The 72,089-nt window shown below is 39.2% G+C and overlaps 1 protein-coding gene across 2 annotated transcripts; it reads left to right on the top strand.

Moving 5' to 3' along the window:
* Positions 1 to 31,572: 31,572 nt before the first annotated feature.
* On the top strand, positions 31,573 to 41,705 carry LOC130454055 (sialic acid-binding Ig-like lectin 10). 2 transcript variants are annotated; one of them, XM_056796957.1, is made up of 10 exons: positions 31,573 to 31,950; positions 32,919 to 33,203; positions 33,933 to 33,980; positions 34,150 to 34,413; positions 34,877 to 34,924; positions 36,356 to 36,616; positions 36,707 to 36,991; positions 37,514 to 37,607; positions 37,725 to 37,821; positions 41,493 to 41,705. In XM_056796957.1, exons 1-10 carry the CDS (start codon positions 31,746 to 31,748, stop codon positions 41,631 to 41,633), a joined length of 1,728 nt encoding a protein of 575 aa, XP_056652935.1. In that variant the 5' UTR covers positions 31,573 to 31,745; the 3' UTR covers positions 41,634 to 41,705. The 2 variants fall into 2 exon arrangements, with proteins under 2 accessions (XP_056652935.1, XP_056652936.1); XM_056796958.1 differs by lacking the exon at positions 36,707 to 36,991.
* Positions 41,706 to 72,089: the final 30,384 nt, after the last annotated feature.

The raw sequence follows: 72,089 nt of genomic DNA, 5'->3' as shown, positions 1-72,089 counted from the left end.
TCTATGTCACATACTCTACTAGACATACACATAGTATTCAGAAGAAAATTGACTGAAACTTAGAAAGCACACGTAGCAAGGGGATAACTCAAAGTTCTAAGGAGTCCTTTCACTGGAGTTTTAAAATGTTCCTCTTAGGTATGGTATAACTTTATCACAGGGCTCTTTGTAGGGTCTTGAATCTTCATCTTCTCTGTTCTTGGCTTCCAATACAAACAATGAATCAGATATGCCATGGACACTGATGAGATGCTGAGGGAAAAAGAAGAAATCCCAAATTCTCCAGACCCTTCAAAGTTCACAGGGCCCTCCACTAGCCAAGGAAGTGGTCAAAAAGGGCCCTCCTACACATCCAAATGATTCATTCTAAGGGGTTTAGCTGGAAAATTCCTTCTCTGATTTTAGGCATTTACATTTCTCAAGTTCTCTAACTTTCATCTGAACTGGGTAAAGGAAGATAGAAAATAATCACACCCCTCTGTGGAGGGGAGAAAAAGAAGTCTGCAGAAAAGGCTGAAAAAGCAAAGACTCCAGAGCTGTCACTCAAGGAGAACATTCTGTTTGGAATGAGGGCTGGAAAGGACAGTTAAGAAGGAGTCAAACTGAAATTCTTGGTCTCTTTGCCTTTGAGACAGAAAGGAAGAAGGGTCTCTTGGCTTGGGGACAGAAAGAAAGAAGGACAAAGTCCAGCTCTCTCCGATTTCTCTGCTGTGTTACAGTGACTGAATTTCCAGACCTGTTAACCCATTTTACCAATCTGAACTTTATACCACCATCCTTCAACCTAGGAATTATTCTTGTGTTTAGGGAAACCTCAAACCCTCTTTCCCTCCATTTCTCATCTTTACCTTTCTCCCCAATAAATCCCTTACTTATCTTAGAGAAGAGAAAAGAGTGATTTATTTGATACACCACTCTGAGTTGATTGAGAGAGACCAACTGAAGAATCAGCGGGAAATAGGAGGGAGGAAGGGAGGAGGGACAAGAAAGAAGGAGGGAAGTAACCAGGGGTTAAAGGGTGGAAGGGACAATATTGGCAGATTTGATCTTTAGTTATCATTTATCATTCAGATAATCCCTTATTACACCTCTCACCATCAGATTTCCATTTGGAATACATTAAACTTGAAAGGGAAACAGGACAGGATAGGGACAAGGTATGGGTAGATGTCTAAGGTAGAGGTCTAAGGGAGAGAGCAGGACTGCTAAGGAAATAGTTATGTGCATAACAATCTTAAGTACCAGCCAGTCAGTCAGTCAGTAAACCATTTTTTTCTGTGTTTACTTTCTGCCAGGCACTGCACTAATCATTGAAGATATAAAGAAAGATAAAAGACTGCCCCTCCTCTCAAGGAGTTCACAGTCTAATGGGAGAAGACAATTTGCAAAGAAACTTGTAGTAACAAGAATAAGATGAAAGGATATTAAAAGAAAAAGAAAAGAGTAAAAACATTAGGTCTCTGGTGGGGTAAAGGGAAAAGAAAAGCTACAATAGAAGAAAATGTTTTACTTATGAGATCACAAATGCCAGCCAAATCTCCTCTTTCCCACACTTTTTTGGCCATGTTCTTATTTGTACAGTAGAATGGGAGCAAAGTGGAAAAAAAGTGATAGAAGAGAGAAGAAATATACAATTCTTAATTTTAATTGAGTATGAATGGGAGGAACTTACACATAAAATGGAAGAGAGTAGGAAGGATTAGAAAAATGGAATATGACAATATATTGCACACAAGTAAAATAATCAAAACACAAAAACCATCACATATAGTTAAAAGGGAACCTGGAATAAAATTCTTTATGCTTCAATTGATCTAAAAAAAACCAGAGGGTATGATCAAGGTTTTAGATAAGAATACAGTAAATATAGACAAAAGCAAATAAGCCAAGGCAATAAACATTAAGTGCTTATTATGTGCCTGGCACTGTGCTTACCACTTAAGATACAAACACAAGCATGAGATTTACATTCTAAAGAGGAAGACAATAAATACAAAAAAGGAAGTTGAAAATCAGGGAGTGGGGAGGAGGTATTGCTTGAAGGTTTGGTGTTGGAGTCCTCATAGAAGAATAGCCAGGAAAAGAATGAAGGTGAGAAGTCTGCAGGATTAACTGAATATTTCAGGGTTAGAAGACCTAGGCATTTAGGTGTATGCCAGGAAAAGACTAGAGCTGATGTATTGGAATTAGTAAATTGTATAAGACAGTTAATTAGCTCCAATTATATAAATATATGTTGTATAATATACAATAATATTTTCTTAGTTTTAACTATATTACTAATATAACTGGTAATTAATTATTACTATAAATTCATTAACATGAATAGCAAAGTAATAAGTAATATTTTATATTTTATACACACTAAGTAATATAGCATTTGAATGGTTAAAAGAAAGGTTAATTAAATTGCATGGAGAATTAATAAAACCATAATAGTAGGGAACCTTAATGTACCCCTTTCAAACCTAGAAATTTAATCAAATGGTAAAAAAAGAAAAAAGTAAATGATCTAAATAGAACCTTAGAAAAATTAGAATTGAAAGGTTTCTGTGCATTTCCTAATATGACTAAAAAGGATTTTTACATACTTTTCAGATAGACACAGCACCATAAAAATCTGATCATATATTCCTTGACATGGGCACTGTACCCCAGAAACGCAGGCGAACTATCAGGGAAACTCCCTTATTTTGCCTCCTCCTGACTCTGAGCCTAAAAACACCCAATGACCCCTCTAGGGTCCTGAGATGACTATCTTCCTTTGATCATCCTCTAGATGGACAGAAAGATGCACCTTCAAGCCACACCTCGATCCTATCAGACATCTGTTTGTCCCCTAAAACTAAGGAATCTTTATGTCCCCAGGCAGACCTCAGTATGATCACCCCACCTCATGCCTGAGTGACTAACTCTGTTATAAAAAGTATAAAATCCCTAGAATTGATGTCATCTGGGAGAACAGCTTTTCCTTTCATGCTGTCTTCCCAAGGAACTGCCCCCCATCTTGCTGTTCTACCTTGCTTTCCTCCTGGCCACTCTCAACATTACTTTCTAAATTAATAAATCTCTTTTTTGTTCTTAAGCTAAGTTTTGGAGTCTTGCATGCTTGCAAAAGGTATCCTTCCCAACCCCAAGGGTATCCTTCATACCCATAACATTCCTCATCCAGACTCACAAATTAAATGTGATCCTTGACCTTTCAGTTTCTCTCATTCCCCACATCCAAAACAGTTGCCAAGTCCTGACATTTCTAACTTTATTTTGTTGAACATTCAGTCATATCCACCTCGTTGTGATCCCATGGACCATGGTGTGCCAGGCCCTTCTATCTTCCACTAACTCTTAAAGTATGTTCAAATTCATGTTCATTGCTTCCAAGATGCTATCTCTCCATCTCATCCTCTGCTGTCCCTTTTTCTTTTTGATGTCAGTTTTTTCTAACATTAGGGTCCTTTCCATTGAGTTCTATCTTCTTATTATGTAGCCAAAGTATTCAGCTTCAGCTTCAGTATTTGACTTTCCTGTGAATTTTCTGAATTAATTTAAGCATTTAGCTTATTTGATCTCCTTGCTATCCAAGGGACTCCCAAACTCTTCTCTAGTACTACAGTTCAAAAATATTGATCTGGTGTTGCTCAGCTTTCCTTATAGTCCAATTTTCACAGCCATACATTGCTAATGAAAAACTACAGCTTTGACTATTTGGACTTTCGGCAAATATATTTACTTTTGTCTATATTTACTGTATTCTTATCTAAAACCTTGATCATACCCTCTGCTTTTTAATATGTTGTTCAGATTTGCCATAGTTTTCCTACCAAGGAACAAACATCTTTAAGTTTCATGGCTGTAGACACTGTCTGCAGAGATCTTTAAGCCCAAGAATATAAAATCTGACACTGTTTCCATGTCTTCTCCTTGTATCTGAGACAAAGTGATGGGAGCAGTTGCCTAGATCTTCATATTTTTGATGTTAAGCTTAAGGGTCGTTCTTACACTTTCCTCTTTCTCCCTCATGGAGAAGCTTCTTAATTCTTCTTCACTTTCATGCCCATTTCTCTTCTCTGACCATACCACTGCCCTGGGGCAGACCCTTATGATCTCACCTCATGAATATTGTAATTCAAAAGTTTGCTCGCTCATTTCCTAGTCTCATGTGAGCTCTCCCCATCCTAGTCCATCAACAACTCAGCTGTCAAATTGATCTTGCTGAAATGTGTGATCATCTCATTCCCCTATTCAAGAAACTCCAGTGCTACCTATAACCTACAGCATAAAACACACACTCCTTTGTTTGACTTCTAAAGTCCTTTATAGCCCATGCTCTTCCACTTCCATTTTTCTCAGATGCTCCTTCCCCCACCCCATTACAAATACTTTGTGATCCAGTGATACTGGACTTCTTGATGGCCTTGGAAAAGCGTACTCTATTTCCCAACTCCAGGCATTTTAACTAGCTGTTCTTCATGTCTAGAATTCTTTCTTTCCTCCTCTCTGCCTCCAAGCTTCTCTAGATCCCTTCAAGTTTCAGCTAAAATCCTACCTTTTACAGAAAGGCTTTTGAGTTCTCTTTAATATTAGAGCTTTTTTCTCTGATTTTATCTCCACATTACCTTTTATATATCTTGATTATACATAATTGATTGCATATATACTCCCATTAGAATATGATCTCTTTGAGATCAGGGACTATTTTCCCCTTTTATTTGCATTCTTAGGATGTAGAACTGTGCCTGGATCATAGGAGATTCTTAATAAATATTTGTTAATGACCAAAAATGTAGAAAATCAGAAACATTAAATAAATAATTTACTAATCAAAAAGGAATAAAATAATATTCATTAATTTATATTGAATATTCAGTTATTAGGATATTGAATAATCTGTTATATATTAATGTAATAATAATAAAAATTATATTATACTCAAGAAAAAACTTCTTATTTTATGGCTTTCAGGTAGTGTATGTCAAGGTAGGATTTGAACTTAGGTCCTCTGATTCTTGAACCTAGGCTTTCCTCTTTATATCAAGCTGTTCCCCTTCCCCATCAGGTCAGCTTGGGTTTTAGCAATTAAGTATGTTAGAAATGCAGGTTATCCAATGATGGGAAGCAGTTTACTCAGACAGCTTCAATTGCAAGGAACTTTTTTTATTTCATGTAATAAAAATCTGTCTCTCTGAAACTCTGCCCACCATGGCACCTAGTCTTAATTCTGTCCCCTTAGACCAAGCAGGATAAATTAATCTCATCCACTCATAATTTTACACATCTTTTTATGGGGGTTACACGAGTGCCCTGTCTCCTTTTTCACTTGCATTTTTAATGGAATATGCTACTGTCTTCTCTTATTGGGTTCTGGCCATTCCTTTTGGCTGTTTCCCATAACTCTTAACTACTGACTTCTCTGGCTTCCTTTAAGTCCTCTTACAGGAAGTCCTCTCTAACCTTCCCTAATTCCAATGCCTTCCCTCTGTTAATTGATCCTGTATAGCTTGCTTTGTATAGATTTCTTGTGACCTCTGCTGATTAGATGGAATCTTTTCTATTCTATCCCCAACAAGTGATGATACAGTCTCTCCTGGAAGACTCCCATTTCTTGGGAATGCATTATTTCTTTAGGTGCCCAATTCTACATTGGAATAACTCCAAATGCTAGATCTTTTTTTTCCCTCACACAGAGACAAAATAAGTGTTTCATTATACTTCTACTTTGTCCATAAAAATGTCATCAGAGGTTTTGTTCAAGGCCTTGCTGACATCTGGGTATACAGTGTTCAAACATTTGCATTTGTAACTGAGTACCAAACATTAGACCCAGTTCTTGTTGGCCTTCCTGGACTGCATCAATGCACTTGACAGCTGCATTTCTCCATGTAGAAAAGAACCTGTTTCTAGGACAGTTGTGATGATGTGCAATGGAAGTTCTTTGCAGAGACTTTGGGACATGTGTGGATGCTTATAATTGTTTCTAATCTGTTAACCATCTTGTGGGTTGCATCTTTTTTGGCTGATTATAGTTAAAAACAAGAACTGGAACTTCTTTGACAGGTCTTGACCTCTTCTACTTCCTCTTTGTTGGTTTGACAAAAACTCTCTTGGGTGGATCTCTATTTTTGGTTTGGCCACTTTACTGATGGCATCTAGTGAGGAAAATGCTATTAAGGCAAGAGATCTGTGTATTCTCCCCTCTGAGACTGACATGTGGAACCATGAATATGGACTTCAGTTCTTTTCTTGATATTTTTATTCCATTTTTGTTGAAATTAGGAGCTACAGCCTTGTGGGTTTTGAAAAGTTAAGAGAGCCATCTGGGAATACATGAATCTGTGATTCTAGGAATCCAAGAATCTAGAGCCCATGCTAATTCACTAATAAAATCCCCAAAAGGGAGGACCTACCTTCAGGGTCCAATTATAGCCAATCAAACATCAATATATTAAGGATAGAGAAGCTACCGTCTAGATATAGCCCAGTAGTAGCTGAAATGAGAACTCATGGATCAGTGATCCTGCATTTGGATAGAACTTGGTGGGGTGAACTTTATGTAAAAAACTAGTTTAAACATAAACCTATTATACACAGAGGCCAATGTAGTACAAGGGAGAGTATATGCTGGGTGTTTGTACTTTTGTTTTTGTTTAAACTTGGCAAAAGCTAATTAATACCCATTTATCAATTGGGGAATGATTCCTATTCTAATATATTTTGCTTAGTTCTCTATATATTTTAGAAATGTGGCCTTTGTCTACAATACTTTCTGCAAATATTTTTTGTTTCCTGTTTTTCTTCTATTAGTTGCATTGATTTTATTTGTGCAAAAACTCTTCAATTTTATATAATCGAGATTATTCATTTTATCTCCTTTTTAAAAAAAAATCTTATCTTGAGTCAGAATCAATACTGGATATTGGTTCTAAGGCAGAAGAGTGGTAAGGACTAGGCAATGGGGGTTAAGTGACTTGCCCAGGGTCATACACCTAAGAAGTGTATAAGGTCAAATTTGAACCCAGGACCTCCCATCTCTGGGCCTGACTCTCAATCCACTGAGCTACCTAGCTGACCCCCATTTTATCTCCTTTGCTCTTCTCTGTCTCTTATTTAGCCATGAGTTCTTCCACTATCCTCAGATCTGTCATAATCTCTTCCAAGCTTTCCTTACTTGCTTAAGATATCACTGTTTATATTTAAATTATGCATCCATTTTGAGCTCATCTCAGCATCTTGTGTGAGATGTTGGTCTATGCCTCCCTAGTTTCTGCCAGACTGATTTCTAGTTTTCCCAATTGTTTTTGTCAAATAGTGAGTCCTTGCCCCAGGAGCTGTGTTCTTGGGGTTTTTTTTTTCAAACTCTAGGTCTCTGTGCTCCTTTCCTTCCATAGATTGTGTGCTTAATCTATTCCATTGGCCATCTACTCTATTTATTATCCACTACTAAGTTGTTTTGATGATTAATTACAACTTTGTAGTATAGTTTGATGTGGAACTGTCGGGCATCCTTCCTTTGCATTTGGTTTTTATGGATTCTTTTGGCATTCTTGACCTTTTTACCCTGCAGATGAATTTTTAAATTATTTTCTTCTAGTTCTCTACAGAAGAAATTCTTTGGTAGCTTGAATGCAATGGTACTGAATAAATAAATTAATTAAGGTAGTATTGTCATTTTTCTTATATTAACTTTGCTTACTCATGATCCTTTAGTATTTTTGCAGTTATTTAGATCTGCCTTTATTTGTCTGAAGTGTTTTATAATTCTGTTCCTATAGTTCCAGTGTTTGTATTGGCAGGTAGACTCTCGAGTACTTTATACTAACTGTGATTATTTTAATTTTTCTTTCTGTATCTTCCTGCTGGGCTCTGTTGCTAACATACAGAAATGCTAATGATTTATGTTTGTTTATTTTATATCCTGCAACTTTGCTGAAGTTGTTAATTGTTTTGATTGGATTTTTAGTTCACTTTTTAGGGTTCTCTAAGAAAACCATCACCTCATCTGCAAAAAGTGATTGTTTTGTTCCCTCAGAACTAGGCTTATTCCTTCAATTTCTTATCTTAGTAGAGTTACCATTTCTAGTACTCTATTAATGCTAATGGTGGGAATGGACAAACTTCTACCTTATTACCATTACCGGTAATTCTTGCTCTTGATTTTAGATAGATATTACTTATCATTTCAAGGAGAGCTACTTTTATTCTAAATCTTATTAATGTTTTTTTAAAATCCTACCCTTTGGTCTTAGAATCAATACTTTGTATTGGTTCCAAGGCAGAAGAACAGTAAAGGCTGGGCAATGGGGGTTAAGTGACTTGCCCAGGGTCACACAGCTGGGAAGTGTCTGAGGCTAGGTTTGAACCCAGGACCTCCTATCTCTAGGCCTGGCTCTCAATCTACTGACCACCTAGCTGCTCTCCTTTTTAATGTTGTAACAGGAATGAGTCTTGTATTTTGTCAAGAGCTTTTCTGGATATATTGAAATAATCATATGATTTTTGTTTTCATTGTTATTGACATGGCCATTTATGCTTATAGTTTTCCCAAAATCACACCAGCTCTGTATTCCTGATATCCAGTCTGGTCATAGTATATACTCTTTGTGCTATAGTATTGTAATCTCTTTGCTGGTATCATATTTATAATTTTTTTTTGCATCTATATTCATTATTCTATTCTTTTCTTTTTCTGTGTTTTGCTCTCCCTGGTTTAGTTATCAAGCCCTGTAAGTATAATCCCTCTAAGATCTCTAGTGATAATTAGGCTCTAAGAGGTTACAGATATAATTTTCCCATATAAGAATGTAAATAGTATATTTTCCTTTTTATGCTTCTCTTGAGTCTTGTGTTTGAAAATCAAATTTTTTAATTTTGCTCTGGTCTTGTCATTAGGGATGCTAGCAGACTTAAAAAAAAGTCAGAGGGGTATCTAGGTGGCTCAGTGGATTGAGAGCCAGGTTCAGAGATGAGAGGTCCTGGGTTCAAATTTAGCCTCAGACACTTCCCAGCTGTGTGACCTTGGGCAAATCACTTAACCCCCATTGCCTAGCCCTTACCACTCTTCTGCCTTAGAACCAATACCCAGTATTGATGCTAAGACAAAAGATAAGGGTTTAAAAAAAATCAGAATTCAGCCTGGTGCATTTTCTCAGTTGTGAAGAAGCTAGAGCAAAAAATGCTACTTCTTTATTGAGCACATTGACCCTGACTTCCCAATAGAGGGAGTTTTGCCACAAACCAGACATGAAGTCATGGCATTGCAGGGTTCGGCCACTTCAATTAAATGTACGATAGTAAATTCCCTATTTTGTCCAAAAAAAAAAAAAGGAGAAGAATTCTTGGCCCAATTTCCTTCTTCAAGGGGAAGTTACTTAAATTTCACTCTTCAAGAGGAAATGGTGGTTGAAATAAAAATAATGAGGACTTTTGGGGGAAGTCATCCTTCTATGGTTAAATTTGTGATGCAAATCAAAGTAAGGGGCAAATTGCTCCCAATCTGCTAGGGACCCTGGATTTTAGGAGACTGGTTTTCAGAAACTTCAGCTAGGACATTGGCAGGATCTCAGACTAAAATTCCATAGTATAAGTAGTCTCAGCAAAGACCAGAAGGATGAAGTTGGGAGAAACCACACAATTTCCTGGAAGAACAAAAAATATACAAATGGTCTAAAGTAACTGATGTGGATGAACAGGGAACTAACTTATTACTCAGTTTCTACAGCATGTATTAGGCCTACTATGTGCCAGGTGCTGTGTCAAGTGCTTTACTCCATATAGTACTATTTGATTCTCACAATAACCTGGCATATAGGTACAATTTTGCAGTTGACAAAATTGAGGTAGATAGAGGTAAAATGACTCATCCAGGATCACACAGCTAGGAAATGTTTGAGGCTGTTTTTGAATTCAGATTATCCTGACTCCAGGCTTAATACTCTATTCGCTGTGCTACCTAGATGCCTCTCATGAGGATCAAATGATACAATATATGTAAGCTCAAAACATAATATAAATGGTAGCTCTTGAAGAGGCAAGCTTGTAACATATATCAGATCTGAGAGTTGAAATAAATTTCTACTCTGAGGGAGGGTGAGAGGATTGGGAAAGGGGGAAAAAGAGAGATGGAAAGCAAGAGAGAGAGACAGATAGACAGACAGAGGAAGAGAAAGAGACAGAGACAAAGATAGAGACTAAATAGAGTTGAGTGAAGTCATCTGACTTTTAACCTCAGTTTCTCTCATGGCAACTTATAGACATTGCTGCTATTCTGACCTCTGGAGCCAAACAGATCAAGACTTCCCATACACAATATCCTTTAAAATACCAGTAGAGGGGGCAACTGGGTAGCTCAGTGAATTGAGAGCCAGGCCTAGAGATGGGAGGTCCTGGGTTCAAATTTGACCTCAGATACTTCCCAGCAGTGTGATCCTGGACAAGTCACTTGACCCCCATTGCCTAGCCCTTACCACTCTTCTGCCTTAGAATCAATTGGTTCTAAAACAGAAGTTAAGAGTTTAAAAAAATACCAGTAGGTGACTACCATGCTCCTTCCAAGTCCCTTTTTCTTCACACTTAAAATTCCCCATTCCTTCAAACGTTTCTTATATGATAAGGATTCAAGTGATTCACATCTTTTTTTGCTCTCTGGACACCCTCCATATGTCAGTGGCCTTCTAAAAATGTGGTTCTCACAACTGGATGCAGTCTGGAGAACGGAATAGTCCAGAAAGACTGTGTCCTCTCCTCTATAGTCTTGGAAGTTATCCCTCCACTAATGAAGTTCAAGTTCTCAAGAGCATTTTTGGGCAACTCTTCTTCCTGCAATCTCTCCTTGACCTTGGGGTCCATCAAGGTCCATTAGCTCTTTTTAATTGAAGGGATATCTAAATTCCCCTCCATGTCATACTTACTGTAAGAATTACATTTTAATAGTTTGTCTAAAATATATGAAGATTATAAATAATAATGGTGGTTGCCTATTTGAGGTATTATTGCTCAAAGTCAAGACACTGACTTGAGCTGAAGGTGACTCTTGAGGTTGAATTTCTTCCTTAAGCTGACTTTCTTCTTGAAGTCAACTTCCTTCTTGGAGTCCACTTTTCTAGCCCCAGAAATTCAGGACCTTTTATAGTGGTTCCATGTCCCTTCTCTCTTTCACAAGGACCAATCACAGTTTCCAAATTGTTTAGCACTGCCCAGGGGGCAGTGTTTGTGGGATTCACACCTCTCATCCTTTGAAGGTGTCAACTCTTATCAAAGGCCTCTGAAGGTCATCCTCTGAAGGTCAATTTCTTCAGTAAGGTTCAGTTTCTTGATTGATTGAATTTCTAAGGGTGTGAATTCTCTAAGTGGTTTGTGAGCTCCTCCACCTAGTTCAAGCTTTTGTTGATTCAATCAAAAGGTGTGTTAATTCAAAACAGTCAAAGGGAATAAAGGATTCCCATTCACAAGTGTGAACTCAGAGTAGGCAAAGGGAACAAAGAATTCCCTTTTCACATTACACAGTTTATTTCTTGAGATATTTGTAAGACTTTACTTTTCTTTCTGCTTGAATAGCCAAGGAAACTTTAGTTCCACTCTCCTATGATTGTTTCCTGTTACACAACTCTGGCATGTGTTAGATTCAAACTACACCCAGGTCTAGCTAGAACTTGTTGCTAAAAGTCTCCAACAATCTTGCTGACAGCATATTTGTAATTCACTTTTCCACGTGTGGGATAGGCTTTCCTGGTTTATTTTTAGGAGCTTCTCTTTAAATTTTAGTCTGTGCTGCCTGCCACCATTGCCCCATTGGTGATAGGACAACTGCCAATATATTTTGTCTGAAAATGATGCAAAGGTTCTGGGCCTTTGAGAGAAGAAAGCATTCCATTTCTCCTCTGGGCTGTTGCCCACAGCATAGTGTCCCATGGGATATCTATCTATCTATCTATCTATCTATCTATCTATCTATCTATCTATCTATCTATCTATGTATCTATGTATCTATCTATCTATCTATCTATCTATCTATCTACCCACCCATCTATCTATCTATCTATCTATCTATCTATCTATCTATCTACCCATCTATCTATCTATCTATCTATCTATCTATCTATCTATCTATCTATTTCTCTCTATCTCTCTGTCTATCCATCTATCTATCCATCTATCTATCTATCTATCTATCTATCTATCTATCTATCCATCTATCTATCCATCCATCCACCTATCTATCTATCTATCTATCTATCTATCTATCTATCTATCTACCCACCCACCTATCTATCTATCTATCTATCTATCTATCTATCTATCTATCTATCTATCTACCCATCTATCTATCTATCTATCTATCTATCTATCTATCTATCTATGTATCTATCTATCTACCCACCCATCTATCTATCTATCTATCTATCTATCTATCTACCCATCTATCTATCTATCTATCTATCTATCTATCTCTCTCTCTCTGTCTGTCTATCCATCTATCTATTCATCCATCCACCCATCTATCTATCTATCTATCTATCTATCTATCTATCTATCTATCTATCTATCCATCCATCTATCTATCTATCTATCTATCTATCTATCTATCTATCTACCCATCTATCTATCTATCTATCTATTGATCTCTCTATCCATCCATCCATCTATCTATCTATCTATCTATCTATCTATCTATCTATCTATCTATCTATCATCTATCTATCTATCTATCTATCTGTCTGTCTGTCTGTCTGTCTATCTATCTATCTATCTATCTATCTATCTATCTATCTATCTATCTATCTATCTATCTACCTGTCTACCTGTCTGACTAAGTGTCTGTTTAAAACTAAAGCCATCCTTATCTTTCCTACAATCCCTCTTTTCTTCTTTTAAAAAAACTTACCTTCCATCTTAGAATCAATACTATGTATTGGTTCCAAGGCAGAAGAGCAGTAATGGCTAGGTGATAGGGCTTAAGTGACTTGCCCAGGGTCATACAGCTAGGAAGTATGTGAAGCCATATCGGAACCCAGGATCTCCCATCTCTAGACCTAGCTTTTAATACACTGAGCCACCTACCTACCTCTAGTCCTCCCCTTTCCTAACCTTTTAAAATTATCAATGGCACCACCATCTTTCTAGTCACGCAGGATGGATACCTTAGTATTATTCTTGAGTCTTCAATATTACTCACCTCACATATCCAATCTATTGTCAAAACATATCATATCTACCTTTGTATTTCTCCTATCCCACTTTAGGCCCTCATCACTACCTACACGATCTATTTCAGAACACCCCTAATTGGTCCATCATCCATCATCTATCCAGCTGCTAAGGTGAATTTTCTAGAGAGCAGGCCTGCTATAATAAACTTTAGGAGTTCTCTTGTAGTTCTAGCATCAAATATAAATGACTCTGGCATTTAAAGTTCATTAAGACTGAAGCTTTGATACTTTTCTGGCCTTCTTTACTCTTTCCCCCCTTTTCCTCAAACTACAATTGAGGCACATTGAATTACTTGTAGTTCCTCAAATTTCATCTCCTATCTCTGTGTTTTGGGGCTGGCTAGAGTGGTTGGCACTCCCAGCTTCACTTCTTAGACTCCTTGGCTTTATTCTAATCTCAGCTCACCTCTCACTTCCTGTAGGAAGCCATTCCTATTCCTTCCAGCTGCTACGGTGGTCCTCTCTGAGATGATCTTCCATCTTATCTGGACATCTCTTTTATGTACTTATTTATATCTTGTGTCCCCCAATAGAATGTGAGCTGCTTGGGAATAGGGACTGTTTTTTATTTATTTTTTTTATATCCCCAACACTTCTGAAGCCTGGCATATAGCAAAGACCTAATGAATGCTGTTTATATATCTGTTTTAAAAAAATAAGGTTTTTATTTCTTTTTCCTGTTTCTTATACCACCATAGTATCCTATGTATCCCCTCACTTCTCATTATCAGAGATCCAGCCCATATGAACAAATTATATTTTTTGGAGAGGGGGAAGAAGTTAGCAGGCCTATCAGTGAATCACAGAAGTAAAAAAAAAAGTGTAAAATTTAATATCTGTGTACCTGGCACCTTCATGAAGGGAATAGGTAAGGGGTGTCTTCTTATATTTCTTCATTTGAATCCCCCTTGATCCTTATAATTTCTTTATACTTACTTTTAATTTTTTGGTATGTCATTTTCAACATTTACATTTGTGTAATTATTGCGAATAATGGTTTGGTTTTTTTGGCTTTGCTGACTTTGCAGACTGCATCAGTTCATGCAGATCTTCCTGTGCTTCTCTGTATTTACCACATATATCGTTTCTTATAGCATGCACACATTTACACATACAGAGCTGTCCCTTTCATATTGTGACTTTCTCCATCAGTCTTATAAGGTCTCACAAGAAATAATCACAGTTATAAGAAATTAAATGGGAACTTGTTGGGAGTTTTGTGGAAATTGCAGACAATGTGCAAAAGCCAACAGAACACAGAGAGCATTTAGAAAGTCATAATTTCATAAAATGTCTGATATTGTATAATAGCAACATATTCTATCTTTTAAAACCATAAATATACACAATTTCCTTTTTATTTTTATTTTATTTAAAAAAATAAACCCATACCTTCTGTCTTAGAATCAGTACTATGTATTGGTTCCAAGGCAGAAGAGCGGTAAGGGCTAGGCAATGGGGGTTAAGTGACTTGCCCAGGGTCACACAGCTAGGAAGTGTCTGAGGCCAGATTTGAACCCAGGACCTCCCATCTCTGGGCTTGGTTCTCAATCCACTGAGCCACCCAGTTGCTCCCACAATTTCCTTTTTAAATGTTAAAATCAGAAAAAAATTTTTTTTAAGTTTGTGAAAAGATCTTGAAAGCCAAAAAATTGCAAAAACTTTTGTGCACACTTTCCAGGTCATGTGAGCACTGCATCCCTAATTCCCACAATGTGGAAGGGATGCCTGTAGTTCTACATATATACCCGAATTCATGTACTTTGCATCATAATTTGTTTAGTCATTGTTGAATTGATTGGCATCTACTTTGTTTCTAATTCTTAGCCATTACAAACAGTAATACAACATTTTAGAGCAAAAGGGGAAGTTTTTCTTATCTATGACTTCTTTAGGGTCAAGGAACACGGACATCCTGGTCAGTTTTTTTGAATCATTCCAAATTGTTTTCCTAAATGGTCATATGATTTCACAGTTCTGATGTGGGCAAGGCTAAGATTTTGTTCAAGGAACTGATTGACAGCTCAGACTGGCTCCAATAAAACTAGCTTCATCACAGGATAATATAGTAATAGTGTGACTATAGATAGATAGTGTAGTAAGTACTTAATGTAGGTAAGAAAGGTAAGTAAAGGTAAAAATAAATAAAAAGTGGGTTCAGGTTTCTAGGGATGCTTTTTATCTTGATTAGTTTCTTAAAAAAGGGGCATTTGGACAATTGTTGCCTTGCCAGTTTCCACAGAAGTGATGTCACTTTAGCCATGATCTACTTTGGTCTATGTGGCTTTACCCACGATTCACTCTGTCCATTGGAGGGTGTGTGTGAGCAAATTGTAACGTAAATGGGATGCTAATGATATATTAACTATCTCAGAGAAGTTTTCAAATTTTGCTTCTGAGAAGACTCTTAAGGAAGGCAGTGAATATGAAAATTGAGCATTGTTTGAATCTAATCTTATGTGACTGGAAACTGAATTACCTATGCTTGCTGTTCAGAAACCCTTAACCAAGAACCTAGTTTATGTCTCAAGATTGATGTGAATCTTCTTATAGTTGCAAACCTCAGTAGTCCATATGTTTTATCTGAAAGGTAATACCACACTAATAAAGAAGTTATTTCTACATTCTTTTGATTGGTTACAGTTACTTGGCAGGGTTTGTGGAACATTTTAGCCACATCAGTTCCACCAACAATGTATTAGTGTGTTTATCTTTCCACAAACCCTTCAACAATTGAATATTGCCATTTTTTTGGGTAATTTTTTCCAATTTTCAGAAGTGTGGGATGAAACATTAGGGTTGTTTTGATTTGCATTTCTCTTATTATTATTGATTTGGACCTTTTTTTTTCAGATGGTTGTCAATGCTTTGCAGTAATTCTTTTGAGAACTTTTTGTTCATATTCTATCCTCTTATCTACTGAGGAATGGCTATTAGTCCTATATCAGTACATAGATATGTATATATATATATATATACATATATGTATATATATACATATATATATCAAACCTTTATCAGAAAAATTTGATAAGATTCCCCCCTCCCATTTAACCATTTCCTTCTTATCCTGAGTGCATTAATGTTGTCTCTGCAAAAGATTTTCAGTTTCAAGGTCCCTTTTCTGCTATAGAAATAATATTATGTTTATTCAGCTCTCTAATTTTTTTAATGTGGCCCTGTTCCCAAAGACTCTATTCCCTTCACTCTTTTTTTTTAAAAAAATCCTTACCTTCTGTTTTGGAATCAATACTATGTATTGGCTCCAAGAGAGAAGAGTGGTAAGGGCTAGGCAATAGGGGTTAAATGACTTGCCCAGGGTCACATAGCTGGGAAGTCTGAGGCCAGATTTGAACCTAGGACCTCCTGTCTCTAGGCCTGACTTTCAATCCACTGAGCTACCCAGCTGCCCCCTCTTCCCTTCACTCTTGATCTCTTGTTTTTTAATACCTTTTTCCCTTTGGCATTTTGAGTTCTTTTTTTCCTCCTGCTTATATCTGATTATATGTTTCTTATTCTCCTTTTCCTCTTAGTCAAGTAGATTCCCCCTTTCTCTCTTTCTCTTCAGCTAGTCTTATTCATTAGTTTTTAAATTCATTTTTGTACCTCTTTCCAAACAAGGATTTCTCTCACTTTTTCCATTATCTATCTTCTCTTTGTATTTACTCTAGATGCTTGTTTTCTGATTCATGGCCCTTACAATTATCTGGTCTCTTTGTTTTCTTTGTTTTCCTCACGCAGTCAAAGACTCCATGGTGTCCATTCCAAGCTCTATCCTGTAGATACTTTCTGCCATTGCAGAGTTTGTACCGTAGTTTCCCCTTTTTCATTATCACTCACTCCCAGAACAATGCTGATAAGTGCAAATGTCAGAGAAGACACTGACCCAGGGTTGGACCTTTTATCCACCATGTTCTTGTTATGTAGCCTTTGTACCAGTGATCTATATCCTCTCTTGCTGACCCTTCCTCCCCCCATTTACCTGGAAATCTCTTCTCTTTGTTGATTATCTCCCACTTCTCTAGATGCCAGTTGCCCCTAAGAACTCCAATTCATTCTCTTTTGCTACAGACATGAATATGTTATTTAGTTGCTTTAATCCTTCTTAAGGTGATCCTGTCCTCATTAACTCTCTTCCCTTCACTCCTGATCTCCCTATACTTCCTAGGACAAGTAGATTTTTTTTTCAGCACCAAATCCCCCAGATCTCAGCCAGTATAAGACCCTCATTTCTCTTTACCAACCATCTCTCTTCGAGCATTGCATCATTAATTTGTGGAGTCCCCTCCAAAGTGAGGATTCCATATTTTTCCCTGCCCCTTTCTTTCTCCCTCCTTCTTACCCATTACACTATAGGTTCGTCTCTTTCTGAGTCTACAGGAGTCACCCCACTTTATTTCTAGTCCTTGTGTTGACCCGGTGACACAATTCCTCTCTATTTCCCCTGTTCCCCTTCCTACTCCATGTACCTTCCCATGTTGTAATGTAGTCTCATAAAAAGGCATCAATTCACCTGTAGGCTTAGTGTATCCAGGTTTTCTCCTTGGTCTGACTCTTCACTGTCACTTCTACTAGATTCTGCCTTAGTTTCTGTGTCCTTGTGGATGTTTAGAAAGAAATCTTACTGTTCTCTCTTGTCACAGTTGCAAACACTGTCCCTGACTATTGTATTTACTCATTCCCCCTGCAATTCTATTGCTTGCTTTGAACAAGAAGCAAATAACCTCTTCTGTTCTTGTTTTCATTCTAAAATGTTTCAAGGAGTAACTAGACAGCACAGTGGAAATAGTGCTAGCCATGGAGTCAGGAGGACTTGAGTGCAAATCTGGTCTCAGACACTTCCAGGTCCCAAGGAGAGAACAGGCTACTATAGCAAGAGATAGGAGTCCAATCAAAGGGAGGGACAAAACCAGAGGGCATTTTGGAGGTCAAACATGGGGTACAAGCGCTGGAGAAGGAGACCTACTGTGGTCTTCTCTAGATAGAAAGACAGAACTCCAAGAGTTGATTAACTCTAGCATTGGGAATAGCCAAGAATACCAGGAAATGGGCCAGAAATGTTGGAAAAGTGAGGGAGCAAAATCAAGGAAAGGTAAAGGTTCTGTTGATGTGATAATCTCAAGGCCAACACCAGGTAGAGGCTACATACTGTGCATTCTTCTCTTTGGAGAAATAGGCTTAAAGTCAAGAGTGCATTGGGCCCTCAGAATAAAGGAGACCCTAAGAGTGGATTAAAGACAAAATGAATTACTAAAGTAGAATGGAATTTAGAGAGAGAGAGAGAGACAGAGACAGAGACAGAGACAGAGACAGAGAGACAGAGACAGAGACAGAGAGACAGAGACAGAGAGACAGAGACAGAGACAGAGACAGAGACAGAGAGAGAGAGAGAGAGAGAGAGAGAGAGAGAGAGAGAGAGAGAGAGAGAGAGAGAGAGAGAGATTCTTCTGATATCAGTTAGAGTTTCTAAGCCCCAGCCAGGGGAAAAAAGTCTCAAGACGAGGGGCCTTTCTCAGAGGTTTAGGACTCCCAGAAAGGCAAGGTCACTGAGTAACCCTTTCACTCACCAACGGTGACCATCTAAAATGGAAAAGCAGTCTAAGGTCTCTTGCACGAGTTACTCCAGGGGTCCAGTCTTTACTCTGAGTCAGAGTTCTTCCATCTCACTCAAATTGAATCATATATCTTCTTCTGGCCTCTGATCCTCTTTTTAAAGATCTTGTGTCACTTCCCCTAAATTTCACATCTACTGTAAAGGTGAAAATCACTTTTAAAGGTTGTTAAAATATTAATTTATGGTCACCAGGGTATTCAGCTATATAATTCCCTAAATGAAACACTCAATTCAGAATGAAGTTTATGGTGGTTTAATCACAATGGGAGTAAGAAAAGAGGAGAGTGAGAGAAGGAGAGAGGAGAAAAGGGAAAGGGGTTAACTCAACCTCTGACCAAGCCAGAGGGAGATTAGGCCCAAAGGGCCAAGGTAGAGAAGAAAATCAGTCCTTGACTCATGTGACCAATCTGAAGGGAAGCTGTCTGTGGGCCTCCTCCCTCCTCAAACTCCTAGCACTGCCGCCTAGCTCTGTCCACAGGAAGTGAGCGGATTCCAGAGGCTGTTCCCTACCTCACTTCCTGTGCCTCACAAGTCCCAATGGTGGCTCTAGCTTGACCTAGGACCGCCCAGAGGCCTGTCCTTTTTTGCACATGTCTGTTGAGGGCCATATTCTCAAATAATTAAATCTTGAGTTTTGCTGCAGCCCTTCCTAATCTCTACCTGAGTAGGGTGGAGACTGCAGTTTCCAAGACTTGACTCTGTTACTCCAAGTATCTCCATTGTCATTGATCAGGAAATAGCTAAATCCCATCCTCCAAAGAATGGTCTGAACAGGATGGAGTAGTTTTGAAATTCACACTACCAATCACAGCAGATGCTTTTCTCCAGGACTGCCCACTTCTCAGTTCACAACTTCTTTGTTTAGATTATATCTTTTGGGTTACTTAACACTTTTTTTGGTTACTTCACCTTGTGTAGTTACTTAAAACCTCTTTGTAGTTAAAATGGGTAGATCTACTTAAAATACCGAGTTATCACCTTTTTGTAGATTAAAATCTAAAAATAGATTGTGGATTACAACCCAATCTTCCCAATAAAGGAAGAGCTAAGTACTTTCATTGTTACAATCTGGGGATTACAATTTAATCTTCACAATAAAGGAAGAGCTAAGTATCTTCATTGTTACAATTAGGGGAGAGCTAAATCCAATCTTCACAACTTTAAGTAATTTAAGTACCTTAGATATTTTAAATATCATAGCTCTCTTAAGTATCTTAGTTATCACCTTATATAATAATGCAATCATTTTAACCCCATTGTTTCCCTTGATTATCTTAACTATCTCTTGTATCATAGATATCTCAAGTATCCTAGTTAATACTTTCCCATGTAGGAATGTGATCAGTTTAACCCTATTGAGTGTCTTGAGTTTTTTTTTTCTTTTTCTTATCTTCTTCTGCTTCTCTTGAGTGTTGAATTTGATCATTGAATTTTCTTTTTGGCTCTGGTTATTTCATCGGGAATACCTGGAAGTCTTCTATATCATTAAATCTGTATTTCTTCCCTTGGAGTATTAGCCCCATTTTTAATGTGTAGGTGTTTTTGATTGTAGTTCTAGATCTTTTGCCTTTCATGTTTTTCAGTCCTTTAATGTAGAAGCTACTGACTTCTTTGTAATCCTAATTGTTTGTATCAGTCTGATACTCAAGCTGAGACACATACTTAAATCAAGAAGGTAAGGGTTAAAAGAAATAATGAATGTTTGTTGGTTGACTGACTGAATAAATGAATGTTCTGTGCAGAACCCATGATACTGCTGATTTAAGTATCTAATTGATGATGTGCACATCATGAAAATAGTTTTCTCATTCCAATTAAGAGTATTTTGAATTAAAAGAGTGATAGTTGAGAAAGAAAAAGGATTAAGATGGGAAAATTTAGTATTTTCTTCTATGCTTCTATAAAGCATCTCAGTGTTTTGCTCTGTCAGGCTTCTGCTGGCTTACCTAAGTATCAGTGATTTTGAAGTTCAAAATGCAAAGGAGCAAGAATGGCCTGTGAGATTCAAATTATAGAGCTGAAAACTAAGGGAATAGGGAAAAAAATCAAACACAAATTGAACAGTTCTGTGAAGAAATAGAAGTTGGCAGAAAAGAGCAATAGATGACTTACATCAGACTAATTATTTGTTTCAATGGAGGAAGGAACCATCAAGGATAGCAGTCCAGCATATGAACCTACAGATTGGAGTCGTCCAGAAAACCTTTCCTTGTGTCTGACCACTGTCTCTATTTTTGTTCCTCCTCTTGTCCTGCCTCATCTCATGACAGAATATTTGATTTTTTTCTCATTTTTGTACTGAAGGTACACATAATTAATATTAATATTATTTTTTCCTGCAGTAATACAAGTTAATATATGTACTCTTGCTATAATATCAATATATGCCTAAAAGCTTTAAACTATGGGAACCTGCCATTTATTGATAAAATATTATAGGACTGTGATTAATGTTTGTCTGATTCCAGGAAAAGGGATAAAAACAAGGAGCACAGACTAAACCTGAATAGTGCCAATAGAGCACACATGAAATATTAAGTGAGACTCGAGGTTGCGACGCTTAACTTATGTTTAAGTCATAGGACTTCCTTGTATCTACACTCTTTTCGAAATACTCAAACAAGTACAAAGCTTGACTATCATGCTGGCTCCCTATATCCCTGAGGAAAAAATCAGACAAGGGAATGACATTTCCCCATCAAAATAGAAATCTAATTCTTTTCTTCTTATATTATGGCAACTTCCTGTAGTCTTGGCTACAAATGGCTAAGTGAAATATTACTGCATTCTGTCCTACATACTTGTGGGATAGAAATTACTTTAAACTGGACCTATACAAGGTCTATTTTGAATTTTTCTTATGTTTTTGATTATTTTTCTATTCTTTTGATAATTGACACATACACCCCCATAACTGAACATTGCATTCTGAGCTAAACTTGATATATTTTTTTTTAATACTTACTTCAGGGGGTATTGTATTTTAATTTAAAATCTAAGAATTTTGGAATTTTTTTTCGTTTGAGATTGTATTTTTATAAAAATCCAAGACTTTTGTTTAAGATTTTACTGTTATAAAAAATTCAAAGATTTTGATTTTGTTCGAGAAAAGATCTTCAAGAAAGAAGCTTGAAACTTTTATATCCAGAGAATGAACTGTTGCAGAAAGATGCCGAAACCCTACACTTCATCAAGAAGATCAAGAATGAACTTTGGATGTGATTGATTGGACTGAACTTTTGATTGAACATTTATTGTAACATTTATGCCAAAAGGGACTGCCCCTAATTTGGCTTTCTGTCAATGCACCTAGCAAACATTGGTTTTGCTTTCTTTTCTTTTCTATTTCCTCTCTCACTATTCTAATTTCTCTTAGAAAATTGAATATTGTGTATATCTTTAGTTAGAAGTGAATTTAGAACTACAAAATGATTATGTTAAATGATCAATGGGGAGACTAGTCTCCCAATGATCATCAGGGGGGATTGTAAACCTCAAAATTCCTTAGACTTATAAATGTTGGAAATTTCACCATTGGGATATTTCATACTTGGAAAATTTCTTACTGATAGTCTATTGGAATGGGAACCCCATTGGCATGAGAGGTTCCTTCTCCTCCCTTCTTCAGATTACTTTAGGACAGAAACCTTTTGCTGAACAATGGAAAGGACTTTGACCTATGCTTAAGCATAGAACAGAATTTCTTTGAGTCATGATTGATTTTAGAATTGATACAATGGAGATACTTGGAATAAATCTCCACCCTATTCAGTCCTAACAGGATTGAGTAAGGGCTGCAGCCTAGATCAAAATTTAATTATTCCAATCTCTACCCTACTCAGGTTAACAGGATTTAGAAAGGGCTGTAGCAAAGGATCAAAGATTTAATCATTTGAAAATATGACCTTCAACAGACATGTGCAAAGCCTCTGGGCGGTCCTGGGTTAAGCTAGAGCCTCCATTGGCACAGGGAAATTGATGGACAGGTGATTGGTAGATGTGAGGACTGAGGGGAGGCAACTTGGATGGTTTCCTGAAAGATAGGGGGTCTGAAGACTCGAGGGGAGGTTTGAGTAGTTGGTCGGTGTGGTTCGTGTGGGCTCTGAGAAGCTTGCTCTGAAGGAAGCTGAAGGTGGGGGCCTCTGAGACTGTTTCTCCATTTTGGTCACGTGAGTAATAGGGACTGATCTCTTTTCTTTGCCCCAGCTATCTAAGGGCTTGGGCCTTTTGGCCCAGCCTAAACAGAAGGGGTATTTAAGCCCTATTCCCTTCTCTCCTTTTTCTCTCTCTCTATCTCTAATTACTTCCTCCTATTGTAATTAAACTCCATAAAAGATTGACGGCTGACTTAAGTTTTCATTTAGGAATTACATAGCTGATTCCTTGGCGACCTTAAATTAATATATATCAGTCTTTTAAAGTGATTCCCTTGTAACAGACTAGATCAGCTTAGACTAGCCTTAAGAGAGAGATCAGTCAGTTTTTTTATCCACTCACCACAAGATTTGTTCCAAGCAAGATTCTAGTGTTCAGAGAGACACCAGGCCAGCTCCATCTCAGCTGACTCCACCAGCTGAATGACAGTTTGGGGGATTTTCTTGAACCCAACACAATGCAATAATCCAGGACAATCCAGAGGAATTTATGAGAAAGATGTTATCCAGATCCAGAGAAAGAACTGTGGGAGCAGAAATGCAGAAGAAAAACATATGATCAATCACATGGTTCGATGGGAATATGATTAGAGTTTTGATGTTAAAAGACCACTCTATTCCTAATATGAATAACATGGAAAACATTTTATTTTTAATGGAAACAGGTTTTGAACACTATTACATGTATATCCCAGTGTTAGCTCCTGGAGGGGGAAGAGAAGAGGGGTGAGAAAAGTCAGGAATCATAACCATGGAAAAATAAGAAATGAAACAAATAACCTACTCTGGCCAGAGGAAAAAATTTAAATCTCCCATAAAAGGAATCAAGGGGGAAAGGAGATAAAGAATTGAGACCTTAACATTTGTAATCTAGCCTTGAGGGAAGGGATTTGGGCAACAGGATTTTGCTCTAATGTCATTCTTGATTGGATCAAGCAGGCTGGTTTCTAGGTGACCAGTCCCCTTTGGGTAGCAATTGCCTGCACCTGAGGTTTCTGCTCCCTTAGCATGGAACATCTTTCAGCTGTCTTTGGCTGGCTGCATTCTTTTTTAACTCGTCTAATAAATGACCCGGGCTCTTTCCCCATTCCATTTCCTTGTATCAATTAACTGGTTTTCAAAGGTCTCCTTTAGGTGCAATTTGTCCCTTTCCATCTGATCACAAATCCTTTGGTTCCTTAAGTTACTGGTTCCCACCTGATAAAGGAATTGTGTTGATTAAAGTAGGAGCTGGTCCTTAGATTCTCATAAAATTTATTAGGATTATTTGGCTAGGTAGAAGATCAAGAGATAGAAAAGGGGCCCTAATCTAACTTTTCCACGTGGCTCCTCCAGCAGACCCCAGTAGGCAGAGTTCCAGAGACAGAGAGTGTGAACTTCCTGCTTAGCCCTTTTCATAGCCTGTCTCCCCTGCTCCTGTCCTGGCCATTTGGGTCAAGTTCAGGTTGACACCAGGTATGCAGCTAGGAGATGATGTCACCTGTGCAACCCCAGAAAGGGGGAAGAGTAAATTTCCTTCCCACAACCCCCCTCTCCCCATTCTTTGGGAGACCTGCATGTGAAATCTCCTCTCTTGGGTTTTCTAGGAGATTAACATATCAGGTCTCCCCAATGAATCATTCCACATACGGTGCCTGTACACTTTAAGATTCTGAAAGAATTGAAACTGGCCACTGGCAGCAAGAATTCCAGAGAATATTCCTACTGGGGGTTCTGAACATATCACCTTGATGCTTCAACTGAGTACTACCAAAAGTCTCTCAGTTAAGTTTCCGAAAAAATGGCGCCCTGGCTTCTTCCCAGCCTGCCTGCAATGAGGCTACTCCTTCTCTTGATCCAGCCCATCCTGACCTGACCCTTTTGACACCTGCCCCACCATGCCCCCTCACCTCCCACCCACCCACCTCCTTCCCTCCCATCCCACCTTTGGTCCCATTTTTCTACCCCCCTCACTGTCTAACCCTTCCCCCTCCCCAGTCTTTGCCTTGCTCTGTCCAACCTTTCTCTTACTTTGCCTGGTTTTCCCCTCCCCCCTGCCCAGCCTTTATCTACCCCTTCTCCTCTTACTATCCATCCTTCCCCTTCCTTTCTCTCTTCCCCCTTGTTGTATTAAAAAAAAAAACCCTCACCTTCCGTCTTAGAATTAATACTGTGTATTGATTCCAAGGCAGAAGAGTGGTCAGGACTAGGCAATGGGGGTGAAATGACTTGCCCAGGGTCACACAACTAGGAAGTGTCTGAGGCCAGATTGGAACCCAGGACTTCCCATCTCTGGGCCTGGCTCTCCATCTACTGAGCCACCCAGCGGCCCCCTTGTTGCATTTTTAATAAAGAACTTTCATGAATATCTTTTGTCTTTCCATTTCCTACTTTTCACCTGAATCCCTTCTCCTATGGATGGAAGTGGACAGCGATAGAAGCGGGACCTCATTTCTTGTCACCTTAGATTTTTCACCAGTTAGTACTAGTTAGCACACATTGCAAAAGACTATCAACTACATAACTAGGTTACTCTTGTACTATTTTGTCCCTTCCCTGTGTCCCCCACCCGGCTGATAAGGGCATTCCGGGAGGGGAGTGAGTGAGATGTCTCCTAAGCTGACAAATGATGGCAAGGGGACAGAAGACGTGCACACTGAAGACTGACAATCCAGGGGGACCTCCCAAACCAGCACATGCTCCTTTTCCCCTTTGTCCTATCCTTAAGTTCACCTATGATGGGTCAGACCCCCAAACACACACCTGTACCTGGACTGGATTCCTCCTCTTTAATACCCATGTCCTGGTGTTTTCTGCCTGGAAGGCTCCAAAAAGCCCAGGGCAGGAGCATTCTGGGAAAAGGTGGAGAATTCCATGGAACAGGAGATGAGGAACCCCAAGACCCTCAATAAATATGCAAAAGCTCCTCATGGCGGAGGCCATTCCACTAGCCTAGGCTGCTCCATTGCTCTCTACTTCTTTCAATAAACACCTTCATACTTCTGGCCTGAATGGAGTTTTGAGCCTCCAGTTCTTTGGACAAGATCCTGTTACAAACTTTGGAGTATTTTCCCACGACATTATCTCCTTCCACAGACATCCTTTAGAGCAGTGTTAGTGAAGAGGGCAAATTCAAGCTTTCTGTGAGCCCGGCATTACTGGAGAGAGCTCAGGGAGAAAGGGCTTGCTCTGGGCTGCTGGACAGAGGTGGGGCATGCTAAAAGGGTCCCCAGGGTGCTGGGAAGAGGGAGAATGGAGCAGCTCCCTGAATGCCAGCTCTGCGCACATGCCACCTCTTTGCTGATGAGGCTTTACAGTGAACTTATTTTAAGAATAAAAGAGGAGGAAGAGAAGCATAAAAAACCTCATCAACAAATTTTAAAACTGAAAATCTGGGCAGCATTCTTACCTATGGATCCTCAGCTGTGCCAAGGAGTAGAGGTGGCATCTTCTCAAATCTCTTTGAGGCCACACTGTTATTTTTTTTAACCCCTCACCTTCTGTCTTAGAGTCAATACTGTGTATTTGCTCCAAGGTAGAAGAGTGGTCAGGACTAGGCAATGGGGGTTAAGCAACATGCCCAGGGTCACCCAGCTGAGAAGTGTCGGAGGTAAGATTTGAACCCAGGACCTCCTATCTCTAGGCCTGGCTCTCAATCCACTTAGCTACCCAGCTGCCTCCTAAAAGACTATTTTTCTTTCATTTTCTTACTTTTTCATATATTTTTTGTAATTAAGAATCCTTTTACATCTCAATGGAATTAAAAAAAAAAAACTTACCTTCTGTCTTAGAGTCAATGCTATGTATTGGTTCCAAGGCAGAAGAGTGGTAAGGGCTAGACAATGGGGGTTAAGTGACTTGCCCAGGGTCACACAGCTGGGAAGTGGTTGAGGTCAGATTTGAACCCAGGTCTCTAGGCCTAGCTCTCAATACATGGAGCTACCTAGGTGCCCCCAGGCCATACTTTAAAAATAAACCCTTATCTTCTATCTTAGAATCCATACTAAGTCTAGATTCTCAGGCAGAAAATCAGTAAGGGCTAGGCAACTGGGGATAAGTGAGTTAACCAGGGTTACATAGAGAGGAAGTGTCTGAGGCCAAATTGAAAGCCAGGATCTCCCATCTTCAGGCCTGGATCTCTCTCCACTGGGGCATATCACTGCCCCAACCACACTTGTTTTTCCCATGATCTTCCACAAGACCTCATAACTGGCAGTATCAAAGGCCTTGATCAGGTCAATAAATGTTAGTGTTCTGTTCTGCTCCTGGCATTTCCCCTGGAGTCGGTGGACAGCAAATACCGTCTCAACCCTTCTCTGGCCCTTTCTGAAGCCACCCTGGCTTTCAGGTAGGTGATCATCTTCCAGGTGATGGTTCAACCTACTATAATAGAGGCTGGACTGAAGTAGGGAGACAATGGCAGCAAGGAACCAACAAGACAACCAATTATTGTATTAATTCCGGCACGATGAGGACCTAAATCTAGGGAGGAGTTGGTGTATTACTTGAGAGAAGGGGATACACACATAGTAAATATACAAGAAATATTATACATAGAGACACATTTATATGTATAGACAAGGCAAAAATTAGTATAGTAAAGATAAGAACGAAAGATGGGGTAAGGATGAAGGAATTATGGGAACTGAGTCAACCTCACTGATTCTGACTTGTGACTCAGTAATGGATCTAGCTCAGTTCCCTTTCTATTTAATTATGGGTTTAGGGGGAAGCTGGGTGACTCAGTGGATGGAGAGTCAGGCCTAGATATGGGAGGTCCTGGGTTCAAATCTGCCCTCAGACACTTCCCAGTTGTGTGACCCTGGGCAAGTCACTTAACCCCCATTGCCTAGCCCTTACTGCTCTTCTGTCTTGGAACCAATATATAGTATTGGTTCCAAGACAGAAGGTAAGAGTTTAAAAAAAATTATGGGTTTAGTCTAATTTCTATCTTGTGAGAAAACTTTATTCAATTATGGGAATTATGAGAAACTTTTAACTCTTTGTTTGAACCTAACCCTGCATGGCTGAGAAGTGGGACCATTTCTACCTGTTGCTTAGAAACCCTTAATTAAGAACCTGGGTTATGCTGAGTAGAAACCCAGTCGGATTCAAAGACTAATGGGAGGAATTTTCTCGCAGTTGTATACCTTAAGCTACCCACTGGTCTTATCTGAAAACTGCCCCTGAACTGGTCAATCAGTTGTTTCCTTGCTTCCTTGGAGGAATACAGATACTTGGAGGGAGTAGGATACCTCTTTCTTTTCTGGTATCAGGGAAATGCCCTCATTCACTTTCCCTCCCTCAACTTAGAAAGCCACTAATCTTTCCTCCAATTAGAAATCATATGAGGAGGCAGCTGGGTGGCTCAGTGGATGGAGAGCCAGACCTAGAGATGGGGGGGTCCTAGGTTCAAATCTGCTCTTAGACACTTCCCAGCTGTGTGACCCTGGACAAGTCACTTAACCCCCATTGCCCAGCCCTTACCACTCTTCTGCCTTGGAGCCAATACATGGGATTGACGCCAAGATGGAAGGTTGAGGGTTTATAGATTAGAAAAAAAAAAAAGAAGAAATTATATGAGCTCACTATACATCCTATTTTGTACCCTACTTATTGTTATCTTTTAATGCCTAAAAATCTGTCTCCCCCTGTTTTGAGGAGGGTGACCCGTCCCAATTTGTGACGCATTGCGAAACTCGAGCCTTTGTTTCCCCAGTCAGTTCAAATTCCACTTGCCTTGAGGATAACTGTCAGGTGGTGACGAGAAATTGGGCAGGACCTCAACAGTAATCCAAAGGTGGCCAATTTGAAGCAAAAGAGAATAAGTTCTGTTTTGCCTGTGTAGAGTTTGAGATGTGTGCAGGACATCCAGTCTGAGACATCAAAGAGGAAGTTGATATTGGGAACCTAGTGCTCAGGAGAGAAATTAGGACTAGTTCTACAGATTGGGGGATTGGGGATTGTCTGCAGAGAGATGATCATTTGAAGCAAGCAAGATAGTTTAAAGGAAGAAGAGAAGAGGGCCATGGGACAGACTAGTGGCATCATCTAGATATGGAAGCAGAAAAGAAAGCTGAGAAGTCCTGTCAGGTGGTGGTGGGGAGAACCAGGAGAGAGCAGCATGATGAAAACCTAGAGAGGAAGAATTCTACAGGAGAAGAAGGTGGTTGATAGCATCAGAGCTTGAGGAGCAGTCAAGAAGGGGAAGTGTCTGTGAAGAGGCCATTTAATTATGCAGTTTAGAGATGCTGGGTAACTTCAGAGAGAGCTGTTTCAGGGGAAAGTCTAAGAGCATGGAGTTGAGAGTACAAAGGGTCTTAGAAGAATAGAAGCAGAGTAAGTAGAGGAACCAAGTATATAAAGCTTTCTCTGGGAGTTTAGCCATGAAGGGATGAAGATGAACATGGGGAGAGGATCGCCTTGGCAAGGAGAAGGGGCACTTGCTCATGTGAGACAATATGAAGGAAGAGGTAGTAGGCAAAGATCTCTGAGTGACGTGAGAGGAGGAATCAGGGAAAAGAGGGTCTTTTTCAATGTTTTCATGTACTGCCTGGGGTTATGGAGGGAGTATTAAGGAAGGCTTGAAGAGCATTGATAGATTCTGAAACAAGTCACTGTGGTTACTGGGGCTCCAAATTAACTAAAAGGTGTAAACATGTTGCCTTGCTGAAGTGAGAGCCCACTTGAAATGATGTAACATACATTTTGTAATGAGCCCAGGCAACAAAGTTTCAGGATTATTTTCTACCTCCATTGATGAGCTCTTAAATAAGAGTGAAGGTAGCAGTTGGTGACAGTGATTCAAGGTTGGGATTTTGCAAGGCACAATTAGTCAAAGGATACTTAAGTAGAGAATTGGTATGATTATCAAAAGGAATTTCAGACTTTATGAGATGGAAATGGGAAATAATATGAAGGGAAAGACCATATTTGTGGGTAGCACAGGAATTTGGCATATACAGCTCGAAAGGAATATAGAAAAAAATATTTTCTAAATTTCTCATTTTAGAGAGGGGGAAGTTGAAGCCCAGATAGGTGACAACATTTGCCCAATGTACCATATTTTTGATACTCTGGACCCTGGATACCAAGGAGTGAGGACCTCTGGGTGGTGATCTTTATTCCAACTCCTTTTCTGTCTCTAGGCTTTAGATCCCAAGGCCCCATCCTCCAACCTTGTAAGACAATGCCAACAACTTATTTGGAAACTGGAAGATTTTGGCAACCATCCTGAGGAAAGCTCTGGAAACAGTTAACAATGTTAGCCCTCCTTCCCTCCTAGAAGACCAGCAGTGGACCAGCAGTGTTGAGAGGGTTCACTGCCATCAGAAGGCCCTGCTGTATCCACAGTAAAATGCAAATCCTTTTCATTTTTGTCATTGTAGTCCTATGGAAGATTTGTGGCTCCATGGGCTTTAAAATACAGATCACACAAATTAGGAGATCAGACATAGGGGGGTGCCTGAAGCTCAGAGAGGTGAGTGAAGTGACTTCTGGGCTTGTTCCCCCTAGCTCTGATAGTCCATAGTCAAGGGACCCGTCTAGATTCGAAATTTCCTCTGTGGCTCTTTCTAGTTCTGATATTCCATACTCTAGGGACTCCTCTAACTTTGATGTTTCTTCTCTGGCTTTTTCCAGCTCTTCCATTTTCTCTTCCATCCTCCCACCCAACTCTGCCCTTCTCTGCCTCCAGGTTTCAGCCTGATTGCCCATAGCCTGGGCTGAGACACTTTTGGCTGTTGTTCTGGGCTCTTCTCTACCTCCATTTGTCATGCATTTTGCTTCAGACTTTCACTTCTCCTTCTTCTTCCTCTCCTTTTCATAGGGTGGGGGTGATGGAGAAATCTGATTACTCTCCCCTTTGTTTCTCACTCCATCCTCCTCTGACCTCTACCCAGAACTAAAGCCTGATCTGGCTCCTTCCTTCTTCCCTCCCTTTATACTAGGCAGTGTCAGCCCTGCCTGTCCCAGCCAGAGGAGGCAAGATCTCTGGCAGGTTGGAGGAGAGGCTGAGCAGTCAGGCTAGAAGGGGTTGAAAGTTCCTGTCTTGGGCCTGTCCCCTGCTCATCTGATGCATCATTTCCCAGGGCTGTGGGTCTGCCTGCATTTCCTCCTCATGTGTTCTGCCTTATTCATAACCTCTGGGGCTGGCTGGAGAGAAGGAGCCATGGGGCTAAGGGAGTAGGGCCTAGACAGAGCCTGTAACTTTCCTGGTTCAGAAATGCTGCTGCTGTTGCTGCTGCTGCTGTCATCCTTGGGGGGTGAGTGGGAACAGGGCATGAATAGGGATGGGCAAGGATATCCCTAAGGGCTGGGGAAAATCACTAACATTAGAACTAGGAGACCCTGGTCTGAATCCTTCCCCTAACACTGGCTGTGAGACCTTTGGTCAAGTCACAGAACTCTCTCTAGGCCTCAGTTTCCTCATTGATCTTAAAAGGGGGCTGGACCATAGTATCTCTAAGATCCTTTCCAGTCCTGACATTCTCTGTTCTGGGTTCTCTTCCATCTAAACCCCTTGACATTTAATACTAATATTAATAATAATTGTCATTGTAATTATCAGTATTATCTGTTTAGTGTTGTTGCTGGAATCTCTTTCTGCCCACAGGGTCCCAGTCCCAAAAAGAAGGGTATAAATTGCAGGTGTCACAATCAGTTGCGGTTCAGGAAGGACTGTGTGCCTATATCCCCTGCACCTTCTTCTATCCTTTTCATGAGAAATGGGTTTCTCCTTCCAACATTCATGGCTACTGGTTCAAGGATGGCCCCAATCTTTCTGAAGATGATCCTATGGCTACAAATGATCAAATGAGGAAAGTGAATGAGGAGGCTGGTGGAAGATTCCACCTTATTGGGGACCCTGTGAAGGACAAATGCTCCCTCAGCATCGTGGATGTCCAGATGAGGGACAGTGGGCAATACTTCTTCCGTATGAAGAGAGGAAAGGATGAGAAATTCAATTATCTAAGTTATAAAGTCCATCTGAATGTGGAAGGTAGGGTCTCTGGGTCAGGGAAGGGACCCTGACTGAGCTCTTGGGGGAGGACTCAGCTGGGAAGCTCCTTTTGCTCCATGACCCAAGGGAGAGATAGATCATAGGGACAAGTGGGAGTTAAATCAGGGAAACAAAGGCAGGGAAGAGTACAGAAGATACAGAGGAGGTGAAGGAGGAGAAGCAGGATCCCAGTCCATCAGGGGTTGGTGATGGACCTGAACCTCTCGAGCCAGGGATGTCAAAGGACTTTAGGGTAAGAAGTCTGATGACATTTGAGGGACAAATTTGAAGCTACCATCAACCAGGATCTTCAATTCCTTTCTGCAGAAACAGGACTACAGGCAGGGGTGAGTGGTTCAGGACCTAGGATGGTAGAAGATCCGTGGGCAAGGAAACGTAGTGGTGGGACCTAAGAGAGGACATTCCAGTGGCAGGGTCTTGAGCAAGGGGATGCTGATAACTATTTTTCATAACCTGAGAAAATTTTCTTTTTTAAAAAGTGTGATACATCTTTAAGTTTAATCTGTATTATTAATTGTTTCCCCATCATTTTCTTTCTTTTCTTTTTTTAAACCTTTACCATCTGTCATAGAATTGATACAAAATATTGGTTCCAAGGCAGAAGAGCAATAAGGACTAGACAGTTGGGGATAAGTGTCTTGCCCAGAGTCACACAGCTAGGAAGTGTCTAAGGCCAGATTTGAATCCTGGTTTGAATTTCTATCCATTGAGTCACCTAGCCGCCCATTCCCATTGATTTCTTAAGTCTAGACATCATCAAAACAAGTCAAGCCTTTATTTGTAGTGTTTTCCAATTTCTGAGATGCAAATGCTTACAATGAAAACTTAGCAAATGGCTCTAGTGAGCCATTTGATTTGGCACGCCCCGATCCTTATATTAGTAAGTGAGGAGATGCCCTCGGTGTCTGTCTTCTAGGGTTTGGCTCATTATTTTCCTTCTCCCCCAGTTTTGACAGAGAAGCCGGACATCTATATGCCAGAGATCCTGGAACCAGAGCGCTCTGTGACACTGCTTTGTGCAGCCCCCTGGATTTGTGGGAATGCGACACCCCCCATCTTTTTCTGGGCAGGGACTGCTATCTCCAATCTGAGACAAAGCCAAGGGACCCCCTATTTCTCTGAGCTGACCTTCACCCCAAGATCCCAGGACCATGGCACCAACCTCACCTGTCGGGTGACCTTCCCTGGGGCTGGAGTAAGCACAGAGACAACCATCCCACTCAATGTGGCCTGTGAGTGTGGGGGGTGGGGTAGGGGGCAGGATACCTGGGTCCAACAGAGTAAGAAAGTCATGCCAGGTAAGGGGTCAAGAGAAATTGATGACTCGGAAGCAGAATCCCAGGATCCTATGGAAGTATCAAATCACTGGAGAGCATAAAGAACAGTAGGCATGGTGGGAGAAGGGAAGAATTTATGCAGGACTTGGAGTCAGAAATCCTGAGTTTGAATTCTCTCTCTAACTCTTTCTCAGCTTATCACTTTGTCAGAAGGTCCTCATTCCAAGATATAAGGGCGTTTGGATATTTCTATGTCCATCCTCTTCCCCAGATTTTACAGAGAGAGGAGCCGTGACTCAGAATGAGGCAGAGGTTTTGTCCCAAGGTCCCAGAGGACATATGTGGGCACCAACATTTTATCCCAGAGCTTCTGTCATTTTATTTTCCTTAGCCTCAGTTTATTCTTCTACAAAAGGGGCCAAGAGACTCCCATTTTATTAGCCTGGCAACCAGAGGCAAGTAACAGTCTCTTAGAGCCTCAGATTTCTCCTCTACATGATAGAGATAATAATCCTTTCATCACCTCCTGGGGCTGCTTCAAGGAAAGTTTTTGTAGATGTAAAGTATTGGTAGTTACCAACTATACCATACTCTACAATTGTGTGTATGTGTGTGTGTGTGTGTGTGTGTGTGAAGGGAGGGTCAGATTGCCCCAGCCTAAATCATGCTGCCTCTTTGTTGTAGATTCCCTAAAGAATTTTGGAATCAGTGCTGCCTGGGAAAAAAGAACAGGTATGGGGGAGGGCGGGATGATGGGGCCAGGAGACCTTGGGGGATGTGGGGACACTAGGTTTCTTAGCTCTGATGGAAAAGACCAGAAAGGTGCCCAAAGGAGGCAATGCCCTTCACCCTTTTTATGCTCTTTGTGTTTGTCTCAGCTTCTATTTTTGTCTCTCTTTAGGCTTGGAGTCCTCATCAGACCTCTCATCACTTTCTATCCAGAAGGACAAGTCCCTGCGATTGTTCTGCCAAGCAGATAGCAATCCTCCTGCCATGCTGAGCTGGGTCCATGGGGGTCAGGTGGTGCTTTCCTCCTGGCCTTCAGGTGCTGGGGTCCTGGCCCTGGAGCTGCCCCGACTGGGTATAGAGGATGGAGGGGAATACAGGTGCCAAGCTCAGCACCAGAAGGAGACCCAGCATGTCTCCTTGAACCTTTCTATCCTGTGTGAGTCACCCCATTTCAGAGAAGTGGGCAATGAGTGAGACATTTAGAGCTAGGAATCAGTAGGTGATCAGCATCATCAGAGAGGGCAGGGCTGGACAGATAGTGGGGGCAGTGTTTGGTCAGAGAGGGTAAACAGACTTGGAATCAGGAGGCCTTTTAGTGTGTCACTCTATTATTACTGACTCTAAGTCCTTGAACAAGTCGTTTCACTTTTCTAAGCCTTAGCATCCTCATGTTTAAACCAGAGAGGGAGAGGGAGATGGAGAGTATATGCACTCTAACTTCCAAAAGTTAGATGGAGCAGGGAAGGAATTTACACTATAAAAATGACTGTTGTCATCACTACTGGCTCCTGAATGCTGGACTCTCTAGATTGGGTTGGCCTCTGTGTCTCCACTGCTTTCTCTGTGCACTGGAAAGCATTGCACCACTCCCAAGAGTGAACTCTCTGTGTCTCTTACAGATGCCCCAGAGGACCTGAAGGTCAGCGTCTTGGGGCCAAATAGAACAGGTACAGGGAGGGGTGTGTGTATGTGTGTGTGTGTGTGTGTGTTCAAGTATGGGGAATTTGGATGGAGGGACAAACAAAATATCTCATTCTTTGAACCCAGGGTTCCAAAGCTGGCTATGCTGCTTCCTCTGTGGGTTACCTGGAGTGTCCTAGAACACCATCCTTGACCTTATGCTATGTAACATTTTGGTCCATGAATTGGGCAAAGGTTTCAAAGACCACTGAATTTTTAGATGATAAAAAGCAGGGAGGAATAGTTAATCCATTGAGCGCTAGACACGTGTATGATGATCCCCAAAGGCTTAAGAACTGGGCTTTAATCATTTAATAAAATCAAATATAAGAGATGAAAGTCTTATACTCAGATTCAAGAAATTGACTTTCCCTGGAAAAAAACAGGGAGCCATGGCTGGACAGAGATTTTTCTAAAAACAATTTGAAGCTCTTAGTACATTTACAGCCATCTAGACAAGGTAATTGATAAACAATTGGACCTGGAATGAGGAAGACCTAAGTTCAAATACTGCCCCAGACACTTAGTAGCTGTGTGACTCTGGGCAAGTCACTGAACTTGTTTGCAACACTTTCCTTAACTGTAAAATAACAGGAGGGCCTGCCTTCTGGGGTTGTTGTAATCAAAGGAGATGCTATTTGTAAAAAGTGCTTAGTAGAGTTCCTGGCAAATGGTAAGCATTTTCAAATGCTGATTCCCTTTCCTTCCCTCTCATACTCTCAATATGAGTCAGTAAGTTGATGTGGCAGCCCCCAAAGCTAATGCAATTTTGGTCTGCATTGAGAAGTCTAGACATAAGAGCACCCTGTCTTGCTTAGACCGTGTCTGGTGTATTGCGATCATTCCTGGGTGCCACAGTTTAGAAAGGACATGGAGGATCTGGGGAGTATGCAGAGAAGGGCAGGCAAAATGTCCAAGTGCCACCAGTTCACACCATAGAAAGGATGCTTTGAAGGAATGCGAGAATTGGAGCCCTTTATTCTGGAAAGGAGAATACTCTGGCAGAATGGGAAGAAGCTCTCAAGTAGAAGAGAGAAAAGGACCTAGCCCATGTGAGCAGGAGTCCAGAAGCCAGTTAAGGTTTTAGGGGGGGGAGGAAGGAGAGAAGCACTTAGTGCTATCTGAAGTTGGATTATTTTTGCCTAGAGTGGCATTAGGTTCTACCTCCCCACCTCTGGGGTCATTAAGCAGAAGTTAGACGACTTCTTATGGAAGGGGTCATAGGGAGAATTCTTAGTCTAGGGCCTGAGGTCCCTTCTGACACTGATATTCTGTAATTTTGAAACTGTATGACCTTGGGAATTTCACTTTCCCTCCCTGGGCCTCAGTTTTCTTATCTGTAAAGAGAGGGACTTGGACTGACTGAGTCCTAAGGTTTCTTCTGCCTCTAAAGCCTTTTAATCTATGATCTTTATCAGTTACTATCCTGGGAAATGCCTCATCTCTGGTGATCCTGGTGGGAGAAACCTTGCATCTGGAGTGTGTGGCTGATAGCAGGCCCCTTGCCAACATGACCTGGGCCAAGGGAAGTCAACTCCTGAGCTCCTCCCTTCTCTCCAGTCCTGGGGTTGTGGGCTTGGAATTGTCCCATGTCCAGCCAGAGGATGAAGGGAAGTACACTTGCCAAGCTCAGAACCCATGGGGGACCCAGCACACCTCCCTGAACCTCTCTGTGCAGTGTAAGTTTGAGGCCACTGGGTACAGGATGCCTGGGTCCCAGAAGGTCAGGGAGTGAACCCTACTAATCCCTATGCTATCCTTCCCTACAGACCCTCCGAAGTTGTACAACCCCTTTTGCTCTCGGACGGATGAGGGCTTATTCTGTACCTGTTGTATTCAGGCAAAGCCCATCTCTTCTTTGATCTGGCGGGTGGGAGAGAGTACAGTAGAAGGGAATAGCAACAATGACACCCTCCAGGTGATGTCCATCACCTCTGGATCCTGGACCAACAGTAGCCTGATCCTGAAGGAGAAGTTGGGCCTTGACCTGAACCTCCACTGTGAGGGGAGGAACCAACATGGGGCTCACAGTCTCGTGATCCTGCTGGTGGCAGGTGGGGTCCTGGAGTGGCAGGAATCCTGGGTCCCTCAGAGGAATGGGATCTGGGGCTAATTGTCTGGGTTCCTGGGGAAGCAGATAGGGCAAGGGAAAAACAGGTATGGTAGCAGAGGCAGGAGAAGGGGTGGGAGGAGAGAGGAGTAATTAGCTATGGGAAAGGAATGACTCTACATGCAAGTAGCCAAGCAGATTCAGTGGCCTGGAATGGCTGAAGCTCTGGGAGCTGGGGCATTTAGAAAGCAGCCAGAGACTATTTGGACTGTCAGAAAGACCCTTTCATGACTGTAAACCTCTAAACTCAAAGCCTGTCCAGCTGCCTGATCTCTGATTGTTCCTCCCCCTTTCTGAGTTACAGTTTCCTCCTCTGTAAAATGGAGATGTTAATATTTGCTTACCAAACTCACAAGGGATCTGTAAGGAGCATTTACAGAAAAATCTTGGTCTTAACTGAAAGGGAGGTAAGGGGGGAGACTGCTGATTTAGGAGCACCACTCAATTCAATCCCATTGTTTTGTAGATGCATCTGGAGCAGCTGCCCTTACATTCTCCAAAGGGGTGTTTCTGGGAGTTGCTATCATGGCCCTTCTCTTTGTCTGCCTCAAGTATGCCTTGTGAGTTCGCAGTAGGACAGAGGAGCTGGGAAGAGGAATAGGAAAGGAGGCTTCTGGAAGGGTCAGGGGGGTGAATGGCTCAGAGAACTTGACATGATGCTGTACTTATTTCTTCAGAAAGAAGCTGCAGAGGAAGAAACAGGTAGAGATGAGGGATCTAGGGACCACTGACTCCCAGAGCAACAAGGAAGTGGATTACGAGAATCTGGATATGGTGAGTGAGCTGGCCTTGGTACTGAAGTCCCAATCGCAGCCACCAAACTTCATGTTATTTGGCATCTGAAGGCTTTCATGAGTGCCCTCTGACACTCACTAGCTAACTAAAGTTAATTAGACAAGTTCCGCCCCCCTCCCACCCTTGAGCCTCAGATTTAACATCTGTGCAATGTTGGGGTATGGATGGGCTTCAATTCAAAAAGTATTTATTTTAAACCCCAATTCTAAGACAGAAAGGTAAGGGCTAGGCAAATGTTGTTAAGTGACTTGCCCAGGGTCACATGACTAGGAAGTGTCTGAGGTCAGATTTGAACCCAGGTTCTCCCAACTTCAGACCTGGTGCTCTATCCCCTGAGTCACCTCATTGCCCCTCAAGAAGAATTTTATTAAATGCTGCTGTGTAGGCAGAAGAGGCAATATAGAGGAATGAATAGGGTCTTCACCTCAGAATTGGGAGGATCTGAGTTCAAGTCCCACAGGTTATTCCACTTTTCATTGACCCAGGAAACTCTTTAGATTTGTTTGGGCTACACTTTCAGGATAGGGGAAATAACCTTACTGGAAGCTAGTTAGTTGTGCAGATCAAATAACAGGGCTAGTCAAAAAGATGAAAAATGTGCCAAGTGCTGTGTTTGACTTTGTAGTAAAATAAAGATGAAATAGTTCTTTCCCTAAAAGAACTTCTTTTAGGGATGGGGGGGGGGGGAGAAGAATCATCATGAACACAGATAACTTTGAAAGACATTTCAAGTATATTCAAAATGTCTACAAAGTGATTTGGAAAGGTGAGGATATCAGTGACTGGGAGGAATCCAGAAAAGCTTCTTGGAAGACATGACCCCTGTACTGAGCCTAGAAGGGAAGATAAGACTTCTACTGGGCAGGGATGAGTAACCAGAGTGAGTGCTTTTCAGATAAAGGCAAAGCTGCAGGAGATGGAATGATGTGTAGATGATTTAGAAATGTGGAGACACAGGAGGCAGAGAGTCAAATTAGGAAAATATTTCCACAGTGCAGGGGAAAGGATAAAGATCTGAACTCAGAGTATGGCCATCTGAGTGGGGTGGAGGGCATGGATGCAAGGGAAGGGATGGAAGCAGAATAGATAGGTAAGTCTCCCTAACTAATAGGGGAGCTGATTAGGTCCCCAGGTGACAGACGGTAGAGAGAAGAGAAAAAAGGGCTCATGTCAAAAGCTTGCAGGATGTGTAATAGATGATAAACTAGCTAAGGGGACCGTGGAGAACCGATAGAAAGCAGTGATGAGTGTCTAGTAAGAGGGGTTGGTCAAGTGTCTAAAGCTGCAGAAAAGTCAAGGAAAATGAGAATAGAGAAGAGGCCATTAGTAAACTGGGCACCTGAAAGATTGTTGTTGTTTTTGGAGAGGACACATTAACTAGGTGATCTAGTTGCAGCTGGTTTGGTATTTGATAAGAAGACAAATCAAGGAGAGGGTGTAGGGGCAAGTTCCTTCCCTTTTAAGGACCTCAACTTTTTATATGAAAAATTGACCAGCTGGAATTAGTTCCCTGACAAATTTTTCTCCTCCCCCCCTTTTTTAAAAATCCTTACCTTACACCTTAAAACCAATACTAAGCATTGGTTCCAAGGCAGAAGAGTGGTAAGGGCTAGGCAATGGAGGTTAAGTGATTTGCCCAGGGTCATACTTCTAGAACCTGTCTGATGGCAGATTTGAACCCAGGACTGGCTCTCAATCCACTGAGCCATTTGGCTGCCCCCACTCCTTCCTTTCTAAAGTTGCACCTTGTATGATCCCTGTCATCACACTCCTGCCATAATTCTACCCATTTGTAAGGCTCTCTATCAATACAACTACACCTCATCACTCCCCAGGTATCCTTCCTATAATAGGACCATACATTTAGGAGTAGAAGGAGTCCCAGAGTCCAAACTTCTTATTTCACAGCCAATAAACTGAGTTTGCAAGAGAAGTGAGTTAATCTTGGTTACCTTCTGCTTGAGTTATCAAACTGAAGGTTTTAAAATTCTAAATCCAGAATTCATTTCAAGATACTACAGTGGCTCCCTTTCAGAGCAAGGAAGAAATTTAACGATCATACTATTAATCTTTCCTCAGTTTTATTAAGGGTAAAACTAAGGTCCAGAAAGGCCTCATCCAACTCGGTTTTCATAAACTTTGGACTTGGGAGGAGCATTAGGGAATAAATTATCCCACTCTTATTTTAGAGAAGACCATGAGAAAGTGATTTATCTAAGGTCACAGTTACTGACAGTCTTAGAGAACAGCTAGTCCTGTGATTTGGCCCCTTCCCTATTTTAGTAGCCCTATGCCCATCTGAAATCAATCATTTTATCCCTAGGATTCTTTCTAGTCAGAATTACTGAGTTTAATGTGATCCCAGAGGGATAGTGATCAGCAACTTTTTAACAAACAGTAATCAGAAGTTACTAGTCAAGAGTTCATAGTCTGAGGATTATTAGAAACAAGAATCTCCTTCCCTGTTCTATACCAGATTTTAATTTAGTCAATATGACTTGAAGGGGGGCTTCCACCCAGATGTCACAAGTTTCAGTGGAAAGCCTCACTATTAAATATCCTTCCACCCAGTATTGCTTCCTTTGTGACCCTTATTAAGTTAAGAATCTAAAGTGGGTCTGTTGATAAAGAAGACCTGATGACAAAGTGGCAGGCACAAAGATGGGCTGGACCAGCTAAATGCTGTATGTCCACCTACTGTTTGGTAGCAGCATGACCAGGGGCTGTACCAAGAGTGTGGAGCCCATCAATGAGATCACTGGATCAAAGGATCAGGCTGGGCACTGAAGGGAATAAAAGCTATACTCCAGAGAAGGCAGGAGTCTCAGACTGTGAGCAAGGTCTGGGATTCAATTTGTTGGAGGGGCCAAGGGCCCTCTTATAAATAGTTATTGGCTCAGAGTTCTGCCTCAGTTGTTTTATTGTGGATTGGACAAATTTCTGGTGTTATAGTATAACTCCACTAATTTTTCATAGGTCTGAATTAAACTCAAAAGGAGATAAAGAACTTACTCAAGGATCTTATGTATCACATAATCCAACCCTTTTCACTTACATCAAGAGAAACTGAGACTTAGGGAAGGAAAGGGGCTTTTATCCAAAGTCATAGAGTCATATCAGGGATAGCGGCAACTTAGCAGAATGAGAAACATGTAGTCTCTTCCCACTCCCAGCGTTATTCTGGCAGAGATTCAATGTCATCTATGAAATGGAGATAATACCTCTAATGCTTAATAACAGGGCTATTATGAGACTCTCGTGAGACAGCACATAGAACTCATCTGTCAGACTTTAAGCATGATTTAAACACTGTCTATTACTATAGAGAGGGAAATTGAGGCTCTAGGATGGGAAAAGTCACAGGCAGTTCAAAATACAGGCTTAGAGACCATCAATTTCTACTTATTCTCATTTTAGGTCTAGGAAACTGAGGTCTGAGGAGGGGAAGGGAGTTTTATTCAGGGAGTTAGGGGCAAAGGCTAGACTCAGCACATCTTGAAGTGCCAGGCATCTACAAATAACACCTACCTGCCCAAAGAGAGAGACTCCCTACTCCTTAGCCATGATAATCTCTAATGGCTTCCTATGGTCAGGGTAAGACACCCAGGATCCTGGCCTCATGATGGACCCTTTGTTCCTTATTCCTGCAGAATTGGAGTAGAGGCACTAGACAATCTTCACCTGACCCAGTGACCCAAACCCCCCCTGAGGAGTTGCACTATGCATCACTTAACTTCAGAAGATTGAAGCCCCAAGACAACCGGGAGAACCAAGAGGAAAACAAGAAATAGTCTGAGATCTAGTTCTGATCAGGGGGCATCTGGGGCAAATAAAGTGGGAGGAGAAATAAAGAGAATGAACTCTATGCCTGAAAGGTGGTCATTCTGTCCGGACATTAAGACTTTAGGTTCTTCTTTTCTGGAATCTGTTTGTTCTGAGATGTTCTGATATCGGGTATTTTTCCTGTGGACACTCTAAAGGAGGAGAGGGAGAGAGCCCCCAAGAACCAGGGGAGAAGAGGGGGGTGTTTTCCAGGCAGTAACATTCTATTATCTATAGGAAACTTGTCAAAGGACAAAGCTTTGACTATCTAAGCCAGGAAATCATAGAGCACAGAATATCAGAGCTGGGAGAACCCTGAGAACGCATTATGTGAAACCTGGAAGGAAATTTAGAATGCAGAATATCAGAGCTCAAATAGATGTTAAAATACAGACTAGTAGAGTTGTGAGAAAACTGAGAACACAAAATGGCAGAGCTGAGAGGAACCTTAAAACCTAGAATGTAAGAGTTGAGAGGACTCTTAGAACAGAGTATACCAGAGTTGAGAGGGTTATAAAAATAAAGATTATGAGAGTTAAGAGGGCCATTAGAACATATAATATGTATGAACTGAAAGAGAGCCCCATATAAGATGTCAGAGCTCAGAAGGACTTGAGCTGGGTATCCCTAGAGACCAATGAATCCAACCCACCACCATTTTCCTAGGATGTTAGTTGGAGGAACCAGAGAGGCTATCTCATCCAAACTGTTTATCGGAACAGGAGCCCTCTCTACAATATTCTTCCAAAATAGGAAACCAGATTTTGGCTGAAGCTCTTCCTGTGATAGAGAGCTTATTCCTTCCCTTGATAGTCAGTTCCACTTTTAAAACATTCTGATTGGTTGTTTTTCTTGATATCAATCCATCAGTCAGTTAACAAAAGCAAAAGGCACGAATTAGGCACTAGTATGCTCTAGGCACTGTGCCATGCTCTGGAGATTCAAAGACAAAAAAGGAAATGGCCCTTATCCTCAGTTTACAATCAGGGCAGCCATCATATACATATATAAGTGTAGCATTCCCCATTGGGATTGTTCTCTATTCAGATTGGCCCTATCAGCTTGGGCCCAGAACCAGGATGTCAACATGGAACCATGAAGCCCCCAAACTTGTAGCCTAGTAAGATTCAATGACCCCCAGTTTAGTTAGCTTAAAGGTGAAAAGCCCCAGGTTTGATCTCGTCACATGAGAGTTTCTCCCTGGGGGAAAGTCCAACTTCAGGGTTCTCAGACTAACAGTAGAAATTAAAGTAGTTTAAGTGGGGATTGATAATTCTATCAGGTGGTAAGTATCTCTTTTTGTCCCACTCCTTTCTTCCTTTAGACCAAATTCCTTTACCGAGGTAGCCCAGCCCTTGTTTGGATCTTCCCCTTTTGTGTCCATTGTAAAGCATCAGCCCCTCACTGTTATTCCTGTCTAGGACTCCACATTTTCCTTTGTTATCATTATAAAGCCAATCAACTAGCCCTTTCATCCTCAGATCTCCTGTTCCCCTAGAAAGGTATTTAAGGTTCCCAACTTTAATGGCTCTTTGCAGTTGTCCGTCTAATGTCCTTGACTCTCCCAGGGGTCAGTAACCAGAGCAACCAGAGTCTCGGATTTTCCAGACTCTACATGGGTATGTAGCATGCTGTTCTATGTGGAGTCCTTGAGGAAAGCACTGTACCCTAGGTATGTAGCATGCCGTTCTATGTGGAGTCCTTGAGGAAAGCACTGTACCCTAGGTATGTAGCATGCCGTTCTATGTGGAGTCCTTGAGGAAAGCACTGTACCCTAAGGAGTGGTTTTTCTGACTATTTAAGAGTTCTGTGTTTTTTCCCAGTTAACAAGGAGATCACTGTATATGGTAACAACAATAATGCATGATCATTAACTGTGAATCACAACTGTTTTCAACAAGGCAGTGACCCAGGACAATTCCAAGAGACACATGACTGAAAAAAAGGATATCCATAGCCATAGAAGGAACAAATGAAGTCCAGATGCAAATTGCAGCACACCATTTTTTACTTTATTTGTTCCTTTTGTCACTAATTGAAGTGATATGTCTTCTTTCATAACATGATGAACATGGAAATATGTATTATGTGATAATATATGGAGAACTTGTAGCATATTATCTGTCTTTTTGGTATTGGAAGAGAGGTGGGAGGGAGAGACAGAAATATTAGACAATGACTACTAAAAACTTATATTGACATCTGGAAAAAATTAAAATGTATTATAATAAAAAAGAAAAGGATCTATATAACGATATACTATGTAGATATCTATATACACACATATTTGTACCTATGTATGTATCTACACACATATGTACATACATACATACATACATGAACACAGAATCCTGAATCTGCTTCTTTTTCAGGGAATACAAACATTATGGATGCTATGATGGAAGTATATAGTAGTCAGGAGGCAGCACCTTCTTTCTCAACCCCATGTCCAATCTCTTGGAGAATGGGAAGAAAAATTAGAAGCCATTACCTCATTTATAGACTGGACCAATCCAACCAGAGCTTGTGTGATATCTCTAATCTCTTGAGGCATTGACCCAGAAGCTAGAAAGTCAATTCTCACTCAGAAGATCACTCAACCAAAAGATAAAGCATTTATTAGGCACCTACTATGTGCCAGACAAGAGGGATAAAATAATAAAAATAAAATGGTCCTGCCCTCAAAGCAGCCTACCTTCCTTCAGAAAGAAAACAAACAAACAAAACACACACACACACACACACACACACACACACACACACACACACACACGTACAAAATCAATAATAGAGACTAGATTTGTGATTTCAGGGGAAACTAGATAGCACCAGAGTGCACCGAGTGCTAGGTCTAGAATTAGGAAGATTTGAGTTCAAATCCTGTCTCAGATCTTTAATAGCTGGGTGAGCAAGTCACTTAAACTCTTCCTGTCTCAATTCCTTATTTATAAAATGGTGATCATGGTAGCATTTAGCTCATAGTGTTGTTGTGAGCATCAAAAGTGTATGCAAAGTATAGGTATGCTTTTCACAAATGTGACTTTATCCATCATGGTTTTGATCTATTGTGGGTTGGCATAAAAAATTAAATGGGAATTTGGGGGGAGTTTTGTGGCAGCTACAGATGACATGTAAAGCCAGCAGATAACACAGAAAAAAGTTTAGAAACTCAGAAATGCATAAAATAACTTTTTGAGTTGTTTGTGGCACTTTTACAAAAATTGAACAGGCACAGCATAAAGGCACAAATCCTCACAAATGCAGAAAAGCAGAAACATTAATTATGTCTTTTAAAGATCATAATGAAACAAAATCATTTATAGTAGAGGAAGGATTAAAATTAGTTGAAAACAAAACAACTTAAACTTAGAGAATTGGTTGGTAAGAGAACAAATCACAGGAACAAATGTACTAAAATTTAGGGAATGCAATCAAAGCAATCTCTAAGTGAAAATTTATATCTCTTATCATTTTCATGAAATAGTTAACATTGCCAAGAACAGTGCTAAATATTTTACAATTGTTATCATATCTAATCCTTACAACAACTCGTATAGGTAAGAGCTATTATTATTCTCATTTTACATATTTGGTAACTATAGCAAAAAGGTTAAGTAATTTATCCAAGGTCATACAAGTAGTTAAGTGTCTAATTCTGGATTTGAACTCAGGTCTGGCACTCTATACACTCTGCCTCCTAGCTGTCTAAAAATATAAATTAATTAATCTGGCATGATTAAGAAAAACCTTGAAAATGAAAAAAATTAAAACATTTAACAAGTAACAAAATTGAAATTCTAAAAATTAAAGATTATCCAATTGAAAGCAACCCCATACTGAATTAATAAGTAAAAATAAGAGCTATTAAAAATGGAATAGATACATTATTAGCTAATTTAATTAAACCAGGAGTGGACAACCAAATTACTAGCATCAAAAAGGAAAATTAAAAACAAATGAGAAAAAATAAAGGAAATTATACAAGATGGTTGTTCAATTGCATACCAATAAAACTAATAACTCAAGTGAAATGAATGAATATTTACAAAAGTACAAAATGTTTAGATGAACACAACAAGGGATAGCAAATTGAAATAATCCAATATCAGAAGAAAGAATTAGAAGAATCATAAAGGAACTGCCAAAGGGCAACAGGGGACCTGTAATCAGATGGATTTAGAAATGAATTTTATCATCTATCTCTCCAGATGCTATAAGTGAAGGAATCAGATGAAGAGAGGGTAACCAAAAAGAATTGTTGAGACTCTAGTTGGCCATTCATTTTTTTAAAAAGCATCTCAATTCCAAATTTGTAGTCTATCAAAAAAACCCTCTTATAACTGCATAGTTAGCAGAGAAGGACAAATCATAGAATATCTACACATGCTCCCCAAGATCCACAACTCATTCCAATAATGCATAAACTGTGCAAACAAAGGGAAAACATTATTTATTTTCTTTTAAAAAAAAAACCCTTACCTTCCACCTTAGAATCATGTATTGATTCCAAGGCAGAAGAGTGGTAAGGGCTAGGCAATGGGAGTTAAGTGATTTGCCCGGGGTCACACTGCTAGGAAGTATCTGAGGCCAGATTTGAACCCAGGACCCCATGTCTAGACCTGGCTCTCAATCCACTGAGCCACCCAACTGTCCCTGGAAAAGTATTATTTCAAGAATCATTTGTTTATTTCAACCTGCAGAGGAAAAGACTGGTCAATAGAAATAAGACATAGTTATATATATATATGAAATACATATTATATGTAATATAATATATGTTATGTATAACATATAGATATGTTATTATATATATATATATTTGTTTCTTTGGCAGATAATGCCTTTTCTAGTGTGGGAAGAGGGAGAGAAATATCTGATAACTTTAATATAACAAATAAAAAAAGAGGAATGCAATATAAAGCAGAAAAAAAGGAAAAGAAGGAATCCTACTAAACTCCTTCCCTCATCCAGAGGCACTCATGACAGAGAAAGAAAACCTTACGTCTTTATGCATAATGAATATCGACACAAGAACATTAAATGAAAAATTAGCAAAGAGGCAGCTGTAACTTAACAAAAACATACACTATGACCAGATTGGATTTATGCTGGAAAGCTATTTAAGGTTGGTTTGATGTTAGGAACATTTAAAACCCAATAGACAATATTAATAATAGTAATATAATGGTTAAATTGGAATTTTGACTAAATAAGAGAGTTATAAAAACATGGTTGCCAATTATTATCCCTTAAGTCAGAAAAACTTTTAGCAGCTTTTAACAATTTTGTTTAACTGGAATATTAGTAAAAAGAGGGAGATGTGGAAGGGAAAGAGGTAAGGAGACTGCCTGGCCCACCCTATATGCTGATCTGGTGAAATGAAGCTTTCTCCCCAACAGAGTTCCAATCTCCACATGGGAATCCTAGTCACTCATCAGCAAGCTGGCAGGATCTAGTCATGGTCCAAATGCAGAAAAAAAAAATCCTCATGAGCTGAGCTCACCAAGGCAGCAGGGAACCCAACAAGAAAGTCCCCAACTCCAAGAAGCTCCAAGTCAAAGTTGAAGTTCAAAAGCCCTAAGGAGCTGTCCTCCAAAGAAGAAGTCCAAAGGAGAAGATCCAAGGAGCAGAGACTCCAAAGAAGAACTCCAAAGGAGAAGTGTCAAGGATAAGACCCTTTTACAAGAAGTTCAGGACTTTTTGTAATCCTTTTTCCATGTCATTTCCTGTCTCTTCCCTACTTTATGGGAACTGATTGCAATCTTTCAATTTGCCTAGCACTGCCCAGGAGTGGGGCAGTGACCTCTGGAGTTGTTGCCCACTCAAGTGACTTGTGAACTCTCATACTTAGTGATTAAATAAGGTACTCAGTAGGGGTACTTAAATTTTTGATTGATTAACTTAAAAGTCACTGATTGGTAGACAAAGAGAGTTTGATTCACTCTTCACAGTAACAACAAATCATGTGATTATATTGTGAGTATACTCTAGGCTCACTCTCCCAGAATGATTCTAGCTATACCTTCTCCTTAGGGTCCTAAGTGTACCTAGAGGGACTGGAGATATCATTTCTCTAATTAAGTCATTTAAAGCTCCTACCAATTGTGTTTTCCCTACTCTCACCCTCTGCCCCTGCTTGTTAGTCATCAATGAGAAGCACTCCAGTTTCATTTAATCACCTAATATCAATTAGGTATTAGAGTTATTTACTTGAAGATTTAGCAGGAAGAAAATTACAATCATTTCCTCTCAGCAACTAGGGGCAATATTCTTCCACATACTATCTTGGTCTTTGGGAGAGTGGGCTCACACTTCTCACCTCTTCTCCATAGCATCAGTCTCATCAAGTCCACTCCCAAATGGAGCATAATGGAATAGAATAAGTTTTTGCCTTGGCAACTGCTGGGCTGGTTCCTAGTGGTAACTATTTGATCTTTGGCAGCAGTTATGTTGACTACAGAACCCTGCCTAGGCTCTTACTCTCATGGTCCTAGAGGCATGCTCCCATGACATTTTGAAATAAACAAGGTTGGAGTCTCCATAGAACTCTCCTTTGCCTAAAACAGAAAAGAGTCAATAGCTAACAAAAGGACTGAGGACCATTTTCAGAGGGCCACAGGTAAGCCTCAAAGGGGAGAAGACCCACAACTTTCTCTTTCCAGAATTGTCTCTCATACATGTTGCCAACAAAGGAGAAAAACCAAGAGAGAGTGGCAAAAGAGAACCAGGGAGACTTTTGTTGGCTAGTTCTTTTTTTTTTTCTTTTTTAAACACCAACATCCTGCCTTAGAGTCAATATCGTGGGGAGCCAAGATGGAGGAGTAACTAGGGCAGCAGCTTGCCATTTCACTATGAAAATCCTCTCTGACCAGGAGTAAAATATCACCACAAAATGAATACAGGAGTGAAAGAATCAACAAAGAAACAGAGGGAAGTAACTTTCAAAAAAAAAGAAAGAAAGAAAGAAAAAGAAAGCCCAAAAGGTAGACATCTGGTGTAAGGGTTAAAATTGAGTTTGACTAAAATATTTGATTCAAAGTATTATTGCTCAAGGTCAAAGTGACCTTTAATAGCTTTTATTTACAAAAGAGTAGAAAGAGTGAAAGGATATGAATACAAAAGGGTAGAGAAGACATTAGCCTATGTAACTAAATATCATTCCAGTGCTTGGCTCAGCAGGACTTATTAACCTTCTGGAGGGGTGAATACTCATCAAAAGGGTTCACAGTTTCTGAGGGTGTGAACTCTTGAAAGAAGCCACAAGTTTCTGACTGTTTGAATTAGAAAAAAGGGTGGAGCTCTCCAAGTATCTTACTGGCTTCTCACCTAGCACTAGGTAGGGTGTGAATTCACTAAGTGGTTTGTGAGCTTCTTTACCTAGTTCAAGCTTGTGTTGATTCAATTAAAAGGTAGACAAAGGAGAGTTAATCCTGTCTTCACAATCTAGTGAGGTACTTAAATTAGTATTAACTCAGGATAGACAATAGAGTTAAGAATTCTCTTTCACTCTGGGGAACTGAGGTTAGAGGGGAGAGGAGCTAGCAGGGGGCATAGCAGTGAGTGAAGAGCAAACCAAGAGCAAACCATATCCCTACAGCCCCATACATCTGCTCTAATAGGTTCTGAACTTAATCCCAAACTAAATCAGACCCTGAGATCCTGCTGGCAAAAAGAGGTCCAAGCCAACTAAATCCCTTAAAATTGCAAACCTGTGGAGAAGTCCAGATTCCCAGCTCAAGGCAATCTGGGATGAAGGGGGCTGATCCACGTGGGCCCAGAAGGAAGCCAGAAATCCCAGTCTGATCTTGGAGTGAGGACATAATACATAGTTTGGGATGAGGACACAGTTCTCAGGGGGAGCCTCCCCAGGATCTTTTTGCCCAAAACTAAGGATGGAGCTCCAGGACAATCAAGGTGGTGGCTGATTGAATCAAGAACATTTTGAGACCAAAAAAAGTGAGCTAAGCCTGGTACTATAATCTGATTAGCACCTAACCTGATCCAAGTGCAGAATGAGATCACTTCATGCCTGATTAGATCAAGTACACAATGAGAACAAAAACTTGAGACTAAGCCTGAGGCTAAAATTTGATCAGTCTCTGACCTGATCAAGATCAAAATGAGGTCAAAAGCTTAAACCTAAGATTGAAGAAAGTTTTTAAGCTAACAGCATCTCAAGGGTCAATTGAATCAGCAGGGAGAGGGGACTCTCAGAACTCTCAGCCCTCACACCATCTGGTAAACTAGTAACAACCCAGGAAATAAGCCCAAAATAACATCAAGGAAGGATTGAAGTTTAAGAGGGTACCCCAACTTCCCAGAAAACAGAGCCTACCTATAATTAGATAGGAAAAATGAGCAAACTATCAAAAAAGCTCCCAAATCTAAAGACTTTTTTTAATGGAGACAAAGAGCAAGGTGCAGACACAGAAAAGGACAGTAAAAGCAAAGGAAACACACCCAAAGTCCAAAAGAAAAATATGAATTAATCACAGATTCTGGAAGAGTTCAAAAAAGACTTCAAAACCCAGTTATTAGAGGTAGAGGAAAAGTGGGGAAGAAAAATGAAACTGATGCAAAGAAATGAAAGTGATGCAAGAAGGAATGGGACAATTGAAAAAGGAGAACCCAAAGCTGATAGAGGAAAACCAGACCCTAAAAATCAGAACAGACCATCTATATATAAAGCAATGATTTTGTGAGAAACCAAGGAACAATAAAGCAGAATCAAAGGAATGAAAACCAGGAAAACATGAATATTGAAAAAATAACAGACTTAGGAAATAGATCTAGGAGAGACAATCTGAGAATTATTGGATTACCTGAAAGCCATGATGAAGAAAAAACCTTGGATATTGCAATACAAGAAATTATGAAACATAACTGTCCAGAGATCCTTGAAAAAGAAAATAAAAATTGAAGTTGAAAGAATTCACAGATTGCCTCCAGAAAGAAATCCTCAATTGACAGCTTCCAGGAATGTAATAGCCAAATTCAAGAGCCACCTAGCCAAGGAAAAAGTACTTCAAGCATCCAGAAAGAATGTATTCATATACCATGGAGCTACAATCAAGACCACTCAGGACCTAGTGGTTTCTATACTAAAGGATCAGAAGGCATGGAATATAATATTCAGAAAGGTGAAAGATTTGGGTTTATAACCCAGAGTCACCTATCCAGCAAAACTGAGTATACTCTTTCAGGGGAAAAAATGGTCATTCGATAAGATAGATTTCCAACCATTCCTGAGGAATACACCAGATCTAAACAAAAAATTTTAAGGCCAAATAGGAGATACAAGAGAAGCCCAGAAAGGTAAACAAGAAAGGGAAAATTTAAGGGGCTCATTAAGGTAACAATGTCTATATGTCTACATGGAAAGAGGATTTCTATAGAGTCAATAGTGTGTATTGGCTCCAAGGCAGAAGCACCATAAGGGCTAGACAATGGGGGTTAAGTGCTTTTCCCAGGGTCACACAGATAGGAAATATCTGAGACTAGATTTGAACTCAGGTCCTCTTAGCTCCAGGACTAGATCTTTATCCACTGAGTCACCTAACTGCCCCCCCCCCCAGTTCTTTTTGAAGGTTCCCCCATCTGTGTGTCCCATCAAATACATTTTTCTTTATATAGGATATATAGGGTTGCTTGAGATGTATAATTTTTATTTTATTATAAGTTTAACTTATTAATTATGAATTATTTTATTGAGATCAACTTATTAATTTTGATATTGAATTATGAGAAAACTCCTTGAATCAATCTTAGGATCAGCCTGTGTTTCTGGTCAACATAAACTAGGTCCTTGGTTAAGGATCTCTAAATAGCAGGTTCAGGTGGTCTAGTTTCCCAGCCTGCAGGGCTAGATTCAAACAAAACAATGAGGTTTTTTCCCCAATTCCCACATTTGAATAAACTTTTCTCACAAGACAGAATTTGGATTAGACCCTTGATTGAACAGAAACTAAGCTAGCTCTAGAACTGAATCACAAGATGGAGTCAGTGTGACTCACTCAGTTCCCACAATTAACCTCTTACTGTCCTTTAATTTCTTTAGCCAGGAAGTGGAGATATGAAGGGGAACATTCCTCACACCGGGAAGGCAAATTCAAATTCTCAGAGCTAGGAAAACCGAGTTACCTAGAGAAACCTAAGAGTCAAGAAAACATAATTGAAATAATAACTTCAGTAAAATCATAGCATGTAAAATAAATCCACATAAAGTATCAGTACTTTTGTATAATACCCCCAATGATCTCAGCAAGAAGACTTTCCATTAAAAAATAAACCATAGAAGGTACAAAATATTTGTGAGGGCCCATTCAAGAACTATATAAATATAACTACAAAACACTCTTTATGGAAGTAAAGGCAAACCTAAATCATCAAAGAAACATTAAATTGCTTATGGATAAGGTGAGTTTATGTAGCAAACGTGACATTTCTGCCTAAGTTTATTCATTTATTTAATGCTATGTCATTCTAATGAAGGATTAATTCATAGAGCTAGAAAAAACAACAACATTTATCTGAAGGGAGAAAGGTAAAAAATTTCGATGAAAATGATGAAAAATTTGGGAACAAAGGGAGTCTCCCAATACCAGATAATCAACTGTGCTACAAAGTAGTAATGAGCAGAATTATTTGGTACAGGTTCAAAAATAGAGAGGTTGATCAATGGAGCAGATTAGGTAAACCATATGCAGAACTAAATGAATCTAGTGTTTGATAAATCCAACCCCCTAGTACTAGAATAAGGGCTCACTACTCAAAAAGCTACTGGCCATACTGCAATTTCTTTTAAAAAATGTCCTGTGTCTAATAAACAAAGAGTTCACATTTTGCTAATAACTTGAATCCAATTAATGTAGAGATGGCTTGGAAATTCTTGATGTAGGATGGTGCAGACATATACACTTTAAACAGTTTAACCAATATTTTAAACTATCCCCTAATCTAAATTCAGAACCCAGTCAAAATGGGTTTTAACATTCCAACACCCTCTAAGTGGTATTGTATTGTCATCTGGGAAATTCCTGCAATTACATCTGGAGACTCTGATGAGATCACTTGACTGGTGGTTTAAATGTAGTGCCCCCTTGTGACATACTTTCTTACTGGTTTAGTCACAGGTGATAACACTGTAGGAAAGCAGTAGTTTGTGCTGTTGACACTTCTGTAGTAGGTTGAGCATGAAAAGGTGGCCCCTGCAAAGTGTTCATAGATATCCCAACTACAAAGAACCTTTGACATTTGTATTAACTACTAAAAAAAATAAGGTTAGGAAAAAAGAACAGATTCTATTTAGTGTAATTAAGGAATGTCCAAAATATCTAGACGTTGACTTACCAGGAGCACATCACACACACACACACACACACACACACAGTATAGTTACAAAAATAATTCAAGAATTAAAGAAAAACTAAATAACTGGAGATATATTTAATGTTATAACTATCATGACTAGGTTTTTCTATGTTTTTTAAAAATGTGGTATTACTTAAGTTATTCTTCTAATTTCATGCTATTTCAACCTAAAGAGTTACAGGATAGGATTGGTCAGAATAATGCAATTCAAGAATATGGAAGGGAATGGAAAAAAAGGAAAGGAAAACAAGGCAGCCTAGAATCAACAGAGCTCAAGTCATATTATAAAGTAGTAATTACCAAAAACACAGTATAGTCACTAAAACATTTACAAAAGTACAGCAGTGGAGAAGGGTAGATGTATCTTCTGAGCCACAGAAGTAAGCAAATATGGGAGAAAGTGTGTAATAAATCCAAGAATAAAAATTCCAGGAGAAGAGACACTTTCAATTCAATAAACATTTATTGAGCTCCTTCCACTGTGCCAGGAACTGTCCCAAGTGCTGAGCACAGAGAGCTAGTCCTTACCTCAAGAAATTTACAATCTAATCAGAGACAAGGCACAAGAAAAGACTGAAAAGCTGAAAGGATGAGGGCAAATGTGTGTGGGGAATATAACAAGGGTGTAGGAGTCACAGGGGCATCTTGTACTGAGGCATGGAAACCAAGCAGAACTGCAAATGGAAAAGAGCAATGAGCTGTAAAGTTCAGGTCTGGTCCTCTAAAAAGGAAGGCTTTGGGTAGAGTTTAGTACTTTCAAAGTCCTTCATAAGCTAGCTCATTCTATCATGTCAGTCTTCTTGCACCTAACATCCCTTCACATACTTTTATATCTAGTGATTCTGGCCTTCTGATTGTTCCATGAACAGGATACTCAGAAGAGGAAGAAATGGAAGGAATTAGAATGGGGGATGAGGAAATAAATGATCACTCCCTGCAAATGATATGATGGTATACTTAGAGAATCAATTAAAAAATCTAATCAAAACAATGAACAACTTTAGAAAAGTTGCAGGAGTAGCAGAATAAATTCAAATAAATAATTGGAATTTTTTTAATATTACCAAGGAGATCCAATAACAAGAGATAAAGAGAAATTCCATTAAAAATAATTGTAGACAATACAAAATACTTATGAGTCAAGCTGCCAAGACAAACCCAGGAACTATATGATCATAACAACAAAACACTTTCCATGCCAATAAAATCAGGTCTAAACAACTGAAAATCCATTAGTTGCCCATAGGTAGGCCAAACTGGTATAACAAAAATAACAATTATGCCTAAATTAATTTATCTCTTCAGTCAATTCTGTGAACTTTAAAAACTACTCCACCTTACTTAGACTGTAATTTAGGGGAAGATAAAGTTGTAATCTCCTGATTGAACAATGAAGGTACTTAGTTCTCACCTTATAGTGAAGATAGAACTTTAAGCTAAGTCTATTTTTATATCTAATACAAAATGGTGTTAAGTAACTATAAAGGTTAAATTAATCACAAAAAGGTCAAGTAACTCACAAAAGGAGAACTTAACAAAGAAGTGTTAAGTAACTCTAAAGATATAATCAAATCAAAGAAGGTGAGAACTAAAAGTATGGGCAGTCCTGGAGAAAAAGCCTTTAATGTGATTGGTAGATGTGAAAATTTAGAGGAGGAGACACAAGGATGAAAGGTCTATATATTTGAGATTTTTCATCCCTCAAGGGCACTCTCTCTCTCTCTCTCCCTGATTGGAGGTGGAGAGTTAGCTGAGAGCTATGTGCTGAGTCTTTCAGCATCTTAGCGTGGCTACAAGCTATTGTCCAGTTTGGTGGTGAGTTTCTGGCTGAATTTTCCTAATTTACTTTCCAACTTTTCCCTCTCACAAACCTGTAATCTTCTGCAGAGACCTAGAGGTGGGGAGTTTAACACCCCCCCCCCCCCCCCGGCATAGGCCAGGTAGGAGAAATCCTATGTCCTCTTCCTTCCTTCTCCTTAAATTCCTTCCCTCTATATTAATTAAATTACCATAAATTTCCAGACTGAATTTGGGAATTTTATTTGTGACCATTTAAATCTAGATTTAAAGTCATAACCCTAAAATTATCTGACAATTCTACCTAAATTAATTTACCCCTTGCGTGCCAGACCAATCAAACTGCCCAAAAATTATTTAATAGAATCAGAAAATAATCTGGAAGAACAAAAAGTCAAGAATATCAAGACAATTAGTGATACAAATATGAAGGAAGGTGGTCTAGTTGTACAGGACATCAATTATATCATAAAATAGCAACCATCAAAATAATTTGTTACTGGTTAATAAATAGAGTGATAGATGAATGCAATAGATCAGGCACTAATCACAGTAGTAAATGACCATAGAAATATAGTTTCTGACAAACCCAAAGATCCAAGCTTTTGGAAGAACTCCTCACTGTTTGACAAAAAAATGATTGGGAAAACTGGAAAAGCATGTAACAGAAATTAGACATAGACCAACATGTCATGCCATTTTCCAAGATAAAGCCAAAATGCATACATGAATACCATAAACAAAGTTGGGGGAACACAAAATCATTTACCTGTCAGATTTGTGGATAAGGGAAGAATTTATGACCAAATGAGATATAAAGAACATTATGAGATATAAGATAGATAACTGACTATATTAAATTAAAAAGTTCTTAGACATATAAAACTAATGTAACCAAGATTAGAAGAGAAACAAAAATCTGGGGAAAAATATAGAAAGTATCTCTGACAAGGACCTTATTTCTCAACTGTGTAGAGAATGCAGTAAAATTTGTAAGAATACAAGTCATTGCTTTATTGATAAATGGTCAAAGGATATGAACAGGCAGTTTTCAGATGAAGAGATTAAAACTATTTTAATCATATGAAAAAGTCTCCAAATCACTATTAGTGAAAGAAATAGAGATGAAAACAACTCTGAAGTACAACTTCACACTTATCAGGCTTGCTAGTATGATGAAAAAAGAAAACGCTAAATGTTGAAAGAGATATGGGAAAATTGAGACACTAGTACATTGCTAGTGAAGCTGTGAACTGATAGAATCATTTTGGAAAGAATTTGGAAACACGCCCAAAGGTCCTTAAAATTATGCTTATCCTTTGATCCAGCAATTCCACTATTACATATGTATTTCAAAGAAATCCAAGAAAGGGAAAAAAAGGACCTATTTCTATTTCAACAAAATATTTATAGGAGCTCTTTTTGTGGTGACAAAGAATTGGAACCTGAAGGGATTTCAATCAATTGGGGAAATGGTGGAACAAGTTGTGGTATATGATTGTAATGGAATACTATTGTTTCATAAGAAATGATGAACAGAACAAAGACAAAACAACAAATGAACCCTGAAAAGACTTATATAAAGTGATGCATAGTGAAGTGAGCAGAACCAGGAGAATAACAATGTATGATGACTGTTTGAACAATGTTACTATCAGCAACTCTTACAACAATGAATGATCACTATGAAAGTGTATTTTGCGTGATAATAAAAATAAAATAAAAAACAAACAAACAAAAAAACCCCAAACTATTATGCAGAATTTAGGAAGAGTATCTGAATTTTGCTTGAAGGATAACTATCATAATAACTCACATTGCTATAGTGCTTTAAGGTTGATCGATAGACTATCTTCTTCACTTGTAGAGAGAGGCAGTACAAGCAGTATTCCCATTTTACAGAGGAAAAAACTGAGAAACAAACAAGACTGCAAATACATTTGAATCCTACCCTACCTCTTCCACAAACCTTGTGTCTGATGTCATTTGGGTCATGAGAATTAGGTTTAGAAAGCAGAATCCTGGATGGAGAGATAAGTGAGCAGAATTCATATCCAGGTTCTGCCAAGAGTTTCCTGTGTGAACTTGAATAAGGACTCTCTGTGCCTCATCTGTACAGCAAAACATAGCAAAAGTTATTAAATGATGTCCATGACCCATTTATTTCATAGAGTTCTCATGAAGATTAAATAAGATAATTGATGTGAATGAAACATGGGGAACCTTTGAAAAGAAGTACAGTTTATAAATGCAGGGGACTAATATCAGTTTTAGCATCAACGTTTTCAATGCAGGAGGTCGTTTCTTTCTTCACAATTTGAGAGTGGTAATTAGCTTCCCTGTCTGTACAATGTGGATAGCCAAGATTGAGAATTAAGAGCTGGAAAGGAACTTAGAGACTGTTTAATTCAAATAACTCATTCTAGAGAAACTGAGGTCTGGAGAGACTGATTAACTTTCTCAAAGTTGGACAGATATTATATATACACAGTAAGTAGCAGAAACAGCCTTAGATCCCAAGATCCTTGACTTCAGAACCAGTGATCATTCCCCTACATCATATTGACTATCTTGTGACTCTGGGCAACTCACTTTAATCAGCCAATCAACATCTGCTATCTGCTATCTGCTATCTGCAAGGCAGAGGTGTTGGACTTGATGGCTTCCAAAGATCTATAAACCTAGGCTCTATCCCATAGGGCTTCTAAGATCAGAGATGAGGTGACCTCAGAGACCATCAAGTTCAGCCCCTTCATTATACAAGGTGAGGAAACTGAGGTTCAGGGAGATGTGACTTGACCATTGTACATATGAGTAGTCAGGGTCAGGGTCAAAGGAGATAATATTTCCTTAATAGAAATGGCTTAGAGGATAGAGCACTGGACCTAGTCAGGAAGACCTGGGAGTTCAAATTCAGCCTCAGACACTTGCTAGCTGTGTGATCCTGGGCAAGTTGCTTACCATAGTTTGCCTCAGTTTTCTCATCTATAAAATGAACTGGAGTAGGAAATGGTAAACCACTCCAATATCTTTGTCAAGAAAACCCCAATTAGGGTCCTAGAGAGTCAAATACAACTGAAATGAGATGCAAAAAGAAAAAAAAAACCTTCTTTAAAAATCCTTACCTTCCATCTTAGCTTCAATATTGTGTACTGGTTCCAAGGCAGAAGAGTAGTAAGGGTTAGGCAATGGGGGTGAAGTGACTTACCCAGGATCACCCAGCTAGCAAGTGTCTGAGGCCAAATTTGAACCTAGGACCTCTAGGTCTGGCTCTCAATTCATTGAACCACCCAGCTGCCCCCAGTGCAAAAATTTAAATAAAATACCAGCAAGGAGATTACATTGATATACCACATACTATAGCCAGGATGAATTTATATCTGGTTCAGTATCAGGAAAACTATTAGCATAATGGACCATATCAATATCAACAAAATAATGTGATTATCTTGATAGATGTAGAAAAAGCTTCTGACAAAATACAGCACCCATTCCTATCAAAAACCCTAGAGGGGTCAGCTGGGTAGCTCAGTGGATTGAGAGCCAGGCCTAGAGAGGGGAGGTCCTAGGTTCAAATTTTACCTCAGACAGTGTGACCCAGGGCAAGTCACTTGACCCCATTGCCTGCCTAGTCCTTACCACTCTTCTGCCTTGGAAACAATACACAGTATTGATTCCAAGATGGAAGGTGAGAGTTAAAAATAAACATTAGAAAGTATAGGAATAAATGGAATTTTCTTAAAATGATAAGTAAAATTTATCTAAAGCCAAGAGCAAACATTATCTGTAATGGGTATAAGCTGGAAGTCTGCCCAATAAGATCAAAGGTGGAACAAGATGTAAGGGGGAGAAAAGGGTTTTTTTTTAATACAAAAGGTTGGACTGGATTATTTACGAATAGAGTTGCCAGGAATTTTATGAAATTCCAAAGAGATTTATTTAACAATTTATTTACAAAATAGAAGAATTAAGTAAGAATTCAGAGAGAGGATAGTGTAAGATATCTAGCCTATGCACTAAATATTTTGCTCTGGCCCCTGGCTCATCCCAGGAAGGGAGAATTAGTCCTTACACAGAGAGGCCTTGGCCCTTGTAGCTGAGGACCTGGGGATGCAGGGAGCCTCTCTCAAGAGAATAGGTCTCTCCTGAGGCTAGTCCCTTCAGAAAATCCAGGAAAGAAGACAGATCTTTTGACTCATCATGTGTCAGTCTAAAGTGAGAGATTCAAGAATAGTCTCACCAGGAAAGGTTTCAGGTCCAGTCAGCAGATTCTTCATCAGCCTCCAACTCAAACTCAGAACTCCCAAAGAATGAGAACAGTCGGAAGCCCTAAGCACAAATAACTCCAGAACTCCCAGAAGAAGTTCCCACAGGAAGTTGTAACTCCCTTTTAAATACACTTTCTTTTGTGTCACTTCCTGTGCCTTCCTCCACTTTTACATCTATCAATTACAATTGAAACTTTGCTTGGGACTGCCCAGAGGCCACTCAGTTTGATTCTGATTAGTCATCCACTATAGCATACATGGGTCACAGACCTCCCCCACTTAAAGATTAAGTGGGATGTTTATATTTTTGGTGATTAAATCTAAAAATGGGCAGGGGAGTTAATTTAATCTTCATAAAGAACATCCACTATCACCATTATTATTCAATATTGTACTAGAAATGCTGCTTATAGCAATAAGAAAAGACAAAGAAATTAAAGAAATAGATAATGTGGAGACACAATGATCATTTTTCTTTTTGCAAATGACATGATAGCATAGGTAGAGACCCCAGAAATTTAGTTAAAAATTTAGTTAAAACAATGATCTCCTTTAGACAAGAAAAAAACAAACAAACCTTCTTTAAAAATCCTTACCTTCCATCTTTGCTTCAATATTGTGTACTGGTTCCAAGGCAGAAGAGCAGTAAGGGTTAGGCAATGGGGGTGAAGTGACTTACCCAGGGTCACCCAGCTAGCAAGTGTCTGAGGCCAAATTTGAACCTAGCACTTCTAGGTCTGGCTCTCAATTCATTGAACCACCCAGCTTCCCCCAGTGCAGATATAAAATAAACTAGATACTAGATATAAAATAAACTCACAGAAATTATTATCACATTTATATATTATCAACAAAATTTATGAGAAAGAGATAGAAAAAAATTTGTTTCAAATAACTACAGGCAGTATAAAATAAAATATAAGATAAACATAAGAGCATGAGAGTCTTAAATTATCCCAACTTTTTAAAAGTTTTCTAAACTTTCAAAAAATTTTTCTAAACCAACATTTTAATAAACTCCAAAGTTAGAAAATGCTGATACTTCCTATACAAAAATTTGGTTCAATCTTAAGTGGTTATCTTCATTTCAGAAAAGTTTGCAAAGGCAAAAAATTAACATTATGGCAGCTTAAAACTGAACTTTAAGACAATAAATCTTAGACAAATAATATCTACTGTGTTGATCATCTGACCATGCCTAAAAGGTTATTTGAGTAAACTGGAATTGGGATCAAAATGTAAAAATTAAAGATATTAGGAAAAAGAAGTTCAGATATTATTAATCTGGTATTGTGAAATGTAAAATAGAAGATTAAGATGTATTTAAATACAATTTGTTGACATGAAAATTATGTGTATAAATGAAGTTTCCATATAGTATTGGTAAAATTTAATAAAGTATATAAAAATGTTTCCTAAATGTTGGAAATAACATCTTAATTGTGCAAAACTTAGAAAATCCCTGAATAGGATATACTGTGTGCCTTGTTACTGTAATGATAAAAAGTTGTTTTGACAAAATATTTATGAGCTAAAAAAAATTATTGTGGTCGCCAATTATAAAATATTAGCCTTTAAGTCAAAATGATTGTCAGCAGCTTTAGTTACAGCAATGTAGAGATACTAGAATGGGAAATGTAGGAAGAAGGTAGAGAATTGTCTAGCCCACCACCCTAAGTGCTGCTCTTGTGAAGTCCAGCTCAGTACCCAGCAAGAGCTCCCTCAAGTCCAGATCTCCATGTGGAAGTTGTGGCAATCTTCAGGCAGAAGTCCACCAAAGCAAGCCTCTTCCTTCAGCTCCAGTCACTCACCTAGCAAGTCTCCCCAGTGCAGAAAGCTCCAGTCAAGGATGAGTTCAGGAAAAATCAAGTGCCTCCAAGAGTCTCCCTTCAGCCCTGCTCACCAACACAGAATGCCTGAATCAGTCCTTGGGCTTGACCTTTTATCCCCCCTTTTCCATGTCAACTCCTGTCTCTCCCCCCTTTTCACAGGAACCAATTGTAGTCTCCCAATTTGCCTAGCATTGCCCAAGGTGAGGTTTGTGAGCTCTCTTACCTAGTGACTTACCAAGTGCTAAGTAGGGGTACCTCAAATTCTTGATTTGATTAAATTAAAGGTTGCTGATAGATTGCATTTAAAAATAAACTAAGAAGGGGGCAGCTGGGTAGCTCAGTGTGTTGAGAGCTAGGCCTAGAGACGGGAGGTCCTAGGTTCAAATCTGACCTCAGACACTTCCCAGTTGTGTGACCTTGGGCAAGTCACTTGACCCCCATTGCCTAGCCCTTACCACTCTTCTGCCTTGGAGCCAATACACAGTATTGACTCCAAGATGGAAGGTAAGGGTTTAAAAAAAAATAAACTAATAGTTCAATTCTCTCTTTACATTACCTTCTATCCAGCTCCTGCTTGCAAACTATTATACTCTGAAGTTTGCAGCTCAAACTTTCCTAGCTAGTCAAAGTCATAAATCTAACTCTGCTTACTCAGGAGTGAAAAAGCTTCTTTAAACAACTGTGAGTTCAACCTACCATTAATCAAACTGTTGTTAGTAAAAATCTAACTCCCAACAAAATTATTAACCTTTATCACTCAACAAGCAACAATACAATTGGCTTAACTTCCATCTGCAGAAAATCATCTGCAGAGAGAGAATCATCCTCACTCCTCCCCCCGTTCAGCAGGAAGAAGCTGTGAAGCCAAAAACATTGTCCCCTTTTTCCAAAACTCATGGTCCACTCGCTAAAAATCTCAACTAGACAATCCATCATAATTTAACCATTAAAACACATGCTTAAAAAACAAAAAAGGGGACTTGACTCATATTGTAATTGAAAGGAACAAGAAACACCACCTGACCAAACAAAAACAAAAACAAAAAACCCCAAATACCTATCGATCTTTTACAAAAAATTATAACATGAGAGTCGAGGCTTTACTTTTGGGTCATGTTTTTGCAATTATTTACACAGGAAATGAACACCGATGGCAGAGGATTCTGCAGAACAGAATATATGGAAACTGCCCCTAGGACAGAAGTCACAGAGCCTGTGACTAGGGGACAAGCCAAAAGAAAGGTTTAAATTACAGAGCAACTCCTAGAAATGGCAAGCCTCTCCAAGAGATTGATGGATCTTACTTAAGCCATTTCCCTCAAAAAGCACACCTATTTGTATTAACCTCAGACTAACTATTATTATTGTTACCTTGAAAAATGTAACTTATAATGATGCACAGCTTCACATTCTGATATTAGGTATAATTATTTCTGTATCATATGTAAGGTTTCAAAGTGTATTTTCCCTTCTATTCCATATGTTATACTCCTAAACCTTGGTACTTAAACAAAAGTTAACCTTATACTTTATCCGCCAGAAGATATGGCGCAACATAGTCAACCCATACTTAGTTTACACTCCAAAAGGACTTATCAGAATTGATTAGGAAAACAGATATCACACAACAACAGAATAATTTTTAGCAACATTGGCACTTAGAAAAGTTGATATTTGCTTGGCATATGGAATAGAGAGTTGGATGCTTCTAGAATTGGGCCAATAAGAATAGCTCTATTAGGTGTGAAGGATGATGCTTGTCATAAAGGCAAAAGGACCTTGAGTCTCAACAGTAGCTACAACAAGCATAACCATCCAACTGAGGCTGTGCAAAAAGCTCAGAGGTAAAGGCCTTGCTGGGAAGGCAAATCACGATGGTCAGCACACATAGCATTCTCTGAGATAAGCTCTGAAAAAGGCCCTGATAAAAAATAAAATTTCAAAAGCTCCATTTCCAAGCAAATAGAATTTAAGTAGAATTTAACTTTTTAGCCTTATACAATTCACACAAATTCACTTACTTTGCCTTCTTTTTAAGATAAAAATGGAGAAATTGATAGGGCCTCTAAGTTATAGGGCTCCCAAGTGAGGGATACATAATACATTGAATATACCTGAATGAACTAAGAGTGACCTAGGGCTGAACCTAGGACATGCTTGGGCTGGGTAGAAGAGAACCTAGGACTTGCCCCAACAAACCTAGGACATGTCCCAACAAGCTCTTGCATCATACCCTCTAATCCTCCAATCCCCATAAAGAAGACATCATCATCCTACAATCCCCATATGAGATGGGAGGTTCTCTGTTAGCCATTACCTATTACCATGTAAATATTTATCTGTTATCATGGGTATGTAATGTTTGGATAGTGTTAAAATTATTATGGTAGGACTTGAATATTAATTTGTGGTTACCAGGGATTTAATTTCTAAATCCCAAAATGAATTACTAAAGTAGAATGGAATTTGTGATAGTTTTATTTACAATAGAGGGAAGATATTAAGGAAGAAAGAAAAGGGGAGAGAGCTCGAGCTCTGGCTTCCTCAGAGCCACATAGAAATTCTAAGCCCCAGCCAGGGGGAAAGAGTCTCAAGACAATAGGCCTTTCTCGGAGGTTCACACCTCCAGAAAGGGCAAGGAACTAAGTCAGCCTTTCACTCACCAAGATGACCATCTTAAAGGAAAGCAGTCTGAGGTCTCCTGCATGAGCTCCTCCAGGGGTCCAATACCACAGCCAAATGTCTTCACTCCAAGTCTGAGTGACTGAATCCTTGATTCCTCTTGAATGAAACCCTGTATGCTTCTGTTTCCTCTATTGAAAGATCTTTTTCTCTTGTGTCATCTCCCCTAAATTTTTATGTCTACCAATCACAACAGATGCTCTTCTTCAGGACTGCCCACTCTTTCACACGTGGTTCACAGACCTCCCACTCAGTGCAAGAAATGGGTGTTCATACCTTTCTGTGGTTAGTTTGAACCTTTTTGTGGTTAAAATTAGTAGATCTACTTTAAATACTGAGTTAACACTTTGGGGATTACAATCTAAAAATAGGCTGGGGATTACAATTAAACCTTCCCAATAAAGGAAGAGCTAAGTACCGTCATTGTTACAATCAGGAGATAGCTAAATCCAATCTTCACAGTAGTAACACATCTGGTTATAAAAGCCCTCTCTCCCCTCAATAAAGTTGCCATTGGTGCCATTTGATTGCCTCCAGTGTCTTTGGTTCTTGTCATTGACCACCATAAACCCTTCTGAGTCTGTCTGCATCCTAACCCCTGGGAACCCCCAACCAGTTGGTCCCTGACACCAATATGTAACTTTTCACACAAATAAAGACCAATCTAAATAATTCAGGGAACCATCAATTGTTCATGGTGTAAGGAATTAAAATTAAGTGTTTGACTAAAATATATTAAAATTACAAATAATATGGTGGTCACTGATTTAAAATAGTATAGCTCAAGTAAAAATGACATTCAATAGTTTTTATTTACAAAATCAGTGGAGAGAGTGGAAGTAGAGAAATACAAAAAGAGGGTAGAAAAGATATTTAGCCTATCACACTAAATATTGCTCCAGTACTGGACTCAGCCAGGCATGACTTGTTAACCCTTGGACAGAATTAATCTTTCTCCAGAAGTCAGGAAAGGAAAGTCAGATATTCACTCACCTAAGTTCCCTCCAAGAGGTAGTTTGAGCTGAAGGCAATGTCTTGTCAAGGATGACTCCTGAAGCCAACCTCTAGCCCCAGAAATTCAGGACTTTTATAGTGACTCCTTGTTCCTTCCCCTTTTCACAGGGGCCAATCACAGCTTTCAAACTGTCTAACACTGCCTAGGAGGACAGTGTCTCATGGCATCCATGTCTCATCCTCTGGAGGTGTGAACTCATAAAAAGGATTCACAAGTTCCTTACTGATTGAGTCACCCACTTTAGCAAATGACTTGTGAACACTCTTACTTAGTGTCTGGTGAGGTGCTAAGTAGGTGTACTAAAAGAAAGTCTGATTCACACTTCACAGTCTAGTGAGGTACAAGGTAGGGGTACTTAAGTTAGTGTTAAACAAGTGTTAACTCAGAATAGACAGAGAATAAAGAATTCCCTTTCACAAAGGGTAGACTGAGCCAATATAATAAAATGATAATACTACCTAAATTGATTTTCTTATTTAGTTCCATGTCAATCAAACTACTTTATTGAACTAGAAAAATAATAACAAAATTCATCTGGAGGAGCAAAAAGTCACTTATATCAGAGTACCAATGAAAAAACTGTAAAGGAAGAAAGTCCAACAGTGCTCTCAAACCATCTCATCTCAAACTATACTACAAAGTGGTAATCACCAAAATAGTTTGGTACTGGATAAGACATATAATTGTTGATCAGTGGAATAGATTAGGTACAGATTACACAGAAGAAACTGAGCACAGAAGCCTATTTATTATTTGATAAAACTCTAGGAATTGTGAAGATTGGATTTAGCTATCTCCTGATTATAACAATGAAGGTACTTAGCTCTTTCTTTGTTGGGAAGATTGAATTGTAATCCACAATCTATTTTTAGATTTTAATCTACAAAAAGGTGGTAACTCAGTATTTGAAGTACATCTTCCCATTTTAACTACAAAAAGGTGTTAACTAACTACAAAAGGTGAACTAATCAAAAAAGGTATAATCTAACCAAAGAAGGTGTGAACTAAAGGGTGAGCAGTCCTGGAGAGGAGCATCTGCTGTGATTGGTAGATTGGTGAACTTTAGGGGAGGTGACACAAGAGAAAAAGATCTTTCAAAAGAGGACCATGGGAGCCATTTGATAGATTCAAGAACCTGACCCTGGAGGAGCTCATTCAGGAGACCTCAGACGCTTTCTTTTTAGACAGTCATCTTGGTGAGTGAAAGGCTGAATTAGTGACCCAGACTTTCTGGAGGTGTGAACCTCCAAGAAAGGTCCATCACCTTGAAACTCTTTTCCCTGATTAGGGTCTTAGAATTTCTACCGGGCTCAGAGGAAGCTGGAGTTTTCTCCTTCTCTCTCATTCCTTAATATTTCCCCTCTATTGTAAATAAAACTACCATAAATTACATTTTACTTTAGTAATTCATTTTGGGATTTAGAAATTAAATCCCTTGTGACCACCTATATAATATTCAGAGTCCATCCACAATTAAAATTTAACAGAGTCAAACTTGGAATAAGAAATTGCTGAAACAAAATATTGCTAGAAAAACTGGAAAGCAGTCTGGCAGAAATTAGGTATAGAACCTCATTAACATCATATACCAAAATGAACTCAAAATGGATATACAACTTTGACATAATTTAGACATATTTGTGGAACACAAAAAAATTACCTGTCAGATCTATGGAGAGGATAGGGGAAGAGTTTATGACCAAACAAGAGATGGAGAAGATCAAAGGATATAACAGGGATAACTTTGATTATATTCAATTAAAAGATTTTTGCACAAGCAAACAAATGCATCCAAAAATTAGAAGGAAAACAGGAACCTAGGGGGAGTTTTTATAGCAAATTTCTCTGATAAAGGTCTTATTTCTCAAATATAGAGGGAACTGAGCTAAATTTATTAAAAAAAAAAAGACATCATTCCCTCATTGATAAATTGTCAAAGGATACAAACAGGAAACAACAAATAGGGGAGGGAGGCAAATGATAGCAAATGTCTCTGACAAAGGCCTCATTTCTCAAATATATGGAGAACTGAGTCATATTTATAATCATTCAAAACATTCCACATTGTTAAATGGTCAAAGGTTATGACTAGGCAGTTCTCAGATGAAATTAAAATTATCTATGGTCACATGAAAAACTGCTCCAGATCATTATTGATTAGAGAAATGCAAATTAAAACAAGCCCCAGGCACCACAACACACCTATCAGACTGGCTAATATGACCAAAAAAGAAAGTGATAATTGTTGGAAGGATGTGGGAAAATTGGGACACATACACTGCTGGTGCAATTGTGAACTGATATAACTATTCTGGAGAACAATATAAAACTATATATAGCCTGGGGGAAAAGGTCTACTTGTACAAAAATATTTTAGCAGTTCTTTTTGTAATGGCAAAGAATTGAAAACTGAGGCAGTGTCCATCAATTGGGGGAATGGCTGAACAAGGCTCTAATGGAATATTGTTCCAAAAGAAATGACAAACAGCATGAGTTCAGAAAAACCTTAAAGACTTATATGAACCTATGTGAAATGAAGTGACTAGAACCAGGAGAATACTATATGCAATAACAGAAAAATTGTGTGATGATGAACTGTAAAGGACTAAACTATTATCAACAAAACAAGGTCCCAAGACAACCCCTAAGAGAACTCACGATAAAAAAAAATGTTATCCACAGGGGCCAGGCAGATGACTCATTATATGTAGGTCTCTATTCCACCAACAGTGTATTAGTGTCCCCATTTAGCTTACCTCTAATTATGCCCCCATGAGGGAAAAAAATCAGAGGAGGACCAGTCAGCGCTTTTTAAATCTATGTGGTGTCTTCCCTCTGATTGGCTTGACAATATATAATTTGGAACTCCTGTGGAAAATGTAAGGCAACCCTGATTGGTGGACATTTTAATCAGGAGTTAGGTTAATGGTTCTTTGTTTCCCCTATGCATCACTGAAGGAGAGAGTAAGACATCTTCATATGAATGGATCAATCTGCATCGAGTGAAAGGGAGCTGGCTTTCAGTTGTGACTGATTACATCAGTCTCTGACACTCAAGAATGCTAGCTGCCCCATTCATTGTGTCTAGCTGCCTCCTGCAATCTATGGCAGAAAACCAAAATAAAGCATCTCAAAGCAATGGTTTCCCCTTTGTAGACTAGGTCACGCCAAACTTTGGTAAAGGAAAAAGGAAGAATACAAGAATATCCTCTAGAGAGTCTTAGCTCAAATTGGCTTCAAAGTTAAGCAAGAGGCTCCACTCAAGCTGGTTAACACCTTACTTAATTAGCCCTTCAGAAACTGCAAGCTCTTTAGAGCAAGGAATCTGAGGAATGCATGATTTCTCAGAGAGCTATTGTTATTAAATAAGACAATACAACATGATTTTTCTTTAGCTATAAATCTGTGCAGTGTCTCTGACCCAACACTACCATTACTATGTCCATACCCCTAGATGCATTAATTTTGTTTGTCAGAAGCCTTTTAATTTCATGTAACCAAAACAAAATAAAAAAATATTTTATAATTGCAACTCTCTTTTGTTTGGATAAGATGGTACCTCCTACCTATAGCTATGAAAGGCTTATTACCTTCTGTTCCATTTTTAAAAATGGCATGATGTTTAATATTCAGGAGATGAGACTAATTTTTGCCAGACTTCTTACCAGGTTTGCCCAGGATTTTTTGTCACTAAGAGAGTTTTTCTCCTTAGTAACTTAGGGTTTCTTCTTTATTGAACACTAGATCAGAGCTCCATTGTTTCTTATTATCTTTTCTCTATCTAATCTCTTCCACAAATCTCTTTGTAAAAGCAAGATCAATGGTTCTTATGGCTTATGTGAATTATAATTTGGGATCTACAACTTCTATTGGAGAGAAAGGATGGGAGTGTTACATAAGACAAGAGAAATGATCTTTAATAAAGATGTTGAAAAGTGGAAATACAGCACAGAGTGGAGGAAGATAAAGAAAAATAGAAAAATCTCCCACTCATGATAAGCGATGTGTAAAAATAATTATAAAATATATTTTTTTCTCTCCTTTATTCTTTGTTTTTATGATGACTTCCTAGTTGGGTAGTGGTGAGGCACATTGAGGAAGAGAAGGGAAAGGGAACAAGTTTGTTTATGGTACTCATTACCTGCTAAGTGCTTTACAATTATTACTTAATCTAATCTTTGTGAACTCTGTAAAGTAGGTGGTGTTGTTATTTATCCCCATTTCACAGTTAAGTAAAAGAGAGATAAATAGCAGATAAAGACCTTGGCCAGCGTCTCTAGCTGGTAGATGTCTAAAGCTGGAAATGAACTTAGATCTTCTGACTCCATGTCCTGTCCATCGCACACCCACCTTACCAAAAACATTGGAGTGAAAACTTTATTTTTCAAAATGATAATGATGGACTCGAAGGGTCTGTAAAGTAAAGGGTACAAGAATGAACACTGGGGACTTTACTTGAATTTTGAGTTTGCACCTCTGAGAAGGAAGACTCACACTCTTGTAAGCACCAAGATTATTCTTCTGGAGAGTTGTGAATCTTCCCTGAAAAGGTATAAAAGTCAGTTTTGTTGCAAACCCCAGCTACCTGAAGTCATTTTGCCTTCGGACTGGCTTTCCATCTCTTCCTCCTTTTAATGTGGACAGTGTTGCTGGTGAATTTTCCGAGGCTCCCTAGAAGAAAAGGCTGATTGTGGATGGGGGCTATGTGGTTTGGGGGGGGGATGAATTTCAAGACCTCATAACTCACTTAAATACTGTGCTTTACTGTAAATGTTACAGTTGAGGAAACTGAGACCTGGGGAGTTGAAGAGACTTGAGAAAGGGGAAGGGTTAGTGGGAACTGTTCTGTTCCCCCAGGTAGAGTCCTTGCTACCAGGTCAGATCTTTTACAGATCTTTGAGGGTGAGCCCAGATCTGAACCTCACCTTCTAGTGGGTTGGAGTTGGGCACTGTGGCTAGGAGTTCAGAGTCACCAGAGGCAATAGTCTACTGAAGGAATCCCTTTGAGAGAGAATGGTGTTATGACTGTGAAGAGGAGTTTCCAGTGAGGCAGAGGCTGGGAAATCAAAAATCTCATCAGAAGAGAGACCTGCTGGGCCCTTGCTGACTGGGTAAGAGAAGAAATCAAGTTCCCATTCCTATCCCTGTTTTTTCATCCCACCACAGGCATGCCTTCCTAAAGTCTTGCTTTCCCAAGTCTTCAACAACCTCTACGTGATCCTGGGCAAGTCATTTCCCATTCTTCCACCTGAGATTCCTTACTCTGTAAAATGATGGGATCAGATTTTAAAATTTTAATTTATTTTTAATTTTTTTTTACCAATTACATGTAATGGCAAATTTCCCCTTAAGTTCTTTGAAGTTATATGATCTCCAAATTACCCCCCCTCCTGGAGCTGCCAAGCAATTTGATCTGTTTATACACATATTATCATACAAAACATATTTCCATATTGTTCATTTTTGTTAGTGAATAATCTTATAAAGCCCAGACCCCCAAACATATACCCAAATAAACACATGGTAAGTCCAAATGCTTTTATCTCTATTCCTATTCTGACAGTTCTTTTTCTGGAGGTGGATAGCAATTTTTGTTATAAGTTCCTCAGAATTATCTTGGATCATTGCATTGCCAGTAATAGCTAAGTCTATCCCATTTGGTTACTCCACAGTATTGCTGTTACTGTGTACAGAGTTTCCCTGGTTCTCTTTATTTCACTTTGCATTAGTTAATGGAGCTCTTCCCAGCTCTTTCTGAAACTATCTTGTTCATCATTCCTTACAACACAACAGTATTCTATCAGCATCATATACTACAATTTGTTCAGTCATTCTCCAATTAGTGGATATTCCTTTAGTTTCCAGCTCTTTGCCACCACAAAAAGAGTAACTATAAATATTTTTGTACTAGTAGGTTCTTTCCCATTTTTTAGATCTTGTAGTGGCATTACCAGATAAAAGGGTATACATGGTTTTATAGCCCTTTGGGCATAATTCCAAATTGCCCTCCAGAATGGTTGTCAGTTCATGATTTTTGCCCCAATCTTGCCCCATCCCCTGCAACGTTGATTATTTTCCTTTACTGTCATATTGGCCAATCTGATAGATGTGAGGTAATACCATAGAGTTTTTTAAATTTGCATTTCTCTAGTCAAGAGGGATTTAGAACATTTTTTCATGTGATTATTGATTACTTTGATTTCTTCATCTGAAAGTTGTCTATTCATATCCTTTGACCATTTGTCAATTGAGAAGTGACTTGGATTCTTATAAATTTGACTTAGTTCTTTATATATTTGAGAAATGAGACAATTATCAGAGGAATTTATTATAAAATTTTATCTCTCAGTTTGTTCTTTCCCTTCTAATCTTGGCTGTAAAATGTTTTTCCAGTTGTTTAGATCTAACTTTATTTGTGTGAAGACTATTTTTTAATTGTTCATATAATTCCTGTGTTTGTCTTGGCAAATAGATTTCCACGTATTTTATATTATATATAGTGATTTTAAATTGAGTTTCTCTTTTTAATTCTAGTTTTCTAACTCTCATTGCTCCTTGATTTTGTTGGAAATATATAGAAATGCTGATGAATTGTGTTGGTTTATTTTGCATACTGCAGTTTTGCTAAAGTTATTTCCACTAGCTTTTTAGATGATTTTCTTGAATTCCCTAAGTATACCATCATCTATGTGCAAAGAGTGATAGTTTAGTTTCCTCGTGGTCTACTTTAATCTGTTTAATTTCTTTTTCTTCTCTTTTTGCTGAAGCTAGCATTTCTAGAAAAATAAGAGAAGTGGTGATAATAGGACTTCTTTGCTTCACTCCTGATCTTATTGGGAAGGTATCTAACTTGTCCCCATTGCAGATGATATTTGATGATGATTTTAGATAGATACTACTTGTTATTTTAAGACTCATTTATTTCTGTGTTTTTGAGACTTTTTTTTTAACCCTTATCTTCCATCTTAGAATCAACACCATGTATTGGTTCTAAGGCAGAAGAGCATAAGGACTAGGCAATGGGGGTCAAGTGTCTTACCTAGGGTCACACAGCTAGGAAGTGTCTGAGGTCAGATTTGAACCCAGGACCTCCCATCTCTATCAAGGGTTTTTAATAGAAATGGGTGTTGTACTTCTTTGAAGGCTTTTTCTGCATCTATTGAGATAATCATGTCATTTCTGTTTGTTTATTGGTATGGTTAACAATGCTGATAGTTTTCCCAATATTAAGCCAGCCTTATATTCCTGGCATAAATTCCACCTGGTCATAGTGAATAATCCTTGTGATATGTTGCTATAGTCTACTTGCTAGTATTTTATTTAAGATTTGCAGCAATGTTCATTAGGGAAATAGGTCGATAATTTTCTTTTTCTCTTTTTGATCTTCCTGGCTTAGGTATTAGCACAATATTTGTGTCATAAAAAGAATTTGGTAGGACCCCTTCTTTGTTTATTTTGCCA

Source organism: Monodelphis domestica, chromosome 4 (genome assembly GCF_027887165.1).
Source record: "Monodelphis domestica isolate mMonDom1 chromosome 4, mMonDom1.pri, whole genome shotgun sequence".
NCBI lineage: Eukaryota > Metazoa > Chordata > Mammalia > Didelphimorphia > Didelphidae > Monodelphis > Monodelphis domestica.
This window is presented reverse-complemented; position numbering and strand designations above follow the sequence as displayed.

Bases quoted from the DNA above. Each gene is read 5' to 3' on its own strand.
- LOC130454055 (XM_056796957.1), top strand. From the start codon at position 31,746: ATGGCTACAAATGATCAAATGAGGAAAGTGAATGAGGAGGCTGGTGGA. The intron at 36,617-36,706 runs GTAAGTTTGAGG...CCTTCCCTACAG, and splicing joins CCTGAACCTCTCTGTGCAGT to ACCCTCCGAAGTTGTACAAC. The intron at 36,992-37,513 runs GTGGGGTCCTGG...ATTGTTTTGTAG, and splicing joins CGTGATCCTGCTGGTGGCAG to ATGCATCTGGAGCAGCTGCC.